Below are 56,270 nucleotides of genomic sequence, written 5' to 3' on the forward strand. Positions count from 1 at the left end.
ATACAAACTCGGGTAAATGAACCAAGAGTAAGTCTATGGTATTAATGAATCGTAGTAATATATCCCATGATGTGCATGCTCTTTTCATCACTAGAGTCCTCAAAATTCAATATATGTAAGGGTAGTATATAAATTAGTTATATTGCAAAGCCAAGGTACTTGACGTAGACAAGAAAGAGAGAAAACTACACACTATTCTTAGATTGTACACAACACTTTAGAAAGGATTCATTTGAATGTTTATATTCAGTGATACACAAACATTCACCAACAGCATTCATCTTCCTTTATTCCTAAAATAAAAAGATAACTATAGTATCAGAAAATACACAATGCCGATTGTACAACATAATGACAGCTAATGTCTCACAGGTTGTACAAACAGTCTCAAACAACATAACACAGATGAATCATTGACTAATGTTTTATTTAAGTATACTTTCTTTTCCTTCAAGGGATTTCCTTCTCAGGTGCATACCCAGATGGTGAAATATGCAGATACCAAATAAATAATAGATAGCAGAGGGGAGGCAAAATATGCAGACTGAGGAATACGGTCAATATATCTAAGGTCCACTAAAACCAACTTTATAACTGTCCTCAAGAGCCATGAAGTGCAAAACTGCAAAACCAAATAATGTTCTAGACCCCTTTGAAATATCTCACATAGAAGGACACAAGAACTTTACTAGTGCAAAAAGTACATACTAAAATTGTACAAAAAGCATGAAAATGTCACCTTTCTTTGATGTTGCTCCTCATCATTTCGCCTTCTTTTTTTATGAATTGTTGACCGAAGGACACGGTTTGGTTTAGATTGAGAATCACTAGGCTGATCTTCATCTCTGATATTTACATTTTTGGCCACAGACTTCATCTCTGATCGAGGAAGGGGGGCTTCATCACCACCCCTTAGGTGCCCTTTATTTTCCCGATTTTTATGGTGCCCATATGTTTCAACATAGTTTCCTTTATCAGCTTCAGATTCCATCTGATCAGATCCAGCATTCCCAGGCTGATCCCCTGCAGAAGGTTCTGTTTTGGGGAATCCTGGTTGAAGTTCTTGTGCTTGGGCGTATACACTCAAATTAGATCCCAGATGGTCCCATAGCCTTGCAAAAAGTTCACAACAGTTGGGAAGCGTTATCAAATATTAGAACAGATGCATATCATCGTAATATGCAAACTGAAGTAATCTTACCAAGATATGAACGAGTCGCTGTCATCTCCTAAAAAGACATCCAGCTCATTCTTTGCTTCATCCTTACTCCTACCATTTTTTAGCAAGACTATTACATATTCCTGGATTACAAATTATACAAGATCAGCTATATGTAGGATGCAATAAAGAAACACACGCACACACACACACAGGTCTGAGTGGACACAAGCAGAATCAAATTGCATAAAAACTAAAAAGAGAAAACATTTCAAAATTTTGTAATGGTATATAAGTTGACACATCCAAGGTACAAATTAAAACATAGAAAACACACATACATACTCAAAATGAATATATTCAATAAGTTGGAAAGGAATTCAGTGTATAACAGAGTAGAGGTCAAAGTTTGAAAAATGACAGGGGAGAGAGCAAAATAAAGTAGTCCAATAGACAATTACACCAGAGCAAGAAATGTATACACTAAAACAAATGCTCAAGTCTCATTAAAACAAGCAGCAATGAGTTCCGCTATATTTGTGAAGCTGGTAAATGAATGAAACTAGAATCTGGTAATAGTACCAATATCCAGCTCATTCAAATAACACTTATTTACATGATCGTTATACTAGCCCATAACTCACTTTATTCAATTAAAAAAATTACAACATCTCTTCCACATTCCACACATATTTAAGATACAAGCCACGTACAGAGCTTGCATCTATAATCCCCAGACACACACATTTCGGATAAAAACTGTCAATTAAATTATCCAATAAACTTCAATTCCTACCACGAGAGTTTCATCGGTGTAATCACCCATGAACTCCTTGAGCTTCTCCTCAACGACACCACGAAGCCTAGAAACTCCTTCACTCGAGAAATTTGCCTTAAATGTCTGATCATCTCCCTCCATCACTGCACTCCGCAATTCCATAAAACTTCGCCCCTAAACCCTAATACCAATTCGCTAACAAGTCGCTACAGTGCTCAATCGGGGGAAAAATGAAGGGAAAAAGGAGTAACTTGTCTATTTTCGCTAAATTAAGAAATGTCTATGGAGTGTGAACCTAATAGAAATAGAATGAAGAGATTACTACTTATTTTGAAGAGAGTATATAAATGTATTGAATGAAATTGATTTGGGGAATATTTTCAGGAAACAGAGACAAAAATTAATCCAATTTCAATATTGATTAACGTGGAATTGTGGAGAGAAGTTGATGGAAGTGGTTGCGGCATGGCGGCGGAGATACACAGTCCGATTCTCCGGTAAATGAAGAGCAGTTGTGGGTAGTGATGACAAGGACGAAACCCTACGCAATTGCGAACTGTGACGACGTGAAAAATAACCTAACTTTATTTTAGGGACGAAACCCGAATTCCGATTTTTCCCACGACCTTTAAAATTGGCGTATAAAGTCACCAACTTTGCATTTAGTCGCTGATTTCCCATGATTGTTTTTCCGGCGAAAGAGTGAGCTGACGTGTCGTTTTTAAATGATGTGGCGTCTCGTGGCCGCTTACATGGGCAATAATTTAGTGACCGTGAAGAATTAAAAAAAAATAAATTTAAAAACAAAATTTAAAAAAAAAACAAATACCAAAATAGGGATGAAATCGGCCACATCCCCAAATTGAATTACCCTAAACCTAAATCGACGACTTCCGGCGAACGCTAAGGAATCTTGAGGCGACGACGAGCAAATGACGACGATTTGTGCTAAGGCGACGGACCATTAACTGCGTAAGGCGACGGACCAAGCGTAAGGTTTCTTCGACATGGATATGTGGGAGGGCTTCTTCCCAGACAAGCCGATTGCAAACCCGTAAGCATATGTTTGCCCTTTATACTGCAAAAGCGTTGGTTGGCCCCCATTTTGCATCAATTTAGTTTACATTAGCTTAAACATGCTTTGTTTCTATTTTTTGATTTTTTCAGCAAGCCTTTTCGGCTTCGGATTTACCATGGGGGGAGTTTCATTCCACATGGGAGGATTTGCGAGAAATACATAGGTGGAGAAATGTGGAAAGGTAGTGGGTTCGATCCAGAAAGATTTGGCTACTTCGACTTAGTAGATGAACTGAACAAGCTAGGGTTAGATACCTGGGATAGACTTTGTTTCAAGAGGAAGTGGGGAATGAAGTTTATTAACATCATAGGTGATGCAGAGGTGATGTTGATGTTGATGTTGATGTTGAAGTTTCTAACCACAGTTAAAGTTCAAGTGTGTGATGTGTATGTGGTTGGTGGGAAGAAGAGTGGCCTAGAGCATATTGATGAAGATAAATCCGTGGGTGGGGGAGACACCATGGGTGATGAAGCTGTCAGGCATTAAGTGGTAGAGTTTGAGTCAGTCAGAATGAGTAATGTTGAGTCTGTGAATAATAGAAAGTGTACCACCAAGAGTCATAAGTAAACAACCTCCAAGGCTGGCAAGTTACAGTCAGTATGTTCCCAAAATAGTGTGGTGAAGAGTGTTGAAAACAGTGTGAAGAAGAGGTTGTCCCAGTCTTCACAGAAGTCAGTGGTTGAAAGTGTGGGTAAGAGTGGGGGGGCTAGGAATTCTGCAGCTGAGGAGGTTGGTAAGATTGTGGGTGAGGATGTGGGAGCTAGTGATTATGTATCTAAGGATGTGGGTAAGAGTGTTGTTGAGGATGAGGCTGATAGGAATTCTGATGCTAAGGTGTTGGGTGATGTGGGAATGGGAGCTAGTAATCCTGAGAGTGTGGGAGATAATGCTGATCAAAATATGGGAGTGGGTATGGGATATGACAGTGAGGAGGATGGGAGTTATATACCATCTTCTGATGATGAGGAAACTGATGATGACATGGATGCTAAGGAGTTAGTGTCTGAGGATGAGGAATACACACAGGGGAGGAAGAAGGCAAAAGAAAATAAAGAAATAGAGTTTGTTGTTACTGATGACATCTTCTATGGCCTAGTCAGTGGAGGGAAAAAAAGTGACTATGTGTCTGAGGATGACAATTCTGAAGAAGGTGACATATACTCTAGTTCAACTAATTCTCAAGATGAAGGGAGAAGAAGGTTGGAAAGGCATGGTAAAGTGATGTATGATCCATGGTGTGATCATAAATATTTGAAATTGTGCATTGGAATGGGATTTGTTGATGGCTTTCAAGCAAGGGATGCTCTAACAGATAATGCAGTGGAGAATGGTTGGGAGATTCACTTCAAAAGAGCAAATAGGAAGTCATTCGAGGCAGCTTGCAAAAGTCCTTGTAAGTGGTTCTGTTCTGGGAGCCTAGTGAAGATGAATGGTTATGTAGTGATTAAGAAATTTGAACTAGAGCACACATGTCCTAGGGCTATGAGAAACAAAATTGTGACCTCAAACTGGATTGCCAGAAAATACTTGCATGTGTTTAGGATCAGGCTAGAGTTCAGTTGTAAAGAGTTGGGTAAGGACTTGATGCAACGGTTTGCCTTTGATGCAACCAAATGGAGGTTATACCACTCCAAGAGAAAGACAATTGACATGCTGAGGGGAACGGTGGAAGCTCATTATGCAAAGATGAGGAGCTATATTCTGGAGCTGAGTAAGTCTGACAGAAAAGGGAGGTTTGAACTACATGTAGATGTAGGTGTTGTTTTCAAGGCTGTGTATATTGGTTTTAGTGGCCCGAGAAAGGGATTCAATGAGGGATGTAGACCTGTAATTGGTCTAGATGAGGCTTTCCTCAAGACATATCTTGGTGGGATATTGCTCACCGCCGTAGGGACTGATGGAAACAATCAAATGTACCACATTGCTCGGGCTGTGGTTGAAGCTGAGAATGAAGTATGCTGGACTTGGTTTATTAAAATTCTGATTGAGGAATTGACATTGGGTGAAAGAGTAGGCATTACAATTATCAGTGATCAGCAAAAGGTATATACTATACTCACTTATCTGTTATGCAGTCTAATTTGTGATTTGTTGTGGGCTTTGTTATGTTGACACTTACAATGTTGCTTGATAGGGACTTGAAAATGCAGTACAGAGTCTACTTCCATTGGCTGAGCATAGAAACTGTGCAAGGCATATCTATGCAAACTGGAAAAAAACTCACAAAGGTCCACTTTTGAAGCAGTTTTTCTGGAAGCTTGTTAGAAGTACTTACATGGAAGAGTATGAGATTGCTTGCAGAGAGCTCGAGAAAGAAGATGGACAGGCATATGCAGACTTAATGGACAAGAACCCAAGCAAATTTTGTAAGGCTTTTCTAACAACTGACAATTGCTCTGATGCCATACTGAACAATGTGTGTGAATGTTTCAATGCCTATATTCTGGAGGCAAGTAGTAAACATGTGTTAGACATGCTAGATGAAATGAGAACCAAACTGATGGAGAGGCTTTACAGAAAGAGTTTAGACATTGAGAGTGCTGGGATAAATTCACATGTGTGTCCAAAGGTGAGGAAGAAAATTGAAGCTATGGTCTATGAAAGTAGAAACTGTACTACCATTCCTGCAGTTGGGGGAAATTTGAAGTTAGTCACTTTGACGATAGGTTGTAGTGACTCCTTCATTAAGGCAGTGTGGGTGTAGGAAATGAGATTTGACTGGCATCACTTGTCTCCATGCATGCGCTGCTATTCATTTTCTCAAGCAGAATGTGGATGATTATGTCCATGAATACTTCTCCTTGAGCAAGTACAAGTCTGCCTATGGATATGGGTTGCCAGCATTAAATGGGGAGAAGCTCTTGCCTCCTGCTGAGGGGTACCCGGTTGTACCTCCACCAGTGAAGAAGATGCCTGGTAGGCCCAAGAAGGTGCGAAGGAGGGACCCATTCGAGAATGATCCAGCCAGACCCAATAGAATGAGGAAAATTTGTGTGATGACATGCCAGAAGTGTTTACAAGAAGGCCACAACTCCAGAACTTGCAAAAATGAGCCAGTTGAAGTTTTTCCAAAGCCAAAGGTATTACACTCTAGTTGGATTCAACATACGCTCTATTTTGTTCCAATGTTTACTAACATTGCAATTTACTCAACTTATAGGCCAAAATGGGAAGGCCTCGGAAGACACCATCCAATGCAGACCACAGTACCATCGCAATAACTGGGAGAGCTGGAAGAAGGGGAGGTCGTGGAGGCCGTGGTGGAGGCCGTACTGGAGCCCGCGGTGGAGGCCGTGGAGTTGTTGATGGCTCAATCCCCACGCAACAAGGCAACACCAACAATGGTTGAAACATGATTTAACTAGTTGAATTTGGAAAAAAAACAATGTATTTCGACTTGGGAAGTAGTTGTATTTGGATGAAAACAATGGTTTTTTGTGGACACCAAACTATGATGTGTAAACCGTGGGTGTTATTTTGAGACAGGATATAATATTATGATTTTACCATGTGTTGCATCGAAACTATTATGTGTACAATATGTGTGTTGTTTCAGGTTCCATCCATTACAAGTTAAGCTACGACAATATCCAAATGATGATACATAAAATGCAAATGACAACCTTTAGGTTCCGATTTTGACGATGCAAATCTGCGACAACACCTTGGAGTGCTTCAACTTCAGTGGTTTTGGAACGGAGGCTCTCGTCAAGTGCATACTGCTTAGGAACTCTATCTCTCAATGCTCTTTGCACGTTGTTTCTATCCAGCTTCAATTTTTTAAAGAAGTACTCTTGATTCGGTGACAATGATGCATCAATCCAACGAAAGAATTTGTAATCGACCTCCTTCCAGACTTGGCAACGATAGAAGCGTCGTCCGGGATTGGCATCCGTATTGGATGTCACCACATCAGCTTCAAGACCGTGATCACAGACCACTGCCTAAAACCTCGGCCAAGTTCTGCTCGAATGCTGGGAAGAAGTGGACATCCTGCACCAAAACCGCATTTGAACATTCAAACCAGTCCAACCTTGAGCCCTAATTCTGGATGAAACATTATACACAACCCTAAAACCAATACAAATCTAAATTGCAAAATCTACATTCGGGATTTCAACAGTCATGAACCCTAAATACACATTGCCAATTGCACATTCGAAATCGCCCAATCCAACCACAAATCGGGAACCACAACATCGCATATTCAAAATTCAAACCTAAATAGGTAATACAAGCAAACCCTAAAATTGAAACCTATATCGACCCCTAAAACCAACGAAATCAATCGCATCTTCAACGAAACTAACGAACCCTAAATCGAACCCTAAAATGAAGCTATGGTCTTACCTTGTTACGGGATTTCAAGGACAATCGGGATTGCAGCAGTTTTGTAGGATGAATCGCGATTTGATTCTGAGAATCGACAATGGGTGGGGGTGGATGAATCGAGAGAGGAAGGACGAGTGTTTGATTTGGGGTTTAATTGTAGTTTTGATTTGAACCTAATTTTGCATGTTGGTGGACTAAACGTCCTTTTATCCTTAAGAAACGGCGTCGTTTCAATATTTTCCGATGCCAGACACGTCAACATTCAGGCATGCCACATAGGATTTTTAATTGCCGGAAAACACAGGGTTAGGTCAATTTGGGAAATACCAGCGACCCGGCAAAGTTGGTGACTTTATACGTCAATTTTAAAGGTCGTGGGAAAAACCAAAATTCTGGCAAAGTTCATGACTTTTAAGGTAGTTATCCCTTTATTTTAACATTTCGTTTCCCTTGTTTAGTTTCGTAAAATCATGTAAATGGAGAGAAATAAGCGAAGTTCATTTTGTAAAATTGGTTTGGGCCCAATGGGCAAAAGGCTCGACTGATAAAATGCATTTAAATAAGTTCAAAATTAAGTGACCCATCAAAATAAATAATCGATTACTTTGAATTATTTCCATTTTCCTGAACTTCATTTATCATGCGTCAACACAAAAACAACAAATGAATAACGTGATGGCAAAACATGTGTTGGTTGTTGATTATTTATAATTTAACAAGTTTTGGTAGGAAAGATAATTCATCTATGTTTAAAATTATATGATAAAAATATTATTTTTTGTCATATAATTTCAAACATATATGCGTTATTTTTCCTACCGAACAAGCTCAATTAACATATACAGACTCCTATTTCATAATTTTTTTATTGTAATTTTTAGAAAATCAACCCATTTTTCAAATCAAAAGTATATTATAAACAACATAAAATAATAGGGAAATTTTCAGTTAATTGAATAAACTTAATTAGTTATCGAGTCAACTCTATCAATCTCGGGTTATTTTCGATTTGTGCTTGAAATTTTTTATCTTGACCCTTAACTATATAAAAATAATACATCAAACTGAAATGATATTAATTATTAATTATACATTTAGAAAATAATATGTCTTGAGTATTTGGATATTTCTTGAGTGGAACTTCATTGCGACTCCTAATGCTAATTAGATATAGATATGATAGTCAATTAAATCATGAACTTTGATCAAACAGTTGTCAGTACCATGACACTTGAAATTGAAATATCAAATAATAAAGTTTCAGTTTTGCTTAATTGTCTCATTCGTATACAAATCGGAGTCTTTTAGTCATGCTTAAAATGATATTATTTAAATTATAAGAAATAAGAAATTAAAGGAACATTATTTTAATAAAACGCATTGCTTTGAACGTTATAAAAATGATATATTGTGTATGAATGAGATAATTAAGGAAAAAATGATATTTTGTGATTTAATATTCTAAATTTGAACGTCATGAACTAATCATAATTTGATCAAACTTTTATACTAAATGACTATGGACCCTTAAATATAATGTCAAAGTTGTATTGTTTTACAAGGAAATGTTTTTATTAGTTAAATGAATCATTAATTAAATTGTGAATATCAATTCCAAATTTGTCAAAATGATATTGAATATTGAACTTTTAATTAAATACTAGTAGTAATTTTGATAATATAGACATGTGTATTCAAATTTATGTCAGTTAATAATGTACAGTTTTAGCAAAAATGATAATGCTCCTAGTAAATAACACTGGCTGACTTGGTCAACTTCAATATGAAGGCAAAGGCAATCACGCTACTACGCTAGCATTAATTTGGACCACAAACCATATTGCATGAAGTTTAATAGGGTAATTGTAATCAAATATACTTAAATTAATAGTATAAAAAATTAAAATTTGATTGAAGTTCATTTTTTCAATACTATCATTGGTAACCAATTCGACAGCTGAAGTATTTAATGTAAACGGCTATCATTTATTTGAATAAAATACATGAATCAAAATGCAAATTTATTTAATATATCCTGCAATAGCCACCCAGTAATAATTACCATGATAAATTAATAGAGCCCCACTAATGACTAATCTAACTCTATGAATACGAGGCAAGTTGGCTTAGCAATTATATACGACGACCAAACATTTTTTTTCAGAAAATACTTATTTTTTATATAAAAAATAATCTTATTTGAAGACATTATATTACTATTAGTACAATATGAAAAAAAAGAAAAAATTGAAATTTTATCATAAATAAATAATTTAAGTGAACGAATCACAAAAATACAACTCCATAAACTAATTTCATGGAAATACAGTATTATACTATGAAATAAAAAATGGTAGGAGCATAAAATATCCCAAAATGGACGTAATGCCACGTCAGAGTGATCTAGAACCTCCCTATTAGCGCCATTTAGAGAAAGCACGAGGGGTATTTCCGTCACCAACTTGTCGAATACGCGTCCCTATGAGGCCATTATGAGACGCCACCGACTTTAATCACCCTTCAAATTGCAGCCTCCTCGCCCCTCGTCTCTCTCTAAACGCCCCCAATTTCCAATCTCCCTCTCTCTCTCTCCCCGCATTTCAACGCGAATCACACAAATTTATCGCCGATGGCGCACAAGACAGAGCAGGAGGAGACCGAGTTCAAGGTCGTACCTGAGAACATCTCGCTCTGCGTCAAATGCGGCGTGCCAGGGAATTTTGCCGCGAATAATTTGTGCCAGAAATGCTTCACCTCGCCGTCGGAGGTCTCCGCCTCCGCCGTTCCCGTGGTTTCCGGCGTGGCGAAGCCGAAAATCCACGTGTTCGGAGAGAAATCCTTCAGATCCAGCTCGTCCGTCAGATCCTCGCCGCCGAGGATTCCAAGGCTCCTCGAGACGAGCGCAGATCTGAAGGAGGATCGCGCGGCGGTGGATTTATCGGCTGCGGCGCCTCCGGTGAAAAGAGAAGTCAACCGGTGCTCCGGCTGCAGCCGGAGAGTCGGATTGACCGGATTCAGGTGCCGGTGCGGTGAGCTGTTCTGCGCCGATCATCGGTACTCGGATCGCCACGACTGCAGCTACGATTACAAGACCGCCGGTCGGGTGGCGATCGCGAGGGAGAATCCGGTGGTCAAAGCCGCGAAGATAGTCAAAATTTGAGGCTGAAATCCCCGGAGGAGGATTGGACGAAGGAACGATTCCGCCGAATACATACTCAATCGAGAATCGGGGATTCTTCGTGTTATGATAAATCGGAAATGAAATTATTGCTGCACTTCTCTTCGAGCTGAGACGACGCCGTCTCGTGGCCCAGGGACGGAACTGTAGAAGAGAGGCTGTGAGACAACGGCTTCTGTTACTTTTTTGTTTCTTTTTGATTTTTTTTTATTTCAATTGTGACGATATACAATAGAGTTTTAATTAGTGTGACAATATTGCTAGATTTTTACTAGTTTTATGTGTGATTTTTTCTTGATCTTTTTGTATTATGAGATGGAATTTTTACTATAATCTGTTCGGTATTTGATAAATTTGATTAACGATTTGAGAGTTTTTCATGAATTATCTGGGAATTCAGAAGAGGGTGGAAATGTCATTTGGATAGTGACATTGGGTTCGCGAAAGAGTCATTTTCGGCTGTCGAGATAAAGATGGCAGAAGTATTTAGAGCATCCACCACCCGGCGTCCCGTGTCCTGTCCCGGAGAGACGGGTTCGTCGCGCGCCGCGTTGCAGCTAGGGATGTCAATCGGGCTGGCCCGTCGGGTTTCGGGCCAACCCTACTCGGGTTGCGGGTCAATCGGGTGCGGGCTAATCGGGTTGTGATTTCTTTCGGGTTATAAAAGCTCAGCCCTAACCCTAAAAGCTCGAGTTTCGGGCTAGCCCAGCGGGTTAATCGGGTTGCTACCGATAATATTAACATGCGATCAATCCAATAAATAATGATTAAAATTACTAATATTCATACAATGTAAAACATTTAATTATGATATATTTAAGATATATGCTTAAACTCAATCATAAACATGATCAAATAGTAATATTTGAGATATTTCGTAAAATTTTAATGCATGTTTTAGAAATTTAAATATATTTTTTTGTGAATTTGAAGTTTTTAATTTATTTATCAATTATTATATTAATAAAAATTAAATATATAATTTGTATATTTAATATAAAATTGAAAGTTATTTTTTTAGTTAATATTAATCAATGAAATGTCGAATTGAGAGTAAAAAAAATAGAATAATAGAAATTTAATCGGGTTTTCGGGCCAGCCCATCGGGTTTTCGGGTCTGGCCCTAATGGGTTGCGGGTTAATCGGGTGCGGGCTAATCGGGTTGTGATTTTATCGGGCTAGAAATTTCCAACCCTAACCCTATAAATTTGGCGGGCTATTCGGGCCAGCCCACGGGTTACGGGCTACATTGACATCCCTAGTTGCAGCAAACCTCCCGTGCCGTCTCGTCCTGCGTCCCGTGTCACCGAGCCACGCGACGGGCCGGCTCGCCACGCGCCTATGTGACGTGGCACGACCCGGCGTTTCGTCACGTGCTGACGCAATAAATATTTTTTAAAAAAATCAATTTTTTTTAAAAAATTAATAAATTAATAAAAAAAAATTCTAACGGTAATAATATCGTTTTTTTTTTTTTTTTTTTTAAATTAGTTTTTTTACTCTATAAATATTCCTACACTCATCCTCATTTCATACACAACTACACATCTATTCTTCTATCATCTCAAATTTCCTCTTATCACAAGATGTCCGGCGAAGGCAACTACGGCGGTTCCGGCTCCGGCGGGTGAGATCTCAACGCCTTCGGCAATTTGGAGACCATGATCAACACACTGGGCGGTTCCAGTGCGTCGACGCCGGGGACCCAAGGTTCGGAGACGTCGGGGGTACCAACCACCCAACTTTGACGTTGATGCATATGCCCGTCTCTCCGCCCCGCGGTATTCGCAGGGATTATCCCAGATCCGGGAGGATTTTCCCGTTGATCCAACGCCGGGAGTAGGCCGAGGCGGTGGAGGTGGACGAGGCGGTGTACAACCCCAGGCGGGCGAGGACGAGGATCACCGTACAGCAACCAGGACGAGGAGGAAGAAGGGGAATAGGATCTAGGCCGGCATCCGTACAGCAACCAGGAAACGCTGGCGGTGTACAACGCCTGGATCACCGTCTCGTACGATCCCATCGTCGGGAATCAACAACCCCGGAAGTGTTTCTAGGAAAAGGTCTGCGAGGTCTACCACCGGATAAAGCCGAAGGCTCCCGCAAGCACAAATACAAAATGCTCCGCTCTCACTTTGACCGAGTCGACCGACAGGTCAAAAAATTCTGCGGCCTCTACTCGGCCGAAGCGGCGCCACTGCAACCGACATTTTAACGTCGCTTTGCGCGCCTACTACCAGGACACCCGTCAACAATTCAGATATGTTGATGTTTGGCAGGCCGTGAAGGACGAGGAACGGTGGGCCGGCGGTTTCCGCTCCAGCTCAGGCTCAAACTCGAAGCGCACGAAGCATACGGCGAGTGGTCAATACTCGTCTGGTGGTGACACCGCTGAGGGCATCAACCCACATGAGGCTGAATCGCAGGAGTTTGCGGGTACGGTCGGCGATGCTGGAGGATCCAGCCGTGGGCGCCGTCGGCCGCAAGGGACGAAGTGGGCGAAAACGGCTAGAGCGAGGAAGGGCCGAGGCGAATCAAGCCAGGCGGCCTCGGGATCGGGCTCGCGGGGAGGCTCGGACACACTTATGGTGGCGTACATGACCGCCACAATGGCGGACACTTCCCGCTTCTCGCACACCCAATTCGCGGCCTGGTGGAACGGAATTGTGCATATGGCAGCACAACTTGGCCTTCCGACTCCCCATCAACCTCGACCGCCTCCGGAGGATGATTAGCCGGCGGAGTAGTTTTTTAATTTTCTTTAAATTTGTATTTTTTTTAATAAAGTATGTTTTTTAATAAAGTGTGTTTGTTTTAATTGAATTGGGTTGGAAAAAAATAAAAAATGAAATTGAATGAATAGTAATTTAAGGGACGAAATAATGGACGGTTAAGGGACGGAGCGTTGCAGGTTCCGTCCCTTAGTTAAGGGATGGAGGAATAAAGTACAGTGGGGCTCTCAAATAGTAATCAAATAGTAGTTAAGGGACGGTATAGAGACAGCGTAGTGGATAACCTTATACTACTATTATTGATATTGATATTGATGATTGATTATTTAATTACTAGCAACAATTATAATATCGGTTTGGAATCTAGACCTACATAACATAAGAATATTAAATTGTTTCAATGAGTTAGTGAAATCAGTCTCATTTTTATATGCTTCATCCATCTCACATTAATTAAGTTTATCTTTTGACTACAATATTTTAAAAAATTAGAGTAGTGGAGCATTTATAAATTAAATAGAGAGCCTAATAGATGAAATCTTTTGAGTATAAAATTTACTAGTAGAAAATACTATAAGTATTTAAGGGAATTAAATTGAGAGAATAATATTCAAAGTAGGGGAAATAAAATACTTTAAAAAGAAATGACTGCGACAATAAAAAAAATGATAAACGTATCCCTCCGGTTTTATGAAAATAGATCATTTAAGGATGACAAGGATTTATATGCTTAATTATTATAGTGAGAAAAAGAGAAAAATTAGTTGAAAATATAAGATGATTGAGCTAATAAATAAGGAGTAAATTAAAAGAGATTTTTTTATAAATAAATATGGACTATTTTTATTGAACGGATAAAGGTAAGACTTTATAGAAAATAGCTAAAGTACAATCACCTTAATGAAATCTTTGTTTTCAGTCGGATGTGATCATAACCATATAACACACTGCTTTTTAAAAGTATTTTTAACTAAGTTATTATAAGTACTTAATTAATTTTGAAATATTTCTTAAATTTAATTTCTTTTGTGAAAGAAAAATCAGTAAAATAAGAATCTAATTTGTACATATTTCAGGGCATCCATCACTTGGGAATAAATTTGAGATGAACAAATTTATGTGCTATTATGCTTATTTCTTAATCTTTTTTTCAAGAACAGGTCTTTAATGACGCGGTCTCGTATTTGTTGTCGCTTCCAAGATAGTGATCCATTTTCTTTATTCATGTAAAAATGCAATGCATATTTCCATCAAATAAAGGCAGATGTCATTGTTATTTAGCGGAAATTCTTATAAATATCTTATCTGATAACTGATAAGTTATGTTGGGTGGATATATTGTACGTGTTGTGTTCACTCCATCAACCATAGAGATGACTTGGTTTAATGTCATTCTAAATAAATAAAGATTGGTTTCTTTATTTTTAAGATTTTCTTACTTTGGTGGTAGGATATGAATTCAAGGGGTTGCTACTTATAGATATACTTGGATACTCGGATGTCCACTTGAGGATTTCGGAACCGTCCATTATTAAATACCCCTTTGTCCCATTAAATATGTAACATCTGAGAATTGGCACCGATTTTTATATAATAGTGTTTTGGAATTAATGTAGAGAAAGTAAAATAAGATTCATGAAAAAGTAAAGATAAAGATGTTTCCATTTTAAGAAAAACGTTTCATTAAATTGGAAAAATCCAAAAATGAAAACCTTTCATTTTTAATGGGACAGAGAGAGTATTTGAGTAAAAAAAGAATTTGTGGGATGTAGAAATTCACCCAAAATAATAAAAATGAAATGAGACATCTAACAACGAATAGACTAAGAAAGAGATATGAAAGATTTAATTACAGACGTAGAAGTAAAAGTATATTATTATATTATATTGTTTCTATATGTAAATTGTTATTATCATTTTTTAGAGAAATAAATCGCACTTTCGAAAATCATGCGCCAAAATTTATTGTGATTTGACTCGACGCAGATTTTAATAATATAATGAAAAGTGGGTGGAAATAGTTAGCGGAATGTGAGTCATATTTTTATAAATTAATTTTATAATAAAATATGAGTGAAAAAGATTTGGTGGAATATACGTGGTCTACTACTAAAAAGGTAAGTGAAATATTACAAACTTTGTAAGAGTGAAGGAAATGAAAATAAGTGATAAACTTTCTAACGGTGGGAGTGCATTCTAATTATGATTGATAAATTTCAGTTAGAAATGATAAAGCATGATTCGAAATTGATTAATCCTAAATGGAGATGCATACCAATTTTTGTCCTGCAATTGGATTTATCTTTCTGTTCAATTTATTTTGTAAGAGAACGTTTACCATGTAGATAGATCGACAGATTGAGATAATATCTGTTAATCCGCCTTTTACCACAATGAATTGAAAATTTCAAGAATTTAATTCGTTGACATAGTATCATCTTGAAATAAATTAGAAGTAATGTTACGATGAAATAAAAATAGTATTTGAATATTATATGTAGGTGGTAACTTGCATGCATTTGATCCACCCAAGCAGCAAGCCAGCTACGATGAAGAAAAAGGTAGATTAAAATGAATGGACATTCGCATTCTGCTAAAGTAAATAGGTAGAAACTAGAAAGCATTGAAAATAGTAGTACTACTATGTCTATCACATTATAAAAGGATGAAAAAAAAGCTACCCATCATGATGTGATTTTTGGAATTGGAAAGCGATGTGATATTTTGGAAATTGAATGGGGTAAATTCTCTCTAATCGATTTATGCCATGTTTAGATAGGAACGACGTTGCTATCATACCAAAAATTGTTCTCTCTCTCTCTATATCGAAGCTACCGATGTCGATAAACAATCAAGTTTTAATACTCCTACTCCCTTCGTCTCACTACAAGTGATGAATTTTTTTTAAACACGAAAATTAAGAAAATAATATATATTGAGTTAAAATGAAGAGAGTAAAGTGTGAGAGAAGAAAAAGTAAAAGAGATGAGTGAATAAAGTAAGAAAAAGAGAATAAAGAAAGAGAGGGAGAATAAAGCCAGAGATGGTTGAAGTTTTATTTTTAGCTAAAATAAAGTGATGTTTGTGGACAATAAAATCCACATTGTTAATAGTGTAATGTTAATAGTGTAATGTATAATGAAGAAAATTTCAAAAATAAAATGAACTAATTTTATAGAATAGACCAAAATAGCAACACAATATTCTTTAGAGACTAATTTTATGGGACGAACTTAGAATTTGGCATGGCATGGCATTGAATTTTCCCTCAGCAAGCAGCATTCTAGCAAATTTAGTACACGTACAGCAAATGTTTGCTTTTTCCAAAATTCCTTCAATAATACGGGGCTTTGAAAACATACATGCACATGATTTCATCTAAATTACATAGAGTTTAACAAAGATGATAAATAAAATAATTCCAACATCCAAAAAAAGGCAAACATACAATGGGCAAAAAAACCAAAGAAATTTGGACAAATAGTGTCCCGATTACCAATGTCTATTGCGAATGTATAACAGATCATAGAATCAAGATAAGGGTCAGTGCAGCAGAACTACTAGTGCTGCATTTGCCTAGCACTAGTTCACTGTGAAATATCCAAATATTGTCTATCTGGACAAAGATTAACACATCTAAGTATATTTCTCATCACTGCCACGGCACAACTATTAAATCTGAGAAAGATTAACTTATGATAGAAGAGAAGTAGAGGAAACAAATTCCAGAAGTTGCAAAGTAATGCCCATTTCTTGAAGTCTCCCATAAAAGTAGGATCTCACATAGGGATGCAGCATCTATGCCCCATCAGGCTGAATGAATGGATTGGAAATCTCATCTGTTCCATCTGTTGGGGAAACGAGCATAACAGCAGTTCCTCGGCAAACCTGAAGTTGCAGAAACAGAACATTACATGTAAAGGAACAGGTAATAGCTATTTTGCGTTCTCTAAGCCTTGTGCTAATTTATCAAATAAACATGCAATGATGTTTGTGTTAATGCGATCTCAAAAATGAATCACAATTGGAAATGCAAAAAAATATAGCAGCACAGGGATCTTGTAAACTAAAAAACAGTACGAGGACTTAGCATAACAAACATTAAAAAATTTTAAGTATAGGGGCCTAAAAATTGTTTTGGCTATAATTCTTTTAAAAAATGAAAATCAAACTTCCATGAGGATGCAAGCATCTTCCGATATGTATGGAGGATTTTCAGCTAATGTAAAACTTCAAGCTCTATCAAATTGTAAGTGAAGGTGAATGTAAATCTGCAGTACAGTTGGACATAGAAGTATAGAACACAATTCAAATTATCCATGCACATTGATGAGACATACTATTAAGCCAATGCGGCGGGTCTGATCAGTTGTCTTTAGCGGATCTTCTGGATCTGCAGAGAGTGAATAAATGTGTATGTGAATAATTGATAGTTTTATGCAGAACGACTCCTACTAGTATAGGAAACTAAAATCCATAGCACTTAATATCTTCCTCATGGGAAGGACAATGTTTGTCATATACGGATAGTTTATGTGATAGAGTTAGTGTTGTTAGGGTCGCGGGTCGGTCCGGGGGCGATGACGCTGGACCCCGGGTCGCGGGTCGGTCCGGGGCGCCGGGGCGAGGGACACACGAATCGGGGCGCAAAATTATTTATTATTTATATATTAGTAATAATAATGATTAAATATAAGTCACTAATATATAAATACTTATACTTACATAATTAGAAGAAAAAATATTTAAAATTCAATCTGACATTGGGTAGAAAATAATTATCGGAGGAATTATAATCTATTTACTTGTTTTGATATTTAATTAATGAATTTATAATTAAGTTATTTTGGGAAAACATGAAAAGTTGGCAATAATAATAAATTAATAGTATAAAAAAGAGAAAAAGTAAAAAGTTGAAATGATTAGAGGCAAAAAGAGGCGGTGGGTGCCTAGGTTTTATCAAAAGGACTCCATATTAAAATACTAATAAAATAAAAAAAAGTTTCAGCTTCCTCCCTCTTTACACAAAAACGGATTCACGCCCCCTTCGTCGACCCAGACGCCCCCACCGCCCTGATCGCGACCCCACTGCGCCCCACGTATCTCGCTCGGCTCACCCATGTTGGGGCGAAGCCGGACTCGACCCTGGCGACCCGCGCCCCGAGCGCGTTTTTAACAGCACTGAGAGTCACAGATGAGTTTTATCATGTGACTTCACTGATTCAAAGATCCATAAGGTCCTTGCACATCATGATTATCATCAAATTATTAGCTCAGAATATAGTAATACATGAAATCAATAGGCATTGTTACTAAGTGCCTAGAGGGACAAATATGGCTATGTGGTATAAAAGAGTAAAAAACCCATGGTTGTGGAGTTAATTATCAATAACATCAAGCCAAAAATAAAGATTATATCAGTAATAAGTTGGATGTTGAAGGTAAATACGGTAGCAGCTTCTAAATATGACCAATTCATGTAACATAATGTATACTGGGATTCCGCTCATCAGCAGTGATGAGCAGCTATCTTGTTACATTTCAATATCACAAGTCATATGCATTGAGGTCTGGATGACCTTGGTTATCATCATATGTCAACAAAATGGTCATACCAATGGTGCACACAAGATAAATTTACAGAATCATGCCATATATGTTTGCAGAAACTGCCAGCAATTAATGAACTTACCTCTGAGAAATTCTACTGCTTCATCCAAAACAAGATTGAGCAACTGGTCATAGCCTTTTAAAGTTCCAGTCACTGAAAGGAATAGTTGGAGTTAAGCTTATACGGATTATAGCATCTAGCTTTGCCAAAAGAAACCACAGAAAGTGAGAAAAACATTATCTTTCTGAGTCATGAGGTTCTACTACTGAGCATAAAAAATAGTTGGATGTGAAACACAAGCTGCAGAAGTTGTATAATTGACTGGCATATTTCACTGAACCGAAGTATGACCAACCAAATACTTAGAAATCAAATTATGCTGCAAGTGCCATGTAAGATTTTTTGGACTTAGGAATTTCAGCTTTATTTCTACAGATTAGTCAAAAAGCAGAAACAAGGGCTTCCCGCATGATGACAAAAGCTAAAATCAATGAAGGCAAATTCATAGAGATACATATCCATAAACACCAGCAAACTCCAGGAAATAATTAAACCTCACAAGGAATCAAGGGAAAGTCTCTGATCTACAATATGTCCAACTAGAAAAACAGGAACCCACTTATCAAGTCATTATAACTTAGTCAGTCTTACAATTATTGCCACTAATTAAGTAACCATAGGTCGATAAGGGCGGTGAAAAGCCTCTGAAATCCCAAACCAAAGAAAGTTGGAGATAGAATTAGAGAGTAAGAGAAATGACAATGAACTGTCTTCATAGTAAAAATGACAGGAAGCTATTATTAGTAAGTTCAATAAACAGCACACTGATATATAGTAGTAGATTACACGTTCAGTCATATATCAAGCCCCTTTAAAGAGAACACAAAATGATTGATCAAAACCAATTAGTCTAAAACCAATAACGAACTTGAAGAAAGTAGGCCAACATTTCTGCCCACATATTGAGTGCAAACAACACTACTACCGTCCATCTGATATTCTGATCCAGTCAAGTGGAAGATCAAAATCACTACTTTAGATCCTTTTTATCCTTTTTCCTAACAACAGCACGTTACGCACAAAATGGAATTACAAAAATTATAATCCAGAAAACAGAAGCCACATACCCAGCCTTCCACCAGTTAGTTTGACTTGAACACCCTTGTCGACGAATTTCGCCAAGTCCAGAACAGTTTCTTTTCTGCCAGACTGAAACGAAGAAAATGAGTAATACAAAAAAACAGACTTTTTGGAAGACCACAATAACCAAACTTTTTGCAACTGATGGGCATCATTCAATTAAGTTTTCGCTTACACACAAAATTTTTTCTATCACATACCATTTTGAGCTTCGATCGACTGCGTTTGTAGCTGAATGACTAGCAGACTGCAGTTCAGTTGCGCGAATAGATTAAAGTAAAATTATCGGAATAAAATCAGGAAAATTGTGACAATCGTAGAGAAAATGTAACATTATTGCCTGGATAAAGGATGACTTACGATTTTCAAATGGAATTCAATTTGGGAAACTGAGAACTATGCCCTTGTTTCGTCTTCCCGACTTCGGATTTACTTTCGCAGTTCCCCTGTAAATAAATAAATAAAGAACTCCCTCCGTCCCTTTGTATCTAGAGATGTCAAACGGCCCGGGCCAAACCGGAACAGGCCCGGCCCACCAATGAAACGGAGCGGGCTTAGGCTGAGCTCAGCAAGTTAAATGGGCTCCAATTGGACCTTTTTACTAACCCAGGATCGGCCCGGGCCCATGCCCACTCAAAGCTCGGCTATGGCCCGGCACCATCTCAGTTTTATAGTACTATGTATCCTTAATTCTTTGAATATATTTATTTTTTGCATATTATATATAAATATCCTTTAATTTTATTTAGGGATATTGACATCTAATATCACGAAACTTTCAAAAAATTGGATTTTTCCCACAAACTTTGAAATTGATAAATAATATTATGAACTTTACCCCGAGTTTGTTATTTTCCACCAATGAAAAAATTTCGGAAAATAATATCATGATACAAATTTTTTTTCGTAATTTCTCGACAACAACTTCGAGAGCTTCAAGTTTTTCAAACTTTGAGAATAGTTTTTCTTGAAGCACACCCTCCAAATTTGTTCTTCAATCCATTAATATAGCCATAATTTTTTCATTAGTGGGATATAACAAACTCAGGTAAAGTTCGTGATATTGTTTACCAAATTCAAAATTCGTTGGAAAAACCCAACTTTTTGAAAATTTCATGATATTAGATGTCAATATCTCTTTTATTTATTATTAGATGAATTCAATTAATCATTCTAAATCAAAACTTATACTACCTCCGTATTTTAAAAATATCAACTCTTTCCATTTTAGTCCGTCTCTTACAAATAGAAACTTTCAGACTTTCTATTTTAGGAAATCTTAAAACCTCTATATATCAGTTTATTTTAAACTTATACCACTATAATAAAATGGATCCCACGATCCACTGACATTAGTTTCTTAATTACAATACTCCATACCATATCATAGTTCTATAATTATTATTTTTTCATAGTTCCATAATTGATTATGCATGCAATATGTGTACTATAATTCTATTTAGTCTTTCCATTATTTAACAAACTTGGCCTGACCCATCCCGACCCGGCCACTTACCATTTGGGTTAGGCTCAGACTAGGCCCATTATATATACCAAAACCCAAGTCTGGCCCGGACCGCTCCATACATGGACTTAGGCCGGGTTGGGCCTAAATGTCACTGGGCATCATCAGGCTTGGACTGGGTCGGCCCGACCTACTTGACACCTCTATATGTAGCTGAGTCGGGTTCCTTTTGGATTATCGTTTTCTTTGTTGGCAAAATCAATAACATTTCATCTCTCTCACTTTATAATATTTCTTTATATTTCTACCTTTTTAATATTTACTTTATTCTCCTTTAAAATATTCTCCTTTACAACATCATCATGTTGTTAAGTTATTTGAAGGAAATATTTAATACTATGAGTAATTAGAAAAGCACTTACGAACAAACTAAGAAACATTTTAATTTTCAACTTATCAATTTATGCAAAATGATACAACACACCCTATATTTAGATTTTTCTCTATCCAAAATCTAGATGTTTTATTAGGTATCAATATTTAGAAAATTTCATAATTAATAACTCTATTCTATTACATAATTTTAGATAATACAAGTATCTAGATATTCTACCTATTTGTTTTACAAATTATGCATTAACTCATGTCCAATTAAAAGTGCATACTCTTGGAATGGATGGTGTATTATATTTTATTTTTCTAAATTTGTTTATTGAACTTAATATGTTTTTCAATAAATATATTTTTTATGAAAAAGAGATTTAAAAAAAAGGAAAACACAGTGAGTTTAAACGGTGTATTTTTATTATATTTGAACACCGCAACAACAATAAAAGAGGATTTAAACATGACGTATGAAACCCTAAAAGCTAACAGTAATAATATTTAAAATCCTAATATGTAAAATTTAAATCCTAAATGCTAAAATGTTAAATAAACAAATACAGTATTATTAATATTTGAAACACCCTAAAATGCGCGCCGCATTTTTTCTTCTTCCCTAATCATTGTCCTGTTCTCTCATCCCTTTAAAATGGCACCGATGCATGAGACTCTGTAAGAATAGTGATTGAGCAGAATGAAGCATGCAGCAGATGAGCAGAATGCAGTGCCTCCTCATATTCAAGGATCCAACTATGGCGGCGAAAATAATAATGCATGATATTGTCCCTAAATTAAATTGATATAGAAGACTTATCACCCAAAATTAATTATATGGTGTATACGATACACCTATCATGAAATAAAAATGCATGATACAAAAAACCTCACATTTAAATGTTTGTACGATAAGATTTAATTTGTTGAAAAAAACCAGACACTTTCTCCATATTTAATTCCCAAAATGGTAAATAGAGTAGATTTTAGTTAATTCCCAAAATGCTAAATAGAGTAGATTTTGTAAAAATCATGGTAATAAATATGCCCGGTCAATGGATTTTGACCACATAATAAATGTGACGAGACATTTAATTTTGTGAAATTAAATGACATAGCGTCGATCTACATTTTACGTAGATAAATGTAGTATATTCACTTTCTCAAATCCGATTTCCGGTGAGTGAGAAATAGTGGATTAAAGTTGGGCGTAATTAGCTTTTAATTAAAGCTTGGAGTTGGAGCTTAGGGAATAATTAACTAGTGTTAATTATCCCACATTGGAGGATTAACACATCTTTTAATGTGTATAAATTAAGTGACTTTATGTTACTTAATAATTATAGTGGACCAAGATGGGTGAAAGAGCCCACACGGGCGCGCCGCCGCCGGCCCGCCCGTGCCCGTGCTCGCGGCCGCGGGCCTCGGGCCTCGGGCCCGATCCCGATCCCGATCTTGATCTTGATCTTGGCAATTGGTCTTTGGGTGGTCTTTGGGCTTGGGGCTTGGCCCAAACTATTCTTTTTGGACCACCGCCGAGTCAGCAATCCAAGTAGCTTGACACGTCGTCAAGCGAGGCACAGTCACGGCTGCCACGTGAGAAATCCACACGCTCCACACACGGGTGGCACACTCCAGCCACACGCCTGTAACCGACGTCGGTTACGAATTGCCATGATGAGCCTTCAATGGCTGGTTGACCCTGCATGGTGGCTTGGCCTATAAATAGGCTAGCCATACCACTACATTAGGACACACATACTAGCATTCTGCATCATAAGCTCTCTCCCTCTCTCTGCATTGTTTTCTGTCGAAGCTCTGCCCTCTCCTCCATCCCGTTCGTCGGAGCTCTACTGATTGCGTTGCTGCATCAATAGAGACGTAGCCGTTTTACCTTTGGGGACGACACGCCAAACCGAAGAGCACTATCGGGGCGTATCTCGTCTTGCGGGAAGAGGCCTCCTCGACTCGGCTAATCATACTGGTTTAGTAGTTTCGATTCTACGTTGTACTTTCTAAAGTTCAGTTCCTTCTTTTCCTTTCTTTTGGGTTGTATTACGTCCGGTTCTGTTATCTCTTGTAATCTCCAGAATCCAACAATCGCAAGACGAGATAACTTGCCTTTGAAGGGATTTGGACCTTTTAAACTGAACTTAATAATTTCGAAACTTAAACACCTTTGCTGGAGATGTCGACGGAATCTAACACCACTGCTGCCGCCACCACCGCCGCCATTCCTTCCACCATGGCGACCACTGGACCGGTCAACACGTCGTCGATTCCAACGATGATGCCCACTCCCGGGCGCTATCCCTCTTCATCAACAAGCCCTTGGGAGTTCGTTAACCCCCTTGGGCTCACTGGTGGATCCACCTTGAGTGGATCGGTTGGTTCCACTTTTAGTGGTTCCTTCGGATCCTTTAATGGATCGAGTGCTGGGGTCTTCGGGCCTCACACGAATGCTGGGGCCTTCGGGTCTCATGCGAGTGCTAGTCCCTTCGGGGATAGTACGTTCATGGCGGGCTCTATGCCTAACGTGAATGGTGGGGGCTCTATGCCCAACCACGTTGTTGGCTCCTTCGGGGGCAACGGAATTGGTTCCTTCCAAGGACCAACTGCGGCACCTTTGGCACCAAGAATGATGCCACCGGCCGAGAAACCACCCAAGTTTGGAGGATCAGACTTCAAGAGGTGGTACCAAAAGATGTTGTTCTACTTGACAACATTGGGCGTCGCCAACTTCCTCACGGAGAACGAGCCGCCCGCGCCAAGCGACCAAGAGACTAGGCTCGAAGTCATGGCGGACTATGAGGCTTGGAGAAAAGGGATTATCTATGTAAAAACTTTATTTTAAGTGCATTAGATGATAGCCTCTATAATGTATACTCCAATGTAACCACATCTAAACAAATGTGGGAGAGCCTAGAGAAGAAATATAGCATAGACAATGCTGCAGGGACTGAACAGGTTGTAGCATCCAAGTTTATGGACTACAAGATGGTCGACTCTCGACCCATCATGGAGCAAGTCCAAGAGCTCCAAATGATCATCCACTCCTTAGTGGCTGAAGGGATGACCTTGCCCGATAAGTTCCTAAGGTGCACGATCATTGACAAGCTCCCTCCAAGTTGGAAGGACTTCAAGAGTTATCTCAAGCACAAGCGAAAACAGATGACCCTTGAAGACTTGATCGTGAAGTTGCGCATTGAGGCCGACGTGCGCAAAAGTGATCAAAAGGTTAAGGGCTTCACCCCAAATGAAGCCAAAGCCAACCTGTTGGAGCGGGGCGGTCCCTCCAACAAACGCCCTCGCCCAAACCGTCCAAACGACAAAGGGAAGGGAAAGCAGCCTTCAAAGAAGTTTGAAGGCGACTGCTACAAATGTGGCAAACAAGGCCACTTTGCTAAAGACTGCCGCAGCAAGAAGAAGAAGCCGACTGCCCACGTCGTTGAGAAGGAGTTCAAGGACTGGGATGAAAACGACCTCATTGCTGTGGTCATCGAAGAGGTTAACCTTGTGGATAACAAGGGTGGCTGGTACATCGACACCGGCGCTACTGCTCATGTCTGCTCAGATAGGAGCAAGTTTGCCTCCTACACTGCTGCTGAAGGGAGGAAGATCAACATGGGGAATCAAGCATCGTCCGAAGTCCTCGGCGTTGGTAACGTGATTCTCATGATGACGTCTGGCGTCACGATCACTTTGAAGGATGTGCTGCATGTCCCGGACATCCGCAAGAACCTAGTGTCAGGATCAATACTAGTTAATAAGGGGTTTAAACTTGTATTTGAGTCTGATAGGTTTACTTTGTATAAGTTTGGAAAATCCCTCGGAAAAGGTTATGTAACCGATGGGCTTTTCAAGCTTAGTGTGGCAACTCGCAGTGTTGCAAAGCCTTTGGCTAATAAAAATAAAGCATCTACTTCCTCTTACTTGACTGAGTGTTTAAATTTGTGGCATTGTAGATTGGGACATGTAAATTCTAAAGCCATTAAAAGATTAGTAAATTTAGATTTACTAAAGGCTAATGAATTGGATATCCAAGATAAATGTGAAATTTGTCTTGAAGCAAAAATGACTAAGTTGCCGTTTCACTCGGTTGAACGAAGCACAAAACCCCTTGAATTAATTCACACGGACGTATGTGATTTAAAGATGGTGCAAACTAGAGGTGGTAAAAAGTACTTTATCACTTTCATAGATGATTGCACAAGGTATTGCTACATTTATCTTTTAAGAAGTAAAGATGAAGCAATAGAAGCGTTCAAAAATTATAAGAACGAAGTTGAGAATCAACTTGGTTGTAAAATCAAAACGATTCGAAGCGATAGAGGAGGCGAATATGTAGCCCCGTTTGAGGAATTATGCAACGAAAGTGGTATAATCCATCAAACGACTGCACCATATTCACCACAATCTAATGGTGTTGCAGAACGCAAAAATCGAACTCTAAAAGAGATGATGAATGCACTGCTTCTAACTTCAGGATTACCACATAACATGTAGGGGGAAGCTGTTTTGACAGCCAACTATATCTTGAATAAGATCCCTCTCAAAGGAAAAGATGTCACTCCTTATGAGTTGTGGAAGGGAAGAAAGTCATCCTACAAATACCTTAAAGTGTGGGGGTGTTTGGCAAAGGTGATGGTTCCTCCGCCCAAAGAAGTTACAATCGGACCTAAGACGGTTGATTGCATCTTCATTGGATATGCACTTAACAGTAGTGCATATCGATTTGTTGTTCACAAGTCTGAAATATCGACTATCACAGTAGGAACAACAATTGAGTCGAGGAATGCTGTATTTCTCGAAAATACATTTCCTTGCAAAGACAAGGAAAAGGTCTCAACCAATTCTGAGACAAGAATTGAAGAAGCCACTAGTTCTAAACCAGTGGAAGAAGAAGCCACTAGTTCTAAATCAGCGGATGCGGAACCTGAATCGCGCAAGCGTGCAAGGCCCGATCCAAAAGATACAGTACTAAGACGTGGTAATAGAGTCAGAACACCAAAAACTTTTGGTCCTGACTACATTGCTTTCATGTTGGATGAAGAACCAACGTCGATAAAAGTAGTCTTTGCTGGCCCAGACGGGTTGCATTGGAGAGAAGCTGTTCAAAGTGAAATTGATTCAATTTTGCTAAACCACACTTGGGTGTTGGTAGATCTACCTGAAGGTGCGAAACCTCTAGGTTGCAAATGGGTACTTAAAAGGAAATTTAAGGCCGATGGAACAGTGGATAAGTATAAAGCCCGATTAGTAGTAAAGGGTTTTAAACAAAAGGAAGGACATGACTTCTTCGATACCTATTCACCTGTAACAAGGATTACATCGATCCGAGTGCTTCTCGCTATTGCTGCATTGCACAATCTTGAGATTCATCAAATGGATGTAAAGACCGCGTTTCTAAATGGTGAATTAGAAGATGAAATATATATGGAACAACCCGAAGGGTTTGTAGTACCTGGACAAGAGAAAAAGGTATGCAAGCTCGTAAAGTCCCTATATGGATTGAAACAAGCGCCATTGCAGTGGCACTTGAAGTTTGATAATGTGATGTTATCAAATGGGTTTAAAATCAACGAGTGCGACAAATGTGTCTACATCAAGAGCACTAATAACGGTCATGTTATAGTGTGTCTCTACGTTGATGATATGTTAATCTTGGGTAGCAACACTCAAGTAATTAACGATACAAATGCCATGTTAAAGAGAAACTTTGACATGAAAGACATGGGTCTAGCCGATGTAATTCTTGGAATGAAGATTCTAAGAACGAATGATAGAATCATCTTAACACAATCACATTATGTTGAGAAGATATTGAATAAATTCAAAGCCTATGATGGCGCGCCGGTTAAGACTCCAATTGAACTCGACGTTCACTTGAGCAAGAACAAAGGCGAGCCCGTTGCACAAGAAGAGTATGCCCAGGTCATCGGGTGCATTATGTACTTGACTAATTGCACTCGACCTGACATTGCTTGTGCCGTGAACAAGTTGAGTCGTTACACGAGCAATCCAAGCAAAGAGCATTGGAGAGCTCTTGTGAGGGTTTTGAGATATTTAAAACATACTCAAAATCTTGGGCTACACTTCTCGAGATACCCCCCGGTACTTGAAGGGTACTGTGATGCCAATTGGATATCCGATAATAGAGACTCACTTTCAACAAGTGGATACATCTTTACTATTGGGGGAGGTGCTGTATCGTGGAAATCCACAAAACAGACATGTATAGCCCGATCAACAATGGAATCGGAGTTCATTGCCTTAGATAAGGCGGGTGAGGAAGTCGAGTGGCTTAAGAACTTCCTTGAAGATATTTCATGTTGGTCTAAGCCAGTGCCACCAGTGCTAATCCACTGCGATAGCCAAGCGGCTATTGGAAGGGTAAACAATGGTTTCTATAACGGTAAGTCTCGACATATACGTCGACGACATAACACCGTGAGACATTTGATCACAACTGGCGTGATTACAATTGACTATGTGAAGTCAATAGATAATCTAGCGGATCCGCTAACCAAAGGGTTAAACCGTGATCAAATGAATAAGTTGCTAGAGGGAATGGGTTTGAAATCCACAAACTAAAGAATTATCATAGCGGTAACCCAACCATGATGACTGGAGATCCCAAGAACTTGGTTCAAAGGGACAACTAAGCTATGAGAGTTCATGAGAAACACTCAACTATATCTATTCCCTAGAGAGCAATAGAGTGTTGGAGAACTTGCCTAGTGGTAAAGGCCAAGTCTATGACTTCTAATGGTTCTTAAGAATCTCAAAGAGATGGAGTTCTCAAAGAGACCAAGTATGGCAAGGTACTTGACTAAGAATCACCTATGTAAGTGTGAAGTGTGGTCGCTTCATAAAACACACTTATGAATCCAAAGTGGTGTCCAAGACCGCAATGGACACAAAACGTGAGAACGGATGAGGTTGAGGTGTTTAAGCGTTAACACCATTGTCTCGGTGCATGCCGTGGGGGATTAGTTCAAAGCATCGCGCTACTAAGCCGCTTGTGTATCCGATGGTGTCGACTATGGAAGGTTCAAGGCCAACAACTACCTATCCTTATGCTTATATACCTCTCGAGGGTTGAGCTTGTGTCTGCATGCATATGCATTTGGCTATTTCCACTCATGTGGGGGATTGTAAAAATCATGGATAAAATATGCCCGGTCAATGGATTTTGACCAAATAATAAATGTGACGAGACATTTAATTTTGTGAAATTAAATGACATAGCGTCGATCTACATTTTACGTAGATAAATGTAGTATATTCACTTTCTCAAATCCAATTTCCGGTGAGTGAGAAATAGTGGATTAAAGTTTGGCATAATTAGCTTTTAATTAAAGCTTGGAGTTGGAGCTTAGGGAATAATTAACTAGTGTTAATTATCCCACATTGGAGGATTAACACATCTTTTAATGTGTATAAATTATGTGACTTTATGTTACTTAATAATTATAGTGGACCAAGATGGGTGAAAGAGCCCACACGCGCGCACACGCGCGCGCCGCCGCCGCCCTCCCGCCCGAGCCCGTGCTCGTGCTCGTGCTCGCGCTCGCGGCCGCGGGCCCGGGCCCAATCCCGATCTTGATCTTGATCTTGGACTTGGATCTTGGCAATTGGTCTTTGGGTGGTCTTTGGGCTTGGGGCTTGGCCCAAGCTATTCTTTTTGGACCACCGCCGAGTCAGCAATCCAAGTGGCTTGACACGTCGTCAAGCGAGGCACAGTCACGGCTGCTACGTGAGAAATCCACACGCTCCACACACGGGTGGCACACTCCAGCCACACGCCTGTAACCGACGTCGGTTACGAATTGCCATGATGAGCCTTCAATGGCTGGTTGACTCTGCATGGTGGCTTGGCCTATAAATAGGCTAGTCATACCACTGCATTAGGACACACATACAAGCATTCTGCATCATAAGCTCTCTCCCTCTCTCTGCATTGTTTTCTGTCGAAGCTCTGCCCTCTCCTCCATCCCGTTCGTCGGAGCTCTACTGATTGCGGTGCTGCATCAATAGAGACGTAGCCGTTTTACCTTTCATGGCTATGAGAAAACCCTTTTTAACTGATCTCCCAGAAGTAGTAGAGCTGCCAGAGGATATTTAACATCTCCGTAATCTTATCTGGCTCGGGTTAAATGATCTTCCGAAGCTGACGCACTTGAATATGACATTGTCTACCAATTCTATGTGTTTTTATTTGATGTTTAAAAAGTGATTGGTGAAATGAAGCAGATAAGATCCTGATTACTCCAGAGTAACTAAATCAGACATCAACTCTACGCTTAAGCCTCGTGATGGATATTGCTCATTTTTTGGTGGTATTTTGACCCTCGTTGCCTTGTGTGATTCCTAAGTGTGATACTCATGTGTATCAGGAAATCTCTCTTCAAAGCTAGAAAGCAAATTGCTCCCAATATTGCCATGTTTATTCAAAGAGTCATCGATATAAATCATGCCTCCTTGGTATGTGACTGTGCAGGTACATGTATTCTGGTACATTTCTATCATCCAATTTTTTCACTTGCGTTTTTCATTTTTGTTGCTGTTCTTGTCTCATATCAACAGATTGATCTCTTTAAAAACTAGAAGAGACGACATCTTACCGATCCCACCCATTTAATTTAAAAAAAAAAACTAAACGAGACGTCATCTCCATAAATGGACATAATAATAAGAGAGGCAAGAGTATTGATTCGACTTAATAATAAGAGAGACAAGAGTGTAGATCCACTTCAACAGGAGGTAAGAGTTCCAGCAGTGTCAACATGTCATACGACTTTATTTTCGACTGTAGAAATAATATAGAGATGTTTATGCAAATGAAGTTTTATTAGGCCTAGAGTAAATTGGTTGGCTCTAGCCTCAGAACCGAAGCTACTAACTATGGATTGGTGTTTAGCACTCACTTATTCTTTTTGTTTACTCTTAATTTGCTTATAACAATACCTTCTTGCTTGTTGCATTACGTTACAAGTACTCTTCACTCAACTTATGTTTACTGACATGAATAGAGAACTAAAAGGACTAAGGTACAACTCCTCTTCTGCATCACTGTCAGGTGTCCATGGCCTTATCCACACTACTTTTACATGCAATGTAAGTGGCATGTTTGTACCTGCTAACTCCTTTACTTGTGGAAATTGAGTGAGAAATATATTAGTTTGTCAAATGGTAAAGACAAATTCTTTTCGGATCTTGAAAATCTTAAAACTTCTAGTTCCAAGAGAGTTATGCTATGTGTATCAGCGTATGCCTTGGCTGAGTAAGAGAAGTATGTAGCTTGACCATATTAGTATCTTTAATAGCATGTTTTATCTTTTATCATATCTTCACTTTTCTTCTCCCAGATGCGATGCGTAGTTAGTTGTTCTAGAAAGATATTGATGCCCATGCTAGAGGAGCTTTTGCTTATGGTGCACTTCCTAACAATCTCAGGTATATAACAGACTTGCTTTCGCTTGGCATTTGGCTCGAAAATCAACTAACTGGGTACTGAAACAGGTTGCCTATGGATGTGTAATCTAGTGACTTCATATTTTGATGCCCCTATGTTTAGATGTACTTGTGAGTCGAGCAGCTGGTATGATTATTTACGAAGCTACATTCATCTTGTGATCTCTGTTTGCTTCTTCTATGATTACTGAAGTTGCTGTTAAAACACAGATCTTTAATACTACCATTGTTGTTATAGCATTTTCCTTTAACTTTAATATCTAAGGTTAAGTGTAACGCCCCGTTTTTCTAAACCTAATTTGTGAACCCTAAAGTACTTGTATTTAATGCTATTATTTTTGCGAAGTCCGTGAATTAATTGTCGGCAAATTAATTGGTGAATTAATTATTGTTGGATTAGAAGTTGTGAAATAAAATATTATGCGAATATAAATAATTCCTTTCCGTGAGGAATATATTTATTGAACTCAATTTGCGTACGGATCGAATAATTGGACAAATAATATAAAAGCCCAGTCCGTGATAAATAAATTATGGACTGCACAAATTGAAATAAAATACAATGGACCGTGAATTAAACTAATTTAATTAAAGATTCTCCTTGATATTAATCCAATTACTAAATAAAGACCCTGCAGATATCTTCATCCTCCGTAATCTACAAATAAAATACCAAATAAATTCAAGTAAATCAGAAATAAGAAAAAAAAAGAAAAAAAATCGAACCTTCCCCCTCAATACACGATTCTGCAACCGCCCCTCTCTCCCATGAATCTCTCCCCAAATCTCTCCAACCTCTCAACCAAATCTCCTACTCATACAGACTGCACTCTTTGTTTCTTTCTTCCCATCTCTGCAGCAAAACAAGAAATTCTCTTCAAATTTCAATTCAAGGTAATTTGGCAATCTCCATCTCTGTACACGTTTTTACTTCTAAATCAAATCGCCAAACTCATTGAACTTCTTGAACAGGACCGAGAAAGGAAGATAGAAGCGACAACCTCTATTATTTACAGCTTACCCGTCTCAGATTGTTGAAGGTATACACCCCCTCCAACCAAATACGTTTTGAAACTGCTGCATTCTTACATCAAACACTACCACCTATCAATCTGTAATTTACCTCTTAAGCGATTAATCAAAGAAAACTGAATAAAAGATCGAACCTTTGAAGAACTGGAATCAAATCTGAGAACTTAACTTGCGGGGAGAGTCGGGTTAGTGTCGGAGGCGTCGGGTCTGTTTCGGGGTAAATAGGAGCAACGGGTGGCGGAATTGATGGATGGACGCGTCGCTGACAGTAGTGGCGTCGCTCTTCCGACGGCTCTAGCGGAGTTGGAGGTGCGACGACGGAACGCCGGGAGTGACGACCGCAGTGGCTGGCGAGGGCTGGACGGCGAGGCAGCAGGGCCGTCGTGACAGCAGCGGCGGACTCCGGCGACGAGCAGCAGCGGCGCGAAACGGCAGCGACGGCTGAACCGCACAGCAGCGACGGCGTGCGGAGAGCAGCGGCGACCGCGACGTTCTCCAGGCGAGACAGCAGTACCTCTTCTGGTAGATTAGCGAGCAACGGCCGGTGCCGAGGGGGATGAATCGGCCGGCAGTCGTGAGTTTCTCTAATTTTGTCGAGAGATAGAGAGAAGGGAGGGAGGAGATAGAGTGTGTTACACGTAGGTGGGGAGAGTTTTTTTTTCATTTGGGACTTTTGATAAAAAAAAATGGCTTTGGGCTGTTAAAAATATCTTAAGAAGAAGGGCCGCTGGGTTTTTTAAAAAAAAGGGAAGAAGACTTAGTTTTGGGCCTTTTTAATTTAAATGGTAGGATATGGTTAGTTGGGCCCCAATTAATTTTGTTTAGGCTTTTCAATTTAAATGGAGATATAAGGTGGGAAATAATTAGGTTTGAGCTTTTTAAATAAATCTTTGAATTGATAATTAAATTAATTGTGGGGAATTCTTTAATTAATTCCGGAATATTTCAACGAATGAATAATTATAACATAAGTCCGAAATAAATGTAGTTCGAGGGAAAGTGGTTGCGTTAATTTAATTACACACTTTTATAATTTTGGGATTTTATTTCGATATCATTAAGAAAATACGAGGAGCCAACGGTGGAAATTAGGGGCGTAAGCGGCCGCCGAATAATCGAGATAAAGCGAGATAAATAACTTCGCTAGGATGCATGCATCTTATTTATTTAATTTGAAAGTGTGTTGATTTATCTATTATATAAATTGTTAAAGGTGAATCATCGCAAGTGAATCATGTTCGCAAGGGAAAGAACGTAATTTCAAATTAAGCACTCGAGGTGGGCTTTCTTTTAAATAAGGACAACGTCCTAAATATTTTATCGATGGAAATGAAACTGTATTTATCATGCCGTGATTTGTGTTTTAACGTGCCTATCTGATATGGCTATGCGCCATTGTTATATAAATCGAATTCGGGTCCTCGTAGGGCCGCAAACCCTACTTGGACTAGTGTACACCTATGGTAGATCGTGTGCTAGCGTACGGGCTGGCCGGTCTAGTGGCTTGGTTTGTGGCCACATTCCAAGTCATGTATTGGCAGATACGGCTAACGTCTATGGGAAAATGACTGATCAGTCGACTTTTACTATGGGAAAATGATTTTAGTGCCTCGGGCCTTTCTAAAGCTAAACCCCGACGGTTACTTAAGTATGGCATGATAAATTGACAACTTTTATTGAAAATGTTTTCGGCATGAACCCATTGAGTATTCTTATAGTACTCAGCCCTGCATGTGTTTTCCCTATGTGCAGGTTGAGCGGCGACGAGGATGTGGTGGTGTTGAGCAAGTGAATTTAATATATTATTGATGTCTTGAACCTTGAGTGTCGTTGTCTCTTCACACATGACGTCACTATTTCTCTTGGTCGTTTCCGCTGTGACGTGTCGATTAATTATGATTTATTTGGGCCGACAACTTTAATTGTTAGGGTAATGGATGTTCTGAATTTCTTGTTGGATAATATTAAACTCTTGGTTATTTATTTAGATATTAATTGTTGGTTTAACTTGTGTTGAAACTCTAATTCTTTTCGTCTTTCTATTTAATTCTTTTAATCACGATCGCCCGTATTTATTAACCCTAAGGGGCGGTCGTGACATTAAGTCTAATTTATGCTGGCAAAACAGTTCAATTTGAATGTTAGGCGCAATGAAGCAAATCTACCAGAGAGCACACAAATCAGCAACTGATCTTGGTTATCAGGAAGAAACCCCCCGAGACTTCCCTCAACCAATGCCTTAATATTGATCTTTCAATCTTTACATTGTGCATTCAAGCAATTCTACCTTCATATATTTTGTTTCCAGTATTAGTCATTTTGGTTTTTGTCCATTGTTGTTGTTGCTTATTTTGAGTAGATAATTCATCTCCAAAGCTGGATTTTTGCTCTGGAATCCAGTCATCTTTTCACCGTGTCTTCGGTAGTTAACACCTTAAGCACACATGCCCTTAGAGCTCGTGCACAACACTCTTGCTCTCACTAAGGCATCCTTGGAGAGATCATGGTGTTTTTAACTATAAAAACTGTAATGGAGCTGCCTATTTATCAAGAATAAAGAGAGTGTTTCGTTATCTATCAGTTTGATCAGTAATGGATACATTAATCATCAAAATAATACTCCTATTAATCATTCCACAGATTATATCGAAATTCAACAATAATCTTCGATTCATCAATGCGAGTATCCGAAATCCATATCATCATTAACACAAGAAAGCAAAATCAGCATCGATTAGCATTACAAAGTCACATATTCAATATTCCTAAGCTATCTATTTTCCAGATAACATGAAACGAATTACTACTTATCTTTGGGCGTGGAGATGCCGTACTTCTCCTGGAGCTTCTGGATTTCTTCCTCCTTCTTCTTCTGGTCGAACTTCTTCCCCATCTTCGCCTGCTGGTAATAGAGGACGATCAGGTACCGGTTCGCCACGTTGAAGCCGGAGAGGTGGTCGACGGCGGTCTTGGCGTCGTAGATATCCTCGTAGACCACGAAGGCGGTGCCGCGAGTGTCCTTGTTGGTGCCGATGCGGATCTGCCGTATCGCCCCGTACTTGCCGAAGATGTCGTACATCTCCTCGCTCGTAATGTTGAACGGAAGGTTCCGAATGTAGAGCACGCGGTTCACCTCCGGCGGGAGCCTGGTGTTCCCTTTGCGGAGGCTGATTGCTGCCGCCATTGTACCACAATTTGGGACTTAGGGTTTCGCCTGCGATTCAATTCGATTCCTGTTTGGTTAAATTGAAGAAGCCTCTCACAATTATCTAAGCGATTTATCGATTATAGTATATAGGAAAAAATTTTATTTAATTATTAATCGTATTATAAATATAATACTAATAAGTAAAGTTAACAAATATTTAATACGGATTACTGCTACTGATCACAGATTTTATTGGCATATTTATTATCAAGGGCCGAACAAAATAGCCCACAAAGTAGGCTTTATTACTCTTAGGCCCATAGCAATAACAATCAAATCATTGATAATATATCGTCGCTAGGGTTTTTACTATTTTCGTCTGCGAACGAAGAAATTAACCTTTAGCAGCAGCAGCAGCACCCAGCTACAATGGTGGAGAACAAACCAAGGAAGGAGGAGGTTGTCTCCAGAGAGTACACCATCAATCTGCACAAACGTCTCCACGGATGGTACTCTTCGTATCTAGGCGTTTACTTGCTTAATTGCTGCTATTTTATCAAAATTTCAATATTTAATTGCGATCCAGTAAATGTTGCTGTTCTATAATTGATTCTCGTTTATAATGGTTTAAGTGGATAGTTTGAATGCCGTATTTCTCAGCGTTTAGCGTCTAATTATCGCTCAGTTCTGTAGACATCAATTTTTGCTTGAATTTTGTAGTACTCCGTAGTAAGTTTTTTCGATTCTGGATGGCGTTGAGTTTCTTTGTGGTTCAAAATCATTAATTAAAAGTATGATAGTGCAGCAGAAGCACATGAATTAAGAGAAGATGAGGATTAGGTTATTGCTTGATAAATATTCAATTCAATTGTTTTAAGTACTTTGTCCTTCAAAGATTGAAAACAAAAACTTATTATCAATAGTCTTCTCATTATGATAGATTCCATATACAATGGATGCTTCTTGGCTGACTGCGGAATATACTTGTGCAACTGAATACTAGCCATGCATCTGCTTGGACTGTATAATTGTTTTCATTACTTTTTGCTGAGCTATATTTACTATTTATGCACCTGCTATATTATAAATTACGTAATATATTTTCCAATGAGAAGATTATTTATTGTATTGAAATACTAGATTACTGGAAGCATATCCAGGTATCTGTATTCTTGTTTACTTACAATATAGACACAAACATGAACAGACCCAAATTCTTGGTACTGCGTTGCTGGCCTTTAAAAGTTATTTTTCGTATACTAGTATATTTTATATAGATTGTTTTTTTGAAGATAAATGAAACCAAGGATATTTTTCTACTTACTAAGTAAATGAAACTATGCAGCCATTTGAAAAAAAAACAGTGCTTGTTATAGGCTTATAGCATGTAATTCCATCTTTGTAAAATTGAACTGAACGTAAGTCCTCTTGTTCAATTTGTTGCAAGTATCTAGTATATCTAAGAGGAGTACTTTATTTTTATTATAATGCTATATTTATGCTAGCTTTGTTGTTCCCTTTGTATGAAGTTGATTGACTTGTTGAATTGTACTCAGTACCTTCAAGAAGAAGGCACCAAATGCTATCAAGGAAATCCGGAAGTTTGCCCAGAAGGCCATGGGTACAAATGATGTAAGAGTTGATGTCAAGTTGAACAAGCACATATGGAGCCGTGGAATCCGGAGTGTGCCAAGAAGGATCCGTGTTCGTGTTGGCCGCAAGAGAAATGATGATGAAGATGCCAAGGAAGAGCTCTACTCTTTGGTCACCGTCGCAGAAATTCCAGAGGGAGGGTTGAAGGGATTGGGAACCCAAGTCATTGAAGAGGAAGAGTGAAAATTCATATTTTATTTTGATAGATTTTTATTAACTTAAAGTTTAGCACTTATGGGCTCCTCGTTGTTGGAAATTAAGAACAAAAGATATTACGCAATTAGATAATGCATTTTCGTTTTTTCATATTCTGTTCTCATATTTGTATAGTGGAATTTGGATATATTCATTTCATGCAGAGATTGAATAGTTTATTATTAGATCATTTTATGTTCATTTTAGATCGTTTTATTTCCTTTTAGAAAGAGTGAATTAAAACGGTCATAAATGAACTCTGCATAAAATGCACCAAAATTAATTAAAAATACACTAAAATGAATTGAAAAAACTAAACTAAAATGGAAGGGTTAGATGATTGGAAATTAGTTCGACATTAGTTATAATCCCTACAATGATTGAGTTGTACTAGAATATAAGTAGATTTTGTGGAAAACAATTTTGAAAGTGGCATTAGCGATTTATTTGCTCAAAATTCATATTTTATAGTTTCTAATCATTAATTATTGCTTATATATTTAGAAAATATATTAATTTTTAAAATTAATGTTATAAGTAAAAGCCAATGGACAATACACTTCTTTCAAATTATTTGCTCACTCTTAAAAAATAAATTTTCCTAATATAATAATATTACTCCTATTACTTATTTTGGGAGTTTTTTAAAAATTTCAAATAATTTAGATGTAGAAAAAATTTGAAAAATATCTCGTTGGGAGGGGCTTAAGCCCCTGCCCCTCTCTGATGTGAGATTTATACTACTAATAATATTGTAATTATTTTATTTTTATTTTGCCAATTATACATTAATATATGTGACGTTTCGAAAGTTTATTTTGTAACGAAGATAATATTAAACTTTAATAACTGAAAAATAAATCACACAATTTGAAATGAAGAACGAAAACGACACGCTTTAAACTTCAAAAAAAATTGCTCACCTAATTTGAAGGCTAGAAAAAAACAGCAACAGAAAAATATAAATATTTTATTTACCGGAATTAAAAGTAGAATAGTAAAGTGATTAATAATGCATTCGTTACTTACATTAGACTAAGGGGTCGGGTGGTAGCTCCGAAAACGCCCGAAACAGCACTGTGTAACCTCATTTCAAAGTTTGGTAGGCAACATATAAATCCAGCGACCCGGTACAGAGGCTTCGGGTTTCCACACTACACTTGCTACACAATCCCGGTGGTGAGCAGGTATTGTTGGGTTACAAACCTATCCCACATCGGATGAGTGGGGGAAGTTGGAAGGGATATATAATTCATGTTCAACCCCAATTGGTTTGAGGCCTTTTGGAAGTGACCCAAAAATAAATTCGTGCGGGCTTGACCCAAAGCGGACAATATCAAACTAATGTTGGGGTCGACGATGTCGACCCTAACAGGTATAAGGAGGAGTGTTTTCACGATTCGGCTGAAACGGATATGTGGGTCCAATTTTACCCCCCTATTTCACCAATCGAAGGATTGACGAAGGAGGAAGCCCCGATTTCACCAATCGAAGGATTGACGAAGGAGGAAGCAAAGAAGCAGCTCGAGGAGGCCGGCGCGAAGATCTCCATTGTTTAGCGCGGATGCAGAGGAAATTCGTTCGACTAATTTTGTGCGGTAAATGAATTTGAATTTCTGGTCGATTTCGTTTGAATTTCGAAATAGATGTGTAGATGCAGTTCATAATCTGAATTTGTGATTCAATTGAGCTCAATTTTCTGTTCAATTCCCACTGCCGAAGAAATTCAAGGAAGGAGTGACGAAGGAGGAAGCGGAGGAGGCGAAGAAGCAGCTCGAGGAAGCCGGCGCGAAGATCTCCATTGTTTAGCGCGGATGCAGAGGAAATTTGATCGACTAATTAAATTGAGCTCAATTTTCTGTTCAATTCCCAATGCCGAAAAATTCGTTTAACTCAATAGAGTAGAAGCCGAAGACGGGTAGTTTAGTCTGAGGCATTTTGTTTTCAGCCATACTCCATTTCAACCAAACTCCCACAAATTAGGCTGTAGTAGTTTGTTGGGCTGAACCAAACAACCCACATCTCTATCCACCAAATCAAGAAATACCCATTTCCCACAAAGCCTGATAATTGTTGTATGAACTACCACCCGCCCCCTAATAGATTTATTATCAAGGCCCGCTTTATGAATAAAATAGCCCATAGAAGTTGACCTTTTTACGCTGAAGCCCAAATAAAATCACACATAAATCTCTAGGGTTTGTGTACAGACAAAGGGAAAGAGGCGAAAAACCTTGAAGCAGCAACAATGGTGGAGAAGGTCAACAAGCCAAGGAAAGAGGAGGTTGTCTCCAGAGAATACACCATTAATTTGCACAAACGTCTCCACGGATGGTATAAAACACTTCTCTCTACGAGATACACACTATGCTCTCCGTATCTGAGCTATTTGCTACCTTCTTTCATTATCTTTTCAATCTCTAGGTCTTTGTCGCTTAATTGCTGCTATTTTTATCAGATTCTTGTTATTTATTTGCGATCCAGTATGACTGAAAATGATAGATGAAATGTTGCTGTTCTGTAGACACTAATTTCTGCTTGAGTGATGAATGATTTTTCTATTCTGGATGGTTTTGATATTCTTGATGAATCGAAATCAGTTATTAAAAGTATGTAAGGGCAGCAGAAGCACATATATTAAGAGTATGAGAATATTTATTGCTTGATAAATATTTAATTCAAATTATGTAATTGTCTTTCAAAATAAAAAATGATCATTAGCCTTCTCAACATGGTAGATTCCATATATCATTGATGCTTCTTTACTCCCTTGTGAATATACTTGTAAAACTAACTACTATCCCTGCATCTGCTTGTACTTTATAATTGTTTTTATTAGTTATATGGAAAACAGTCTTTGCTACATAGCATGCTATTCCATCTCTGTAAAATTGGATTGAACTTTAGTCTTATTGTTCAATGTGTTATATTGATCTAGCATAGCTATGATGTTATAATTGATTTCATATATTTACATACTGATAAAATCAATGCTATAGTTAAGCTAGCTATGTTGTTCGCTTGTTTTGAACTTGACTGGTGTGCTGAATTGGACTCAGTACCTTCAAGAAGAAGGCACCGAATGCCATCAAGGAGATCCGGGAGTTTGCCCAAAAGGCAATGGGAACTAATGATATAAGGGTTGATGTCAAGTTGAACAAGCACATATGGAGCCGTGGAATCCGAAGTGTGCCAAGAAGGATCCGTGTTCGCATTGCACGCAAGAGAAATGACGATGAAGATGCCAAGGAAGAGCTCTACTCTTTGGTCACCGTTGCAGAAATTCCAGAAGGAGGGTTGAAGGGCTTGGGTACCCAAGTCATTGAAGAGGAAGAGTGAATTCAAATTTTCTTTTGATAGGTTTCGTTTCTATTTACGAAAGTTATGCACTTTTGGCCACTTGTGTTTGGAATTCATAACAAAGAATGTTATCTCATATTTGTATTGTGGAATTTGGATATATTCATTTCATATAGGTATTGAATGGCTATCGTATTTCAGGGATCAATACTAGTAGTAACTGATATTATAATAGAGCAAAAGTCCTAGTTTCATGAAACCAAGTTCAATCTTGATTATTACTTTCAAGCGTTTTTGGTGATTTTGAGATTTAAAATTCGCTTTATTTTTAAAAAAATGGTTTACAACACTTTATATGACTACTATGATAAAATCTTTTATAATATGCTCTTCTACTCTTACCATTTTTCTGTAAAGCCCATTGTTAAGCTTAAGCTAAACTGTTACTTGCATGTATAAAACCATACTAAATTTTCTTTTCCAAGTACTAAAACTTCATGAAAACAAGCGTCAGAGAAGATAGTACTGATAAAGCAAGACCAAAATGTGTCTCATTTGTCAAGCTTTAGCAAAATAAACAACTGATTGAAGCTAGATCAAAGGATGTCCTAATCAACTCTCACAAAAATAGATCCAAGAGCATGTTCTCTATTTCTTCTTCTCACCACCACCAGCAGCCCTGCTCCAACAACAAAGCAGAATAAAAGATACTATTACTACAGAAAGAAACATTACATCACCATTTATTTTAAAGATAATTCACCTCATCTTTCGGAGAGCACCAGACATCTCCTCTCTCTTCCTCTTTGCCCTCTTGTGGGTGCCCAACTTTCTCTTGGCTACCTTCAAAGCACGCTTGTCCTTCCCGACTTTGAGAAGCTCAGTGATCCTCTTCTCATAAGGTGCAAATCCAGCAACTTCTCTGATAAGGCTCCTCACAAAATGCACTCGCTTGCTTGTTTTCTGTATTAAAACATAGTTTTTGATCATAAACAAGTTGAAAAACCAACTGAAACTACCTAATGCAGGGAAATCGATTTTCTATGCAATGAATCAGACGAAAAATCATTTACATACAAAATGTCTACGTTCCAAAACTTCGTCGAAATAACCAACTATCACACGCATCTAAAGAGTTCGTGTATCCCTCAATTAGTGTGTAACTATATAACAGAGTAAGGCAACATTCAGATTTGAATAACTAAACATTAGCAATCAAAACTCTTGATATCATATAACTACATTTGTCAGTGACTACATACAAAATGTCTACCTTCAAAGGCTTACATATCTAAAGACGGTTACTCCTTCAAATATCTCAATTCTCTAAATCAGCTCAAAGAGCTCATGTATCACCAGATTAAGGCATAACTAAACAACAGAGTAACAAAAATTCCAAATTTGAACAACTAAACAATACCAATCAAAATTCCTGATATCCTACAACTACATTTGTCAGTGACTATGAGTTCAAAGAGCTCATGTATCAGTGAATTAGTGCATCACAAAACAACTTTCTAATTTGAATAACTAAATTTGAGCATAATGAATCAGTGGCTACATTTGTTAGTGACTATGATTCTAGCAAATGAATCGGTAATGTGCGTATATTCAGTAGCCGAATAAAATCATAGATTAAGAATTGCAAAAACAAAAGGAGCAAGTAAGAAGATGACACAAATTCAGGAATCATATAAAAATTAAAATAGATAGCACTGGTATGAAATTGCAATAACAAAAAGCATTAAACTCCCCCTTTCCTGTCGGAGGGGCGCGGCGCTAGCTCCTTTGGGGTAACGACATGACCTTTCTTCAACCCCACAAAGATACCACTGTTTTGCTGCTTCGGAGCCATGGAGAAGATGGAGAGAGAAAGATGGAGGTGAACAAGTGTTTAACCTAATTATAGTTAGTGGATTTGGGCTTGGATTTGCATAACTAGTGGGCTTTCTAATTAACCCTGATTAGTTGGCTCTTTTAAAAATGAGTCCAGTTTAGTTAATTTGAAAATAACGAATGAGTTTTCTATTTGTACTTTTATGATGAATGGTTGACATTAAAAGCATGAGAATAGTTTTATTTTCAACTTTTGGACATATAAGTATGATTTTTTAATTTTTTTTATTGATGCTTTAATTTTAAGTGTAACCTTGTGCGGTATGCAAAAAAATTTAATTTGTTGTATACTACTATAATTAAAATTTATAAAAATAAAGTAATATTTGCGCCACGCAAAACAAAAATAAATATGTATGTACGAACAATGTACGATTAGAGGTCCCCAAACCGCACCGAACCGGCCCGGAACCGTCGGCGGCGGTTCGAACCGTGACCGGAACTGCCGGTTCCACCGGGCCGGTTCAGGTTCAAATTTTTCGAAAACCGTAACCGGCGGTTCGACGGTTCCCGACACCTTTTCAGTCCTATTTCCGACCTACCCCATGGCTTTTCAGAAACCGGTCAGGAACCGCCGGTTTTCGTCAGAAAACCGTTGACGAAACCGGCAGTTTGAACCGAAAACCGGCGGTTCAGCCGGTTTTCAAAAATTTGAAATTTTGAATTTATTTTATTTTATTTAATCACAATTTTTCCCTATAAATACCCTCCATTCTCTTCATTTCTACTCACCACATTCTTGTGTTAATAATAATTTCTCTTCTCAATCTCAATTTCTCTATTCTCCATCCTCATTCTCTCAAGTTGTTTACGTTATTTGCGCTCAAAATTTACTCACGTTGTTCACGTTATCATATTCACACAATCACACTACTCTCTATTCTCCACTTTCAATTTCCATAAATATCGTGTCTTCATCTCGTCGTGGTGGTGATCGGGGCAAGGGAATTGCCCAAGATCAAAGTGATACTCGTCGTCGACGTGCCCCTACTAGAGCACAAGTTGCGGAGGAGGTTGGAAGGCGAGCCGCTCTTCGAGCTCAAGTAAGTTCTAATATGTTTATGTTTTTTGTTAATTCATTCTTATTAAATTCATAATTTTATTTTTAACATCTATGTGTCTATGTGTATTTTTACTTAGTTGTATAATTTTCGTAGGAGGAAGAAGATCGAAATGTGGCCTTGTTACTTTCCCTCGCCGACGACGACCAACAAGGGGGGCATTCACATTCGGCTTCGCAATTCGAATACGATGTGAATCTAACATCGGACGAAGGCGATGATGGATCGCATCAATTCCCCTCTTCTAGCGCCGGCCAAGTTGGTGATAATGATGAGGTGGCCGATGCTCCTCCTCCTTCAGGATGACAAAAGAAGAAGATGCCTCCAAAGTTGAAATCCGATATTTTCACCAAACATTACAAGAAGGTCCCGGTGGTAATTTCAAATCCTAATGATTCGACCACTACCGTGGAGACAAATGAGTTCAAAGCATATTGCAACTATTGCGAGAAAGTCTATCCATTTGGAACTGATGGAGAAAGTCTATCCATCGCCATTTGAAGACAAAACACCATGTGGAATATGGGCATACTAAGTCCGAAAGCCAAATAAACTTCCCTGCCGGCTCATCGTCTCAAACAGGTACGCCTCTATTTAAATATGATTCCCAAAATGTTACCGATGCTATGGTAAGATGGGCGGCAATGAAACATTTGCCGGTTAATTTTTTTAATGACAAAAAAATGAAGATACTATGCAAACCGCTTTTAATGTTGCTACAAAAAGAATTCCACCCTCAACTGCTCAAAGATCTAACAACCGACAGTTTTTTGATAAAAAAAAAAAAAGTTGGAAAATTTCTATCAAACTTGGGGCACAAAGTTAATATTTGCTCTGATGTGTGGACGGATTCTTTCTAAAGAAATTCTTACATGGGAATTTCATGTCATTTTATAGCTAATAGTTGGTCTTTAAATAAACGTTTAATTGGTTTTAGACAATTTCGTTCACCGCACACCGCACAAGCAATTGCATCTTTAATTATTCAAGTTTTGAATGATTATGACTTATGCAACAAAATATTTTCGGTTGGTTTTGATAACGCAACCGCTAACACTGCAAGTATACCCGATTTAATTGCGGCTTGCTCCACGGTGATAAGTGGTACGTATTTTCACCAACGATGTATTTGTCATATTTTAAATTTATGTGTACAAGATGCTTTGTCTTTATGGCAAAGACATATTTAACCTACTACAACAGTTGTATCATTGATCCATTGGAAGCCTCAAATTGGCAAGGCGTGGAAGAAGTATTGTCATTCGAAGAAAATAAGGTACACAACTTTTATTTTAGACGTGTCTACTAGATGGAACTCTACATATGATATGTTGCATTCTACATTAGAGCATATAGAATATTTGGTTGATTTTTATAGAACTTTCCATGTAGATGATTTATATCTAACCTCTTCTTGTTTGGATCAAAGCATGAGTTTATTTAAATTATTCAAAGGTTTTAGAAATGTCACCGTTGAGTTATCGGGTGTGTATTATTGCACATCCGTTCGTGTTTTAGAACATTGCATGTACATATCACTTGGTTTTAAAACTGCAATGAAAAATTCCGCAAATAATCTTGAATTAATGTGTGTTTTATATTACTTGGTTGAAAAATGGCTCAAATATTTTAATGAGATCCCAACGGTTTTCTTGCTTGCAAAAATTTTGGATCCAAAATGGAGACTAGTTGGTACTTAAAAAAATTTAGAATTTTATTACAACAATTTGGCTTCTATTGATCTTGAACCACTCCGAGCTTTGCAATCGAATGACGAGGACGACGACAACTACATAAACCTAGCCCAAACATTCCAAATAAACCTCCCCCACCTCCCAACTCTCCAAAGAAATTTTGAGTTCAACTTGCGGGCTCTCTTTCACGATTACGAAGCCAAGTACAACAGTACCCACCAAGTGAGACCTAGACCCCCCGTCAAACACATAACTTTGGCTTCTTCCAAGTTGATGACCCCGACGCCCAATCTCAATTGGCGGACCTATACGGCTACAGCAGCGGAGGAAGGACGGAAAATTCGGCAAGTGAGTTAGATTTATATTTTGACTCACACTTTTCATTCAATGATGAAGAAGGATGTCTCGTTCCCCAACAAATCGACGTCCTAGATTGGTGGGGATCACACGAGAAAGATTTTCACATCCTTGCATCAATGGCCAAGGAGATCTTTTCGGTTCCGGCTTCCACTATCGCCGTCGAGTCCGCCTTTAGTGTTGGAGGCAACGTCTTGGACGACAGAAGAAGTAGACTCACCGGGCAAAACATGGAAGCCACCACGTTACTTGATTATTGGTGCTCCGCCGAAATTAGAGACTAAGAACCGGATTGGGACAATCAAGTAGTACAACCCGACCAAGACTACTTCCCCGACAAAGAAGAGTAGGCCAATTCCTCCGATCAAGCCAAATAGGTAAGCAAGGTAAGAGAACTACGTGGACTTTGATTCCAAAATGCAATTGAGCATTGAGGATACATAGACATCTCAACTTAAATTTAAATTTAAGTTGAGCTCAAGTCCTTTTCATTTATTTCTTTTTTCTCCCCTTTGTTTCGAATATGTAATTTGTAAATTGTAATCAAGACTTTAAGTCTTTTGTAATTTATAATTTTTAAATTATAATTTATAAATTTTAAGTTGTAATTTGTAATTTGTAATTTTAAAGTTGTAATTTGTAATGTTGAAGTTGTAATTTGTATCAATAAAATTGCATTTGTACATCGCATTCACATTATTCTAATTTTATTTATGCAAGTATATTTACATTTTTTACTTGAATTACAATGTTAAAAAAAATTAACATGAACCGCCGAACCGGCCGAACCGGCCCGGAACCGGATAGGAACCGGCTGTTCCGCCGGTTCACGGTTCAGGAACCAGAACCGTCGAACCTAGGACGGGCCGGTTCAGGTTCACGATTTTCTTGAATCGGAACCGGCGGTTTCGAACCGTGAACCGCCGGTTCCCGAATCGTGGTAACGTCTATGTACGATTGTATGTAATATACAACAAAATAACAATGAATCTAGTAAAAATTGGCAAAACAATCCAACACATTACATTATTTGTAATAATACATTTAGTAAAAGTTGCCAAATAAAACAATTCTCCACTCACAAAATAATTGAGAGAATGAATTGGGGGTGCAAACTAAACATTATTAATAGATAAATAAAAAAATATCATGTCGAAAATTAATTTCATGTTAAAACAACATTGATATAGAATCAGAATGATACCTAATATCGGATTAGATTTCTGCAAAAAGTCCAATGAAGAATGTAATAAAAAAGATATTAAAACATGTGAATTTTAAGTATTTATAAAAAAAAATAGAAGTCTCTTCTAAACCTTCCACGGTTCCACCTCCTCCATTTATTATTGAGAAAAAAACTCTATAACTTCGCAGGTTCAATAAATCCTAACCTTAACTATAAGAAACTAGTCAAAAATTGAATACAATACTAAAAATTGATTGGTAAGGTCAAGGCTTTATAGAGACATGTTTTTCTGATAAGGTGAACTTGATCTTTAATTTATTTATTTTTTCTTGTATTTCAAGAGACCATATTTTTGAAAGTTTTTGAATTTGGTTCAATGATACTAATATTAGTAATCTTCATTATGATAGTAACAGTATAAATATTGTGACACCAATTCATAAACTCTTTTGAGCGTCTAAATTGTATCTAAACTTGTTATATAATTTAAACTTATCGAATAACTATGAGTGGCAAAAGTTATCAGTATATCAAATCAGATGATAAACCATGATCAACTCTAATATGTTTTGTTAAGGGATGACAAAATCCTTTGTTTAATTTTTGTCGTGTTTGACATTATTGAAAATTCGATATAATAGTGTTTATTTTTTAAAATGAGATAGTAAAATTTGGATTTCTTTCTATTTCCATTGAAATGTGGAACATGTATTTATTCCAAAGAAAAAATGTACATGGGCTCCTATTTGTTGCATAGACTATATAAAATTCTAAAATTCACAATAAGGGTATTCCAAAACTCACATTTTATATATTGATGGATCATATTTTAATATGAAAGAGATATTCACCAGGAATATTTTAGTCTTAAAAAAAATACTTATATTGATATGAAAATTGATAACTAACCAATTTATCAGTTTTTTAGTCTATATAGAAATTGACGTTCAATAGCCCATTTCCAGCAAAGAGAAGTTGAGAAAAAGGTGAGAAATATATGCAAATCTTTTATTACTCATTTTAATCGTGTTGACGAAAACACAAATCCAATAACCGTTTAGGGATTGCAATTGTTAATCCCTCTGAAATTGATCGTTCCAGTTCAGACTTCATCAAGTAAGCAGCTGGTTTTAGTTTTCTTTAATTTCGATTCATAAAAAAAATTTGTTTTCCCTCTTTTTGCTGGGACGGGGATTTCCTTGTAGTGTCATTATTGGCGCGTGGTATCTCTTGCCTCCCGGGGTTTCAAAGAGCTTCTGTTTTCCTTTGCGTTTCTGGGATTGAATCCAATCGATAAATTAGGTTTGGGGATTTGATTGAGCTTGTGTTGGGGCGGCTAACTGAAATATAATTCCTCTTTATTTCTGGTTATTAAGTTTTATTCTTTGGGATGAAACCTAATTTATGCGTTATAAATTGGGTTAAGTCTCCTCTTTCAATTAGTTCATAGCTTTCGTTTACTTTTGCTTTTCCTGAGCTATGTGGTTGTTCTGACTTCTCGAGGATCATACTCTGCTTACAAGTTGAGACATTGATACCTCTATGCAAAATCCAACAATGCTCAGCTTTTTTTCTGCAGTAATTGACGAAATACATAATTGAGAATAGTATCCTCACTTGATGTGGAACTATGTGTATATTCTAATTATTGCTAGTTGCTTTGTTTGAATGGAAAATGATATTCTATAGTATAGTTGCATATGAGACGTGTTAGCAGCTACTGATTCAGTCTACCAGCAAAATTGACTGGCGATTACTCCTACAACATGGGTTTAGTGTTAGTGTTAGTTTGTCTTGGCAATCTGTATAGTTCTAACATAGTGGAGATAATTGCAGGTGAGGGTCTGGGGAGCTCAAAAAGTTTGGGTGTCGGTGCTCAAGCTCCAGGCGAAGTCAATCCCGATGATGACATCTACGAGCAGTATAAGAAGAGGATGATGCTAGGCTATCGCCACTGACCAAATCCTTTGGTATGGTTTTCACCTGTTCTCATTACACCCTTTCATATACAAGCAAGGTTATTGTTTAATCATCTAAAGCTGCACTATTTCAAAATATTTGTAGAACAATCCACGGAAAGCATATTACTGACAACATTTCAGTAAGTATCCCCATTTGAGAATAACCAGAGTTCTCCATATATTTGAAGCTGCTTGTGTATTCTGGAACCATTACAAAATTCAGTACAAGTTGGTGTTATATTTGTTTGTACCTAATTATTTTGTTTTTCTTGTCTGTACGCACTTTATTTTCCATTATTTTGCCCCTTGGTGAATGATATCTACTTGGTGTTTTGTGAACCAATCATTGTGTGTGTGTGTGACCACAATGTTGTGGGCATTTCTTGAATTGGACGTCCCACTTTATATGGATGGAGTTTGCAACACAGCCTAATCTTCAAATAAAGAATCTCACCAGATCGAATCCGTATCCCTTCCGATAAACAAAATCTTGGTTTCTCGTCGTCTTCTACTTGTATCCTTGTTATTTCTTAATTGAAAATGAAGCGAATTGTTGATAATTGTGTCAGTTCCTGAAATTAATTACCAAGGCTACAACAAAACACCAACGACCTCAGTTTAGGCACCTGGACAACATCAAATAGTCGGGAAACGGAAACAGGCCCGTAGAAGGCAATGAAGTGAAGTACGTGCTATAGGAGCCGGAACTCACTTTGCGAAAGGTGTGTCGACATTTGAGTTTAGGGTTTATTGGTTAGAGTATAAGGTTTATAATATACTCCATATTTTGAAAGAAAGAGATAAACATAATCTATTGGGGTGATATAATGTGTAATTATACACGACGGCGGATCCAGGGGCAGGAGGGGGTGACCGCTACCATGGACCCAAATGTGATTTCCATTGTCACCACCTCCGATAGCTTCCGCCATTGCCATTGCCGCTGCCCCTCCCCCCCTCCATTAGTTTCCGATAAATTTTATTTTGCTCCTTCTGTTTTAGGATCTTGGATCTACCACTAACTATACAATTATATCATGCTTATATTCTCTACCTTCAAGTGATCCTTCTTTTTACATTTTCTAATTGATTCTTTTGTCAATGATCAACTCTAAGAGCATCCACAACCGTGCTCTTGCCAGCGGCACGGTTGTGGGCCCGGGCGGTACTATTCATGCCTGCTCTCTGGCAAGAGCACAACACCCACAACTGTGCTCTTCCGTAAGGACGACCACAATTAATTTAATATTCAATTAAACATAAACATTTCCATAATACTAAAATTCATTAAAAAATCACAATAAATATTACAAAATACAAATAAAATAAAAAAGACATAATTAAAATCCTAAAAATTAAAAATTACATAATTAAAATACTAAAATTAAAAATTACATAATTATTGGCTAATATTACCCGAGGAAGACTACTCATCCGGCGGCAACAACCCCAATTGTTTTTGAGACCCACTATCATGCCCTCATGCGTTTGAAGTTGCGTGGGGGTCATAGTTGACCTATCGGCCATATTGAGTTGGGCCAAAATGGCCCACAACGAGTTGTTCGGGGTGGAGGTGGAACATAGGGTGCGGGTTCGGGGGCGGGGGCCGATGGAGTCGCGGAGCGCCGGCGCTCGGCCGCCGCCTTCTTCCTTCCTTGCGGTCGGCGTTGGGAACCGCTTGGTTCGGCGTCGGGGCTACCCAAGTTAGCTCCGGCGAGTTGGCTAGCCACTTCTTCGGAGCCGGAGTCGGATAGGGATACCGACCTTGACCGTTTTGAGGAGCCGCTAGACGAGGATGTTACGCCTCCCAGATACCTCGGGTGGAACCGCGTTTCCTGCCAAACATTGAGGTACTTGAACGACTTACCGTTCATGAATTGGTATGTGCTCAGCGCCGCAGTGATGATGTCGACCTCGCTCCGGCCGCAACCGGCATTCCGCGACTCCTGGAGGAAATAGCCATTGAACTTGCCAATTTCGTCGTTGGCTCGGTCGATGCAGTTGCGCACCATACTCTCGTTGCGCTCGATCGTTCCCGGCGGCCGGTTTGCATTGTACCGGCGAGATACGCGCCACCAAAAGTGATCGCCCGATTGGTTCGTGCCAACCGCCGCATCTTCGGAGATTTCGAAGTACGCCTTGAACAATTTATCCATCTCCGCCGGCGTGTACGGTGTGCGGACACCGCTGCCGCGAGTAGGAGCTTGCGGAGGTTGGGAGGGGGCGGTCGGCCTATGCTCCGGTGTCCACCCGTATCGTCCTTCGGAGGCACCTTGGTCGTCGATTGGGTATGGGCGGTAGCCACCCGGAACGACCGAATCTTGGGTTTGAGGAGGGGCCGAATATTCCGTTTCCGGAGTAGGAAACAGTTGTGAACCGAACCATTCGGGGTTCCAACCGTGGGAGCCCGTAGGGTTATCGCCTTGGCCGGACATAGTGATGTTGTAGGGTATGGGAGAATGAAGATGAAAATGGATATGAGAGATTGAAGATGAGAATGGAGATGAGAGAATGATGATGAGAATTGTGTAGTTTGATGTGAATTTTTGGGAGTGAAATTGAGGGTATTTACAGATGAAAGTGTGTATTTTTGAGGTAAAATTTTTTTTTAAAAAAAAATTAAAAAGTGGGAAAAAACGGTTATAAACGGATATAATTTTTTTGGGAAGTGAAATTTTTATTATTTTTATCGGTTTTTTTAATTAAAAAGCGATTTTTTTAAAAAAAATTATTTAAACCCAACGGCTATGCCGTTGACGAATGAGGGCGCGCCACGTCAGCTACTCGATGCATCGAGCAGCGCCGTGCCAGCGGCGCGAGCGCAGCGGCGGCGGGTGGCGTCCGTGCCAGCGGCGCGGACGGCGGTGCCGAGCAACGCCACCGTTGCGGATGCTCTAAGTCTCCAAATGTCATATTTCATATTTTCCCTAAAATTTTGGATTGACTTAGTGGCATGCATGGACAAATAATTTTTTTTATGTTGCGTCATCCAAGTTGATGACATTCGTAGTTAATAAAATCGTAGCAAAATAAAAGTCAGCTGTAGGGTTTAGTGAATCCAAATTATAAAGTGAATCCAAATTATAAAATAAAAAGATTAATGACAATTGATAGAGTGTACTCGACCTACGACTACATGCTAAAAGTCATGTATTTCTATTAACTATAAATAAAACTCTGTGTCACGAGTCTTTGAAACATTATAAGGTGGAATTATTGTATTGATTGTTAGAGCATCCACGTCTGTGCTCTTGCCAACGAGCACAGATGTGGGCTCGGACCCACTTTTTCTGCATGTTCTTAAATAAGAGCACAACACCCACATCTGTGCTCTTCCATAAGGACGAGCACAATGGTCGAAACCATTCCATTATTCAATTTAAATAAAAACATTTCCACAAAATTTAAATACATTAAAAATACCCAGAATAATATTACAAAATACATTAAAAATTAAAAATTACATGATTAAATTCTGAAAAAAAATTACATAATTAAAATCATAAAAAATAAAATTACATAATTAAACTCCTAATCAATAAAAAATACTCCCTCCGTCCCGTGCTACTCGCACGTTTGCTTTTCGGCTCGTCACAAAGTCCTTACACTATTTATAATTTAAGTTAGAATTAATGCATTTAATTAATATGTTAGTTTAAGTTAAGAGCTCTTTTATTAAGTGATGTCTCATTACACCTAAAATTCTTTTTTAATTACACAAAAAAATCAATCCCAAATTTACGGCCTAAAATGAAAAGTGCGAGTAGCATGGGACGGAGGGAGTACATAATTCAACTCCTAAAATCAAAAAACCACTACTCGTGGCCGAATTTCGCTCAAATGTGTTTGATTAGGTCTTCTTATAGCTCAACGGGGGTTCGGGTATCGCGCATTGTGTGTCTTGTTTCGATCCTCTCACCCACTGTCATATGCACACCTGGGCGTGGGGGAGACCTCGCGCTTGAGCTTCCAGCTTCATCCTCGTCGTAAAAGCTAGTCACCCTCGGTCCTTCGTCGGCTATAATCATGTTGTGTAAGATAATACATGTGTACATGATGTCGGCGATATTTTTCACGTACCACAGCCGAGACGGGGCCTTCACAATGTTGAATCCGGCTTGAAGGACTCCAAAGGCTCTTTCGACGTCTTTCCGCGCGGACTCTTGACGTTGCGCAAAAAGAACCCGTCTCGGGTCTTGCGGGTTGATGAGCGTCTTCACGAAAGTCGACCACCTTGGGTAGATACCATCGGCGAGATAGTAACCCATGTGGTATACATTTCCGTTGACGGTGAAGTCGATCGCCGGTGCTACATCATTGAAGAGGGGTGAAGAATAGAGCACGTTCAAGTCGTTGTTGGATCCGGCAACACCGAAATGTGCATGTCAAATCCATAGGCGGTAGTCGGCGACCGCTTCAAGGATAAGTGTTGGGCCGCCGCCTTTGTGGCCGCTTAAGTGTTGCCCCCTCCAAGCAGTCGGACAATTCTTCCACCTCCAATGCATGCAGTCAATGCTGCCAAGCATACCGGGAAAGCCATGGACTGTTTCGTGAAGACGAAGCAACCGTTGGCAATCATCGGTGGTGGGTGCCCGAAGGAATTCATCACCGAAAGCTGAACGAACGCTATCGCAAAAAATTTTAAGACAAAGGATTCCAGTGGACTCACCGACATGCAAATACTCGTCGAATAGGTCGGCCGTTTGCCCAGTAGCAAATTGTCGGATGGCACACGTACACTTCTGCAACGCCGAGAGACTTTGCCGACCAACTGTATCTGGACCTGTTTGGAAGTATTCAACACGGACGGACAATGTGTTGACAATACGCATAAAAAAACGCTTTGACACGCGAAAACGACGCCTAAAGTAATCTTCTAGAAACTGCGGCTGGTCGGAAAAATAGTCGGCAACGAGCCTTTCATGGGCTCCCTCCCGGTCACGATGAATGTAGCGGCGAGTTGATCTAGTTGGTTGAGGAGGAGGGGCGGGGGTATTCACTGCGACATATGCTTCATAAGTGACACGATGTTGTTCGTAGTATTCTTGTTCTTCGCGCTCCGCTTCCGCAATGAGATGGGTGAAATCCATTTGAGGTTTTGAGTGAGAGATGAAGATGTAGATAAGTTGTATGAAAAATATGAATGTGAGATGAATGACAGATGATTTGATGTGTAAAATGGATGATTAATGTGTGTATTTATAGATGATTTGGGGGGAAATAAAAAAAATCAAAAAAATACAGAAAAACGGGCAAAAAACGGCCTTTTTTGGGATTGAGAATTTTTTTTGTATTATTTTCAATTTTAAAAAAAATATAAAAAAATGATTTTCCAACGGACGTGCTCGATGCATCGAGCAGCGGCGCGAGCGCAGCGACGGACAGCGTCTCCGTGCCGCTGGAACGGACGGACGGACGCGTCCCTGCTCGCGGATGTGAATGCTCTTATCATTCTTATCACATGGTGTCCAAGGAGTCAAGGAGAATATGTTTGGCTACAACACTATACAAGTTCAAACGATTAAATACGATTAAATAATTATCAAACATGGCTTCAAAAAGGCATATAAAAAGAAGTTATGAAACGTAGATGAGATAGTTGACTTTGTTAGTATATGCTATACAAACTAAAATATTCTCAACTTTTCGAGCTATTTAGGTTGGCAAATAATTTATTTTAAGGTAGATAATGCCTCCTACCAAATGTATACTATTAATTAGAAAATAAGTTGCATAAAGTAATAGCCTCATGGTGTGGTTCCTTTCTTGTAGGAGCCGTGTTGAAATGGTCATATTATTATCACTCACACAAAAGGTTAGATAAGTAAATATAAATGTCAAAGGAGAAATGGAATGAGAGGAATGAAATTGAACCTTTCTATGAAGCAAAACTGTGAAAATGATAGAAGCATAAAATTCGTTAAAACTAAATCGAACAAAATAAACGAAGTCTTGGATAAAACTATAATTAAATAAACATAAGTGTTACTTTTAAAATTATACATAGAATTTATATTGTTTAGCTACTCATAAACAAAATAATAAAAACAATAAGTAAAGTACAGAACTTGAAATAAATAACTATTTTATCAGTTGAATCTTGAAGTCTTAAGTCTTTTCTTGCTTGGATCTTAAGAACTCCTTTGAAAGATGGATGAATTTATGGAGGATGAAATATGATGGAATGACTAGAGTGAAATATAGGATGGATGAATTTATGTAGTGCGAAAAATGATTTGGAGACTCTGAGATGGATGAATTGATGAATGGCATGCGTATTTATATGCTTGAGAAAAAAATTGAGATATAATAGGAATTGAATAGTATAAAGTATATCTTCAACGCAAAAAAGATTGAGCTTTGGAAAATAGTGCAAAAATCACGAAACCTGCAGGGTAACTCTATACTCCATATTACATGTTCATGGTAAATATAGTCGACAAGCCGTTGACAAATTTATTCTTGACCTTTCAACTAATTATTGGTCCATCGACCACATGTTACTCATTTCTATCGAAAATTACAATCCCATATAGTATCCATTAAAATAATAAATTGCTTTTTGCATAGTATAATAATAAAATAAATAAATAAATAAATAAATAGGCCGGGACCATTCTCGAGTGGTGGGGATAAAATATTTAGTAATGAAAATAAATATCTGGATTCATGCATCTAGACCTAGTAATGAAATCACTAACCTAGTTTAGAGCCCACCTACTTTGTCTCTCCACTTGACTATAAAAAAGGACTAGGCATATGATTATGATAATGACCAAAGATTAATCTACTTTATATATTCAATGTTAAATGAAATCTGATATCGGCTAATCACAATTAGCATAAGCCCCTAATTGCCCCTTCTCACTAGTCAAAGATACCACCCCTCGCAAGAAGGAAAGAACAAGATAGCATTTTACAATCACTTTCATGCTTTTGATACATTTCAAAAATGGTTTTCAAAACCACCAAACCCTTTCCAAACCATGGACTCATCACATGTGTTTTTTTAATAAACAACTTTGCTTCAATTTTATTAAATTCTACCATATTGTTGTTTGAGTGAATATTATTTGTAGAACAGGTATGTTGTGTGTATATGTATCTGTATGGGGCTGTAAAGTTGCTCCTGATATTAAGGAGAGAAGACAATACAATATTTAAGGAGAAAAGGTTTACATATTAGGTGTGAAATCAAAATTTAACAATCAATTTGATGTAAATATAATTGTTTAATTAGTGAATATTGATGAAACTAAACTAGCACACGTTTTTCATAAAATTATTGGTAAACATATTTTTTGTGTGGATAAAGTGCCTCGCAATAAGTGGAGTGGTGCGTAGGGTGAAGTGCACTTTAAGTGTGGGCAAGCTCAGGTTTTTCATAAAGGAAAATTTAAAAGGTAAAATTATGAAAAGTGTGTGGATAATAAATTTAAATATAAATTTTACAATTAAA

General features: G+C 38.3%; 7 protein-coding genes, 1 long non-coding RNA gene and 1 pseudogene across 14 annotated transcripts; 4 read left to right on the forward strand and 5 right to left on the reverse strand.

Annotated features, from left to right (window-relative positions):
- LOC121764044 overlaps positions 1-2,483 on the reverse strand; it is a 6,507-nt pseudogene extending 4,024 nt beyond the window's left edge.
- Positions 2,484-9,850: 7,367 nt separating this feature from the next.
- LOC121766183 (zinc finger A20 and AN1 domain-containing stress-associated protein 5-like) lies at positions 9,851-10,858 on the forward strand. The gene has a single exon (XM_042162536.1). The coding sequence runs from the start codon at positions 9,977-9,979 to the stop codon at positions 10,505-10,507; it is 531 nt and encodes a 176-aa protein (XP_042018470.1). The 5' UTR covers positions 9,851-9,976; the 3' UTR covers positions 10,508-10,858.
- Positions 10,859-16,707: 5,849 nt separating this feature from the next.
- Positions 16,708-20,457, reverse strand: LOC121763382 (sm-like protein LSM7). The gene is made up of 6 exons (XM_042159393.1): positions 20,369-20,457; positions 20,209-20,255; positions 19,996-20,077; positions 18,950-19,021; positions 17,598-17,650; positions 16,708-17,145 (listed from the first exon to the last, which is right to left on the reverse strand). Exons 2-6 carry the CDS (start codon positions 20,209-20,211, stop codon positions 17,056-17,058), a joined length of 300 nt encoding a protein of 99 aa, XP_042015327.1. The 5' UTR covers positions 20,212-20,255; positions 20,369-20,457; the 3' UTR covers positions 16,708-17,055.
- Positions 20,458-31,902: 11,445 nt separating this feature from the next.
- Positions 31,903-33,517, reverse strand: LOC121765351. 7 transcript variants are annotated; one of them, XR_006042829.1, is made up of 3 exons: positions 32,495-33,267; positions 32,350-32,412; positions 31,903-32,181 (listed from the first exon to the last, which is right to left on the reverse strand). XR_006042829.1 is itself a non-coding variant. In XM_042161467.1 (3 exons), the coding sequence occupies exons 1-3, from the start codon at positions 33,022-33,024 to the stop codon at positions 32,144-32,146; spliced, it is 621 nt and encodes a 206-aa protein (XP_042017401.1). In that variant the 5' UTR covers positions 33,025-33,252; the 3' UTR covers positions 31,903-32,143. The 7 variants fall into 7 exon arrangements, 3 of the variants coding, with proteins under 3 accessions (XP_042017401.1, XP_042017400.1, XP_042017402.1); XR_006042826.1 differs by having other exon boundaries at positions 31,903-31,986; positions 32,055-32,181; positions 32,350-33,253; XM_042161467.1 differs by having other exon boundaries at positions 32,350-32,402; positions 32,495-33,252.
- A 1,484-nt stretch (positions 33,518-35,001) lies between these two features.
- On the reverse strand, positions 35,002-35,623 carry LOC121765353 (splicing factor 3B subunit 6-like protein). The gene has a single exon (XM_042161469.1). The coding sequence runs from the start codon at positions 35,542-35,544 to the stop codon at positions 35,164-35,166; it is 381 nt and encodes a 126-aa protein (XP_042017403.1). The 5' UTR covers positions 35,545-35,623; the 3' UTR covers positions 35,002-35,163.
- A 216-nt stretch (positions 35,624-35,839) lies between these two features.
- LOC121765355 (60S ribosomal protein L31-like) lies at positions 35,840-37,467 on the forward strand. Its single transcript, XM_042161471.1, has 2 exons — positions 35,840-36,017; positions 37,065-37,467. The coding sequence occupies exons 1-2, from the start codon at positions 35,938-35,940 to the stop codon at positions 37,342-37,344; spliced, it is 360 nt and encodes a 119-aa protein (XP_042017405.1). The 5' UTR covers positions 35,840-35,937; the 3' UTR covers positions 37,345-37,467.
- A 2,067-nt stretch (positions 37,468-39,534) lies between these two features.
- On the forward strand, positions 39,535-40,864 carry LOC121765354 (60S ribosomal protein L31-like). The gene is made up of 2 exons (XM_042161470.1): positions 39,535-39,690; positions 40,416-40,864. The coding sequence occupies exons 1-2, from the start codon at positions 39,605-39,607 to the stop codon at positions 40,693-40,695; spliced, it is 366 nt and encodes a 121-aa protein (XP_042017404.1). The 5' UTR covers positions 39,535-39,604; the 3' UTR covers positions 40,696-40,864.
- A 246-nt stretch (positions 40,865-41,110) lies between these two features.
- On the reverse strand, positions 41,111-42,562 carry LOC121763768 (60S ribosomal protein L36-2-like). The gene is made up of 3 exons (XM_042159848.1): positions 42,410-42,562; positions 41,420-41,619; positions 41,111-41,335 (listed from the first exon to the last, which is right to left on the reverse strand). The coding sequence occupies exons 1-3, from the start codon at positions 42,509-42,511 to the stop codon at positions 41,305-41,307; spliced, it is 333 nt and encodes a 110-aa protein (XP_042015782.1). The 5' UTR covers positions 42,512-42,562; the 3' UTR covers positions 41,111-41,304.
- A 5,267-nt stretch (positions 42,563-47,829) lies between these two features.
- Positions 47,830-49,154, forward strand: LOC121764646. The gene is made up of 3 exons (XR_006042580.1): positions 47,830-47,966; positions 48,687-48,820; positions 48,915-49,154. It is a non-coding gene; the product is annotated as an uncharacterized LOC121764646 (long non-coding RNA).
- The last annotated feature ends 7,116 nt before the right edge of the window (positions 49,155-56,270 follow it).

This window comes from Salvia splendens, chromosome 14 (genome assembly GCF_004379255.2).
Source record: "Salvia splendens isolate huo1 chromosome 14, SspV2, whole genome shotgun sequence".
Classification (NCBI taxonomy): Eukaryota; Viridiplantae; Streptophyta; class Magnoliopsida; order Lamiales; family Lamiaceae; genus Salvia; species Salvia splendens.

Bases quoted from the DNA above. Each gene is read 5' to 3' on its own strand.
- LOC121766183 (XM_042162536.1), top strand. From the start codon at position 9,977: ATGGCGCACAAGACAGAGCAGGAGGAGACCGAGTTCAAGGTCGTACCT.
- LOC121763382 (XM_042159393.1), bottom strand. The intron at 19,022-19,995 runs GTATGTGGCTTC...TATTCCTTTCAG, and splicing joins ACTAACTGGTGGAAGGCTGG to TGACTGGAACTTTAAAAGGC. The intron at 17,651-18,949 runs GTAAGTTCATTA...CACTCTCTGCAG, and splicing joins AGCAGTAGAATTTCTCAGAG to ATCCAGAAGATCCGCTAAAG.
- LOC121765351 (XM_042161466.1), bottom strand. From the start codon at position 33,024: ATGAAAAAAAAACTCTCCCCACCTACGTGTAACACACTCTATCTCCTC. The intron at 32,406-32,494 runs GTTCGATCTTTT...GTAAGAATGCAG, and splicing joins TTGATTCCAGTTCTTCAAAG to CAGTTTCAAAACGTATTTGG. The intron at 32,182-32,349 runs GTAAGCTGTAAA...GTTTTGCTGCAG, and splicing joins CCTTCAACAATCTGAGACGG to AGATGGGAAGAAAGAAACAA.
- LOC121765353 (XM_042161469.1), bottom strand. From the start codon at position 35,544: ATGGCGGCAGCAATCAGCCTCCGCAAAGGGAACACCAGGCTCCCGCCG.
- LOC121765355 (XM_042161471.1), top strand. From the start codon at position 35,938: ATGGTGGAGAACAAACCAAGGAAGGAGGAGGTTGTCTCCAGAGAGTAC. The intron at 36,018-37,064 runs GTACTCTTCGTA...AATTGTACTCAG, and splicing joins CACAAACGTCTCCACGGATG to TACCTTCAAGAAGAAGGCAC.
- LOC121765354 (XM_042161470.1), top strand. From the start codon at position 39,605: ATGGTGGAGAAGGTCAACAAGCCAAGGAAAGAGGAGGTTGTCTCCAGA. The intron at 39,691-40,415 runs GTATAAAACACT...AATTGGACTCAG, and splicing joins CACAAACGTCTCCACGGATG to TACCTTCAAGAAGAAGGCAC.
- LOC121763768 (XM_042159848.1), bottom strand. From the start codon at position 42,511: ATGGCTCCGAAGCAGCAAAACAGTGGTATCTTTGTGGGGTTGAAGAAA. The intron at 41,620-42,409 runs GGAGTTTAATGC...GTTTTAATACAG, and splicing joins GCCCCTCCGACAGGAAAGGG to AAAACAAGCAAGCGAGTGCA. The intron at 41,336-41,419 runs GTGAATTATCTT...TTGTTGGAGCAG, and splicing joins GGTGCTCTCCGAAAGATGAG to GGCTGCTGGTGGTGGTGAGA.